This window comes from Macaca mulatta, chromosome 1, assembly GCF_049350105.2.
Source record: "Macaca mulatta isolate MMU2019108-1 chromosome 1, T2T-MMU8v2.0, whole genome shotgun sequence".
Classification (NCBI taxonomy): domain Eukaryota; kingdom Metazoa; phylum Chordata; class Mammalia; order Primates; family Cercopithecidae; genus Macaca; species Macaca mulatta.
In genome coordinates this window covers 40,089,429-40,161,034 of record NC_133406.1, presented here as the reverse complement: position 1 = coordinate 40,161,034, position 71,606 = coordinate 40,089,429, and the positions used below count along the sequence as shown (strand labels likewise).

Sequence of the window (71,606 nt, the reverse complement as noted above, 5' to 3'; positions counted from 1 at the left end):
CTTGATTTTATAAAGTGATGGCAATAGTAGATAACTTTTTTTTTTTTTTTTTTTTTTTGAGTAGGAGTCTTTCTCCAAAACCCAGGCTGGAGTGCAGTGGCTTAATCTTGGTTCAGTGCAACCTCTGTCTCATAGGTTCAAGTGATTCTGATGCCTCCTCCCAAGTAGATGGGATAACAAGTGTGTGCCACCACACTCGGCTAATTTTTTGCATTTTTAGTAGAGATGGGGTTTCACCTGTTGGCCAGGCTGGTCCCGAACTCCTGACCTCAAGTGATCCGCCCACCTTGGCCTCCCAAAGTGCTGGGATTACAGACGTGAGCCACCATGCCCAGCCGCAGATAACCACTTTTTAATGTTCTTACTTTGAAAAATAAACAGTTGATGATCCTGTGGATGCTGCATGGGAATTTTTAAAAAATTGACTAGGCTAAGCTTTACAAGTCTGGAAATCACAGAAAGGCCACAGTGGGCACCGTGAAGGACAAAGAGCACAGCTCCTTCTCTCCAAGACTACTGTCTTCCTTTGGGAAGATTAGACATTTGGGCAAAATAGCTGGCATAGAGTTAGCTCGCAAAGCTGTATTAGGTAAGTGGGAGATGTCATGATAGGTATAATTTAATAAACATATTCAAAAAAATTAACTATCCTGAGGTAAAGAAAGGTTGACCAAGATTTCAGAAGAAACAAATACAAGTAAACTTTCTTTTTTTTTTTTTGTTTCCACCTTTTATTTTAGGTTCAGAGGTACATGTGAAGGTTTATTATATAGGTAAACTGTGTGTCATGGGGGTTTGGTGTACAGATAATTTTGTCACCCATGTAATAAACACAGTACCCAGTAGGGTACTGGATACTATCCTCACTCTCCTCCTACCCTCCACTCTCAAATACGGCCCTGTGTCTTTGTTATTCTCTTTATGTCCATGTATACTCAATATTTAGCACCTACTTATAATTGAGAACATGTGGCACTTGCTTTTTTTGTTCCTGCATTAATAGGTCATTTGCTTAGGATGTTGCTGCACCCATGTTGCTGCAGAGGCCATGATCTCATTTTTTAATAGCTGTGTGATATTCCATGGTGTATATGTACCACATTTTCTTTATCCAGTCCACCAATTGATGGATGCCTAGGTTAATTCCATGTCTTTGCTATTGTGAATAGTGCTGCAATAAACACACATGTGCATGTATCTTTATGGTAGAATGATTTATATTCATTTGAGTATATACCAAACAATGAAAATGCCGGGTCAAATGGTAATTCTGTCTTAAGTTCTTTGAGAAATCTCCAGATGGCTTTCCACAGTGGCTGAACTAATTTACATTCCCACCAATTGTGTGTAAGTGTTCCCTTTTCTCCACAATGTTGCTAACATCTATTTTTTTTTTTTTTTGATTTCTTAGTAATAGCCGACTGGAGATGGTATCTCATTGTGGTTTTGGCTTGTATTTCTCTAATGATTAGTGATGTTGAGCATTTTCTCGTATGCTTGTCAGCCATGTATATGTCTTCTTTTGAAAAGTGTCTGTTTATGTCCTTTGCCCATTTTTTAATAGGATTGTTTTTTCTTGTAAATTTGTTTATGTTCCTTATAGGTTCTGGATATTAAACCTTTGTTGGATGCATAGTTTGCAAATATTTTCTCCCCTTCTTTAGGTTGTCTGTTTATCCTGTTGATAGTTGCTTTTGCTGTGTAGAAGCTCTTTAATTAGGCCCCACTTATCTATTTTTGTTTTTGTTGTAATTGCTTTTGGAGTCTTCCCCATAAAGTATTTGCCTTGGCCAATGCCAAGAATGATATTTCCTAGATTTTCTTCAAGGGTGTTTATAGTTTTAGGTTTTATATGTAAGTCTTTAATCCATGTTGGTTGATTTGTGTATACGGTGTAAGGAAGGGGTCTGGTTTCAATCTTCTGTATATAGCTAGTCAATTATTCCAGCAGAATTTACTGAATAGGGAATCCTTTTCCCATTGCTTGTTTTTGTGGGCTTTGTCAAAGATCAGAAGGTTGTGGGTGTGCAGCTTTATTTCTGGGTTCTCTAATCTGTTCTGTTGGTCTATGTGCCTATTTTTGTACCAGGACCATGCTGTTTTATTTACTGTGGCCTTGTATAGTTTGAAGTTGGGTAGTGTGATACCTCCAGCTTTTTTTTTTTTTTCCAGTCAAATTGCTTTGACTATTTGGTTTTCTTTTGGTTCCAAATAAATTTTAGAATGTTTTTAGTTCTGTGAAAAATATAATTGGTAGTTTGACAGGTATAGCGCTGAATCTGTAAATAGCTTTCAGCAGTATGGCTATTTGAACAATATTGATTCTTCCTATCCGTGAGCATGGAATGTTTTTCCATTTGTTTGTGTCATCTATGATTTCTTTCAGCAGTGTTTTGTAATTCCTATTGTAGAAATCTTTCACCTCCCTGGTTAGTTATATTCCTAGATATTTTATTCTTTTTGGGGCTATTGTAAATGGGATTGCATTGTTGATTTGGTTCTCAGCTTGGACATTATTGGTGTATGGAAATGCTACTAATTGCTGGGTGTGATGACTCATGCCTGTAATCCCAGCACTTTGGGAGGCTGAGGTGGGCATGAGGTCAGGGATTCTAGACCAGCCTGACCAACATGATGAAAGCCCATCTCTTCTAAAAATACAAAAATTAGCTGGCATGGTGGCATGTGCCTGTAATCCCAGCTACTCAGGAGGCTGAGGCAGGAGAATCGCTTGAACCCAGGAGACGGAGGTTGCAGTGAGTTGAGATTGTGCCACTGCACTCCAGCCTGGGTGACAGAGTAAGATTCCATCTCAAAAAAAAAAACCAACAAACAAACAAAAAAGTAAAAGAAAAAAAAAGAAATGCTAACTACTAATTTTCATATATTGGTTTTGTATCCTGAAACTTTGCTGAAGTTGTTTATTGATTTAGGAGCCTTTGGGCAGAGACTGGAATTTTCTAGCTATAGTATTCTATTGTCTGTGAAGAGAGATATCCTCTATTCCTATTTGGATGCCTTTTATTTCTTTCTCTTGCCCTGATTGCTCTGGCTAGGACTTCCAGTACTATGTTGGATAGAAGTGGTGAGAGTGGGCATCATTGTCTTGTTCCAGCTTTCAAGGGGAATGCTTCCAACTTTTGCCCATCCAGTATGATGTTGGCTGTGGGTTTGATATAGATAGCTCTTATTATTTTGAGGTATGTGCTTATGATGCCTGGTTTGTTGAGGTTTTTTTTTTTTTTTTTTTTTTTAATATGAAGGGATGTTGAATTTTATTGAAAGCCTTTTCTGCATCTGTTGAGATGATCATGTGGTTTTTGTTTTTAGTCCTCGTTATGTGATGGATCATATTTATTGACTCGCATATGTTACACCAAACTTGCATCCCAAGAATAAAGCCTATTTAATCATGGTGGATTAGCTTTTTTGACATGCTGGATTCAGATTCTCAGAAGTAAACTTTCTAATAGAGTCCAGATTTCATTTAGTTGCCTTTGCCGGTTTTGCTTTTTGATGCTAGAAATGAAGTTGGGAGGGGTAAATTAAAAATAGTTGGTGTTCAAGGAAGAGAGCTAAAATTTGGGCTACTCCATGATGTATCAGTGAGCTTTTGCAGTGTAACAAAACATCCTAAAACTTAGTGGTTTAAAACAACAACCATTTATTAGGTCATAATTCTGTGAGTCAGTTGGGCAATTCTTCTAGTTTGGAGCTGGTTTAGCTAATCTTGGCTGGGCTCACTCTTATATCAACAGTCAGCTGGTGGATTGACTGGTGGCTAGATTAATCTAATATGACCTCATTCATATGTCTGGCAGCAGACTGGCTGTGGGTTGGTACAAAAGAGGGGACTGGATCAAATGTTTTCATTCATGCAGTAAGTTAGTGCAGGGTTCCTCATGAAGAAACTATAGTATTCCGCGAGTGGCAAGAGAAAGCAAGTCCCCATTCGTAAGTGCTTTTCAAGTCTACTTGCATCCTGTTTGCTATTGTCCTGTAGGCCAAAGCAAGTTACGTAGATAAACCTAGAATCAGGGTGGGAGAGAGTACCATGGAATGGATAGAGAGGTCATGGATAGAGAGAGCTGTGAACAAATGAAGGGCCATCACTTCAACAATCTGCCACAGCTGTTGATAATACCCTAGTAATGGTTTTATCAAATCATGAGGTGTTTTTTTGTTCAAACTGCTTAACAATTTATTTCAGATGAGACAAGAAGTATAAATGAAGTACAGAATTACAGAATTGTAGAGTTGGAAATTAATTTACAGATGACCTAGTGTAGCCCTGTCATTTAAAAGAAAAGAAAATGGGGACCTAAAGAATTTAAATGACTCGCCCAAAGGGACAGAGCTGAGTACTGATAAATATTTTAAACATCCATGTCTATGTGCTAATAATTTAATAACCTAGGGTGAGAGGTACAACTCCATCATTGATATTTGAGTACCTGGGATAAGGTGAGTATAGCAGAGTGAAACAAGACAGATTCTGTCCCTGCCTTCATAGAGCTTATGGTTTAGCCAGGTGACACAGACAAGAAAACGAGTAATTAAAAAGTAGTGTGCTATTGTTGTACCAGAGAAGTACAGGATATTATGAGATGTCAGGGGGGCATGAATTATGAAGGAGCAGAGGGGCTATCCATTAGTTGTTAAGGCTTTTCACACATAAACTTACTAATTCTCTTTACAACCCTATGAGACAGGTACGATGAGTATCCCTCTTTTCTAGGAAAAGACCCTGTGGCATAGAGAGGTTAAGTGACTTACTCAAGGTCACAGAACTGGTAAGTGGCTGAGCTGGGATTTGTCCTCAGAGTACCTCTCTGACCCTAGAGCCCACTTTCTGCCTATGGAAATGGAATAAGAAAAATGAACGGAGTTCAAGGATTATTCAGACAGGATGATCAGGCCAAGCACAGGATCTCCAGATAGATATTTTAAATTCTATTCCCTAGAAGTGACCTTGAGATATCACAAGGTTTAAACTCTGTGAGTGATGAGTGTCAGTGTGTATGTGCATGTGCTCACAGGCTGGCCTGTGCCCATCTGCGCCCAAGTCTAGGGAGAGTTGAACTTTCATGGCTCTCTATATAAATTGTTCCATATGGTGGAGTCCAGCAGCTTTCTTTGTTCCTTTGACTATTAACTGTATCTATATCCATATCCATATCCATCCATCCATCCATCCATCCATCCATCCATCCATCCATCCATCCTATTTTCTGTCTACCTGGAATCTTCTGACTCCTTCTTATCCAAGGACTGGGTGATTTTGATTGTATTTCTGCTGTCTGTTTACTTTCTTTCCTTCTGTTAGTGGGCTCTGCATTCTCATCTCCAGAGGCTCTCTTCTCTTGCCAGGGGAGGTGGCCCGTCTCTACTTTTCTCCTCCTATACCTTAGGCATTTGTTGTGTTCCCTGTGACAGATCATACTGTATGGAAGAGCAAAGAAAGACTTCCTCAACAGTAGCTAATCAATCAGAGGGATAAAGCTATTTTTGCTGGAAGTAAGATATGCCAGGGAAGGAAAGGGATCCTGATGAATTATTTAAGATTGAGCTCAGATATTCACTTGTAGGGGGGGTGTGTGTGTGTGTGTGTGTCTGTGTGTGTGTGTGTGTGTGTGTGCATGCTCGCGCACGCACGCACAGGAGAGAGAGTGACGGATGGGGAGAGAGAGAGAGAGAGATGCTGTTAGGGAGAGATTTAGATCTCACATTTCACTAAAAGGCAAAGGCCATCTAATTTCTGATTTTGGTTTTTCAACAGTCTTCTATATCTCTATATTGTTTTTTGCTTTTGGCTTCTGTTGAAATGCAAGACATGTCTTTACTACAACCAAGAACAGCCCCTCTGTGTTAATTTTCGGTTACTACACAACAAATTACCACGGACACAGTGACTTAAACAGCACAGATTTATTATCTTACAGTTCTGTAGGTTGAAATTCACATAGGGGGCTCATTGCGCTAAAATCAGTGTTACTGGGTCTGCATTCCCTTCTGGAGGCTAGAGGGGAGGTTCTGTTTCCCTGCATTCAATCCTTTGTGATTACAGAACTGATATCCTGTGTCCTTGATGAACTCCAGCTGGGGTGGTCTCTAGCTTCTAGTGGCAACTGTATTCCTGGGCTGCTGGCCTTCTTCCTCCATTTCAAAGCTAGCAAACATGGGTTGAATCCCTCTCCTACTTTGAATCTCTCCTTCTTTGGCTTTATCTCTGACTCAATCTTCTGTCTTCCTCTTCCATGTTTAAGGACTCATATGATTTGATTGAGTCTGCCTAGATAACCCAGGATAATATTTTCATCTCAAAGTCTTTAACCTTAACCATATCTGCAAAGTCCCTTTGCCAAGTAAGACAACATAGTCACAGGTTCCAAGGATTAGGGTGTGGACATTTTCTGGGACCATTACATGTAACACTTTGCCTCTTTTTCTTCTTTTCTCTCTCTTTCTTCCTCCTCATCTTTCTTCTCCCTTTCATTTGTTCCTTCTTTCTTAAAAACGAAGATGAGAGAGAGAAAGAGAGAAAGTGTGTGTGTGTACTATCTACTAAGTAATAGGTACTGCACAGGCACTGGCTAAAAAAGATGAATTAGTTATAGCCTCTGCTCTCAGAGAGCTTACAATTTATTGGGAGAATTCATTTCAATAAAAGATAAAAATCAAGACAAGGTGTTAGGTGGTATAAATTTCTTATACATTTAATCTCTTTAATCTCTTCCTCTGAATATTCAGATCTTCTTATCCTAAGAATAAACACTCTAACTAAATACTGGCAAGTGAATGAATAAAGAGATTTGCACAGTGGCAGAAGGTTTCTAAAGCCTTACCTCTACCAGACAATGGGACATATGCAGTTTAAAGGCTATGCAGTTTATCACAAGTCAGTGTAAATGTACCATAAATCCGTGTAGTCTGAGATGCCTTCCAATCCCTCTTCACTAAGGAAATGGTGGAGTTCCTTGGCCAGGGATGGGTAAAGAAATGTTTCTGCCTTCTTAAACCTGGGTTTCTTTCTTCTTTATTTCTGTATTTTCTGTATTGGTTCAGTTGGTTCTGTATTTTCTGCAGGCAACAACTTCTCCTTTTTTCCTTCTCAGCCAAACTTCTTAATTCAATTTATTCTAACAAATATAGAGTCCTCATATGTGCTCGATAGTTACTTGGTGCTGGAGGTACAAAGATGAAAGAGAGTCCCTGTTCTTGAAAGCAAAATCCATTTCTGTTGCTTTGACAGCCTAGTGATCCACTCATATTTTGGTATTTGACCTTTTCCCCTTTTATCCTTCTCAGCCAAACCTCCCCAACCTGTCTGCTTAGTGTACACTGCCATGTGCTGAGATATTTCTTCCCTCAGCCCTTGGGCAGTCTGGCAGAGCCCTGTGTTCCATTTACTCTGGTGTTCCGTACAAAAATTATTTTCTGTGTGTGCCATAATTTGAAAATCTGAGAAGCAATACTCTAAGCCAATAGTTGTCAAGTGTAGTACCCAGACCAGCAACATTAGCATCTTTGGAAAGTTGTTAGAAATCCAAATTCCTGGAGCCCTCATGCCTGTAGTCCCACCTTCTTCAGAGGTTGAGGCCCAAGGATCCCTTGAGGGGCTAGGAGTTTAAGTCCAGCCTGGGCAACATAGTGAGACCCCATCTTTTTGGGGAAAAAATAGGAAAAAAATAAATGCAAATTCCTAGACCCCACCCTAGACCTGTTGTACTGGAAACTCTGGGAGTGGGAGCTAGAAATCTGTATTTTAATAAGTGTGCTAGAGGATTCTCATGCTCCTTAAAGTCTGAGGCCCACTGCACTAAGACACATTCCCAGTGGTCACCTATGACTAAAATTCATTTTGCCATTTTCATCTCAGTTCTCACCCACATTAACTTCTCTGCAGTATTTGACTCTTCTCAAAAGCTCATCTTTCCCGGCTCCTGTGACACTTCATTCCTCTGGTCCTCCTACTCTCTTTCTCTCCGATGATTTTTCTCAGTATCTTTGGTCGGCTCCTCTTTCTCTGCTCCTCATGTAAATGTAGTCACTTCTCAAAGTCCTGCCCTCGGCCCCTCTTCTCTTGCTGTCCTTGGGTGATTCCATTTACTCCCCTCATCTGTTTTCTTCAGGTGGAGAGCTCCCAACTCCTACCTCTCTGCTAAGATCCGATGCTGTATTTCCATCTCCTCTTCATCTTCTGCCCTGGCCTATCTGCAGAGCTCAGCCAAACACACAGTAAGTTTTCATTTACAGGTCAAAGTCTGCTCTTCCTCTTAGGTCCCTCAGCCTTAAAAACTAGTTCTCAAATGGGATTGTAGAATCATTCTCAACTCCTTCCCATCCGCAAGCCCTCCATTCTGAGCTCACCCTATCCTTCACAGAGGATCACGTCATGCTAATTCAGTCTCCCCAAATCTCTGTATCTTGTCCTTTCCTCTCAAGCCCATTGTCTTATTTTTGGCTCTCATCTTCTTTCACCTAGGAATTTATAATAAGTTTTGATGGGCTTCACTTGCCTACAATCCTTCTCCACTTAGAATCTTCTCAAAACACAGATCTGATTATACAAAAAATACATTTGATCAACACTTCTTTGTTTAAAGTTTTTACCCTCTGGTCCCAATGGACCCTTTACATTGCATTCACCACTATGGCATCCTATCACACTCTACTTTTTTCTCCTGCCTCCCTAGAAAGAACACTCACTGTTTCCCAAACATACCAGGTACCTCTAGACTCCATGCCATTGCCCAGGCTGTTCCTTAGCCTTGCATTCTCTAGCTCAGTCAACCCTGCTTGTCGAAATCCACATGTAACTGTCAGGGTGCAGGTTGTGTCCAGAGGATGCCTCCTCTGAGGGGATTTCCCCGACTTCCCAGTTGGACTTAATCCCTCTTCCTCTGTGCTCCCCCAGCATTTCCGCAGAGCTCTGTGAGTACTTAACTCACTTCTCCATGCATTGGAGTCAGCTATTTAAATCTCTCTGTCCTCCACTAGGTCACCTAAGACATGACAAGGAGGTCTTAGTCGTCACGGCATCCCCCACAGCACATACTAGGTTCCCAAGAGTTGTCTGCTGAATCGGTCTGATTTTGTTGAAATGGTGCAACAGTGAAACGATGACCTGTCCCCTGAGGGGTCATCTCGTGGGTCAGCACTTGTTAGGACCTCTGGAGTTAGGCTTGACTGAGAACACCTAGAGTGCAGCAGGGAAGGATGGTTCCCTGGAGACCTGTGGCAGTCTTGTTCTGTGCTCCCTCTGCCTCCTGTTCCCTCCCTCCAGAGAAGACCCTTGCTTGAGATCACTCTTCCCCTCATTAGCTGTGCTTGTGGAGAGTTCCCCAGCTGCAGCTTCCTTTGGTCTTCTCTGTCTTCCATGGTTTGTTGATTTACTTCCCTGTCATCCTCTTTCTCTGGCTGTGGTTGTAAATAGAGCTGGTGACTGTAAGCCCCGGGCCTGTGCAGTGAACCTGTCTCATATGCATGGCAGGTCCAGGAGACCGTGGGATCCATGGGAAGGGTCACCTCTCCATTCCAAAGCTGCTCTGGGCTCTGGCCCAAGCTGTCCTGGAGGTTTTGTCCTGACTCTCCAAATGGACCTTTATGGATAGAAGCATCACATTCTCTCCATTTCTCCACGATGCTCCCTCTTGCTCCTGTTCTTGACACCATGACCCCCTGGCCACAGGATGGGCAGGTGGTCGAGGGGACAGTCAGGCTTGTTTGCAGCAAAAGGTGACAAATGACACAGAACATTTCATGCATTACACTTTCTCATGTCTCTTTTTTTTTTTTTTTTTTTTTTTTTGCCTCTTTGAGAAAGTTGGAGCTGTGCGTGATATAAATTGCCTTAGCCATTGATGAAATCCTAATCAAAAGTGGCCTTGTTGGTTATGAAAGGAGAGCAACAACCTTGAAGCCAGACCAGGAATATGGGGCTTTATCTTTCCCCCTTCACCATCTCTCATAAAGCAACCACTTTCACCCTGGAATGTTTTTGAGCAAAAGCAGGTTATCTTTTCTCCCACAAGCCAGTTACCCTGCTTCACTTCCTTGTGTCCCAGGTGATCTTCTCCCTCCTTCACCTCCCCCTCTGCCATCCCCTCTGAGCTCTGCCTCTCCCTGAATTCTGGAGAGCCACCAGCCCCTCGGAGGCAGCTGCCCGTGAGTGAGCTGGGAGCGGGAGAGCCACACAGGCAGTGCCATCCTGCTGGAGTCTGTGGTCCTCCCCCGACTCTGCGTGGCAGTGCGCATCATCTGTCAGAGTGCCCCTCTCCCCTCCCTCTACTTCCCCACCCCCTCCCCTGCCGCTCACTCGCTCTTTCCCTTTTCATGAGATGCAGAGCCTGGAGAGGAGCGGAGCCGGCGGGAGCAGCATGTTGCAGCCGCTATTCTAGGGGTGCTGGGTGAAGTGGGCCGCCCTCTGCCACCCTCTCCCAGGTGCCAGGAGGAGGTGGCTGACTGTCACTCAGGGCCTCACCGAACCATGCCCAGCTGGGGACCGCACCAGCCACACCTTCCCAGCTGCGCTGCCCACCGCCAGGCAGGTAAGAGAGAGCAGCTGCTTCCAGCAGGGCCTGAGTGGGTCCCTGGGCAGGTCAGCCCGGGCTATAAGTCTTGCTGAGAGGTGCAGGACATTGCAGGGCAGAAAAGGTTCTGGCCTCCTGTCGTTGTCCCCATTTACTCTCTGACTCCTCAGAGCTATTAAGCCCGCCACCCCTGCCAGGAGCAAGGGTGTAGAAATATGTGTTCTTCCCAGTTAGCAGGTGCTAAGCCTCAAATGTCCTTTTTGTTCTCCATCCTCCTTCCTCAACCCCAACTCCTCAGGTCCCCTAAAACCTACTTTCTGTTCAAAGGTGATCCTGTTTCTTCTCTCAGCTCCCTTAGGGGGCTCTGAAAATATTGTAGGTTGATATCTGGACGATAACACTGTCTCTTTATTTTTAGTTTCATTCATGTCTTTTTCTGCTGTTGTCTTAAATGGGTTGCTTGCACAGCAGTCTGGCTGCACGCAGAATCTGTTTTGTTTCCAGTACATGTGCAGGTCTTTCGTGTTGCTGGTGACTAGTGTTGGTGACACATTCCGATGCAGAAGAACTCACAATCACAATGAGTTGGAGGGAGATTAAAGTTGGAGGTCACCAATTTCTAAGCAGTGAGTTGAGGGCACAGTTACCTGCTACAGGGACTGAAGAGTCCATGGCATCAGATAAATGGGTCCTTCTCAGCACTGTCTAGTTAGTGACTTTTTTTTTTTTTTTGATCACTGGGAGGAGGGTTCCTCTTCTCTTTCTGTGATAGAGTGGTGACTCAATATCAACCTATTGTTGAACTACATACTGAGAACCTGGCTTGCAAGTGTTTGTAGGTCCTGACCTTGGGGTGCTTACAATCTAATGAAATAATGAAGGCAAGCTTACCCCATCCTGAAGTCTGGGTTAATTCTTTAGAAAAAACTTTAGAGTTTTCCTGGAAAATGGAGGAGGTGCTGGCAAGTGGGAGTGAGATAACTGTATTCATGAGATCATAGTAGTGCTTGTTTACAGTTAAAAGCTCTGAACATGCAACATGGTATTACGCTGATGATGGCTATTATTATTTTGAGAATGAGAGTCCGGTGAGCGTTCACTCCTGTAAACTAGTCTTTATTAACTGTTTGCTCTCCCCCCATTCTTAGAGCAGGTTTCCTGAAAGAAGTGTGTGTTAGATTGGAAAGTTGATGAGTGAGTGGGGAGTAGAGCATGTAGTGTGGCTCACATCTCACCATGGCCAGGCTAAGGTAAGCCTCCCTTGGGTATCACCTCCTTTTAGCTTCTTCTTTGTTTAAAAATTTTTTCCACATAGTTTCTAACACACAAGGGGATCTGAAAACTTGCTTTTATTCTTTGTCCAGGTGAATGAAACATGCCAGTTAGGTGAAGGTCTTTCTCCCATGGGTCAGTGAACTCTGACCTGGAGAACACGGTTCCTTAGTCACAACAGCCATGCCACTACTGCTAGGGGCTCTTAGAGGACAGGGCAAGAGTGTGGATAGACAGCTGAGCCAAATCCTCATCTTTCTGTTAAGAAAACCCCTCCAAGTGTGGATCTCAGCCATGGGTCAGCAGCAGCATGAGCTGAATAGGCAGAGTTGGGGTGGAAAAAATACTGGAGGTCCTGGGTTTAAGTCTTCCTAGGACCATTAAGTGAATTACCCTAGGCCCTCCACTTAGGGCCACTGAGCAGCTTCATCTGTAAAATGAGAGCGATAACAAGTGCCTGGCTCACTTTCAAAGGAGCTTGTGAGGATCAGCTGAAAGGAATGATAGCTCGCAGTGGTCAAGATGTGCTGAACAACTTTACTAGGTGCTTGCCCTACATGATGCTGTTTAATTCTCCCAACTTCCTAGAACAAATTGAGGCTCAAGGGGGGTAAAAAAAAAACTCGATGAAGTTTAGCCAAAGAAGTGAAAGCACCTGTCCTTGTATCATCATCCCCATTTACTCTCTAACAGATTCTTCAGAACCTTTAAACCCGCCACTCTTGCCAGGAGCAAGGGTGCAGAAATTTGCCTGTTCTTCCTAGTTAGCAGGTGCTAAGCCTCAAATGTCCTTTTTGTTCTCCATCTTCCTTTCTCAATCCCAACTCCAACTTGTGACTTGTGATTATAAGTAACAAAACTCACATTTGTATAGCACAACACCAACTTGTGACTGTGCTATACAAATGTAAGTTTTGTTACATATAATGACTTTATGGCTTAGAAAAATTTTCCTGTCCATTCTATTCCAGGCTGTCTGTGCTTTCTGGTTTCTTCTTTGTCCAAACACTACATTTCTAGAGATGTCAGAAATGCTTCCTTGCTTCCCCTCTGTGCCTGGAGGTATTTTTTACTGTCCAAGAAACATCAGCATCATCATCAGAACCTTTGCCAGTGTTCTCTGCATGGAATTTGTCAATGTTCCCTGTATGGAATTTCCCAAAGGCTTTTGAATTCATCTGTAAAAGGTTCTAGAAGGAAGAGGGTCTTGGAAAAGCTAAGTGACTTAAGGTAGATTCCTCCCAGGGCCTTGTCTCTCAAGGAAAAGTGTCAGGGGGAATTTGCTCAGCATCTCTGTGCATCACAGTGCACCCACCCACACAGCCCTCGTCCCTCCTCCCGCCCCCAGCACAGACATTAACGTGCACCAGCACATGCCCGCAAGCAAGGCATCTCACTGAGTGCTCTCAGTTCTCAGTTCTCTGAATTTCGGAGCAGATACCAGTGGGAGAACTGTTCCCAGAGTCCCAGGCTCCACTCCACTATTCCCTGCTGCTGTTGCTGTGGCTGAACCCCACTCCTGGGTCTGATGGCTGTGGATTTTCCTTGCTGTGTGATTCTAGGTGTCTGGCTAGAATGGAGCTGGGAGGGAGGACATGAAAGCCATTGCCTGAAGTCATTAAAAATGGAGGATTAGAAAGAGCTTATTTTATATTCAGAGGAGGGGGAGAGTGCTGAAGCTGCTCTCTGCCCACAGCTGTAGACTCTGATGGCAAACGGTAAAGCTTTTGTTACTATCTGAGAAGGGGAAGAGATTGATAACCAGCACCCTGGCACTGAGAGATAGGAGGGAAAGCCACATTTCAGCTGTGGCAGGGCTTCATGCTTGCCTCTCAGCTCCATGGCTTTGAAAACTACATCCCTCTGCTTCTCCACCTTTGGCCCTGCTGTCCCGTCCATGCAGCTTCCACACCTCTCCCCACTGGGTGTGGGGCTTCTGCCTTCTCTAACTCTGATGTTCTCCCTGTGACTTAATGTTTTTGTAAGCCTAAGTGATTTACATCCAATGTTTACTTATATATTTCACTGAATTCTTGCAGTAACACAGGAAGTGGGCATTGCCTTAGTAATTCTGATTTCAGAGATGAGAAGGCAAGGTCCTAAGCCAAAGAGAACCTGCCATACAGGGCAGAGTTGGAGCTTGAACCCTTGTTGCTGACCCTGGAGCCTGTGCCACACTGTGACTCCACACTGTCTCTGTTGGCCAGCATCCTACACCAAACATAGTTTCCTCACCTACCTGCTGGGGGGCTTATGTCAGCTCAACATACATTAACTGAGCCTTTTCCTGTTGCCAGGGACTGTGCTACATTTTGGAGGTGTAGAGATGAAAAATACATTTTTTACCTAGGCAATGTACATAGGGAATATAATGTACCCATGCCTGGGACCTTGCTTGGCACATAGGAGACACTTAAATGTTAGTCAGATGACTAAATGAGTGAATGAATGAATGAACCCATGCTCCCTGCCCTTGATGAACTTAGGGTCTGGTTAGGGGAAGACAGTTGCAGGTACCTAGCTATGCCAGGTGCTGACATAGAGAAGTGTGCCTGGAAGCCATAGGAGCACAGAGGGCACTTCCTGAACTTAGGTGTTCAGGTGAGGCTTTTGGAGGAGTCATCCTGAAGTGCAGCTTAAGGATGAGCAGGACTCACTCAGATCAAGGACATTCTGGGCAGAGGAAATGAAACAAAGGAGGACCAAAGCCATGGAACCCTGTGATGTGTGCTCATGATTGCGGAAAGTGTAGAGTTGTTGGGGCCTGAAGGACAAGCCAGGCGAGTGGTAGGTGACTCTCAAGGTAGCCAGACCTTGGGGAGTTTGTGTGTCAGGATCCTTCTTAAGCTGGAACTTTACCCCTAGAGTAGAAGGGCTTAAAGATTTTGAGGAGAAGGAAATGCAGTCATGTTTGTGACTAACCAGGTGATTATGGCTGCAGATTGGAGCTGAATTTAAGAAAATAGGCTGTCTCATGGAGACCAGAGACTGTGAGGACACGAACCAGGACCATGAGGACATGAGCCAGAGCAGTGGTAGCGGGGATGGAGGGAAGGAGACAGATTTGAAAACTATGAAAGATTTAATCAGTATGATTTGGTAATTGGTTGTCGACAGGAGATGAGAGAAAGGGAGTTGCCTGTAATTACTTTCCTATTTCTGGCTTGAGTTACTCAGTAGATGGTGGTGCCAGAAACTGAGATCAGCAATTCCAGAGGAAGCCAAGGTTTGTATGTGTGTGTAGGGGGTGCGGGTGGGGTGGGAGGTGGGCGTGGTGAGGGTGGCAGATAAAATGGGCCAAGAAAAGATGGAAATATGATGTGTCCATTATTTAGATATACTTGCAGTTGTTGGGCCTGTAGGATATCTGAGGGGTACGTTCAGCAACCCAAGGGCTATCTGAGTCTACATGACTGGGAGCTATTGGTGTCTACATGTTGGGAGAGGGGCTAGAGTTGGAGAAAAATATTTAGAAATGGTCAATATACCCAATGTAGTTAGGACTATGGGCAAGGATGAGATTGCCCAAGTAGCAGGCAAAGTGAGAGGAGCAGGAAGCTAAGATTAGAGAGGAAGGAAAATAACGGTGTTTATGGAGTGGACAGAGGAGGAGTAGGAGAAGCCAGCAAAGGAGACCAAGGGGACGGGCAGCCAGGGGAGTGTAATGTTGGGAAGTCAAAGGAGAGGGTACAAAAAATGAATGGCCACCATGGCAAAGGCAGCAAAGAGGTTCATAAAGACAAGTACTGGAACATTTCCACTGGACCTCACAGTATGGAAGCTGTGTTTTAGGGCAATGGTGGGAATGGAAGCCAAATGGCAAAAGGAGCTAGGAGGGATAGGAAGTGAGGAAGCAGAGGAGACTCTTTCAAGCAGTTTTGCTGATAAAAGGAGAAACATCCAACGTGTTTCCCAAAGGGAATTTTTTTTTAATAGAAGAGATGAACATTGTTATTGTTAAGTGCAGAATAACATGTGAGAAAGAGAAAATAAAGATAGAGAGTTCATAAAGCAGGGTCCATGGGAAAGGATAAGCAGAAGGCCACAGGAGGAAGGATTCTCCTTAAATAGACATATTTGAGAGCAGCTGGAAGTGGGTCAGAGTGTGTGTAACATGGATAGATTAGTAAGGGTTAGGAAGCAAAACGAGGTCCAGGTATTTCATACCCGAGGCCTTGATTATCTTGATGGGACAAGGAGATCAGGTCGTGAGGGTGTGAAAAGTTGTGTGTGTTGCATGAGCTCTCTCTCTCCACTCTACCTTCTTGCCCTTCAGCTGCCCTCACAGAAACTAGTTGTTCACTATAAAGGTCATTTGTAAAACCTGAGTTCAGTGTTTAAGGTTGCTATCATAGTAGGAACAGAGAAAGGCTGGGGAGGTGAGCAAACAGGCCATCATTTGTCTCCTTGTCCAGTGTTAACATATGGCCCTGGATTCTGCATGTGTAGATAGGCAGCTCAGCAGTGGGAATAAAGGATGTGGCTGGATTCCACCCAGGAACTCTGAGTCGGAGTCCTGGCCATGCCTCTAAGAAATGCGACATTGGACAAAGTCTTCAAAGTTTAGTTTCTGTAGGTGATGTCTAGGAGCTATACCCACTCTAAACCTCTGTGAATTTTAGCGCCTGCTCCTTAGGCATAAAATAATAGATTTTTCTTAAAATGGATTTATTCAAGGTGAGAAAAACTTACAGTGGAAAATGTACAGAAAATCAAGTTCCATTCAAATAGTCTCCTCCTTCTGTATTTCAGTATTGTTGCACTTTACTGGCTTATTTTACCGAAGCTACACATTCTAGGCACAATTTCAAATATACACAAGTCAGGAGAACAGAACAGTGAGTCCCTGGGTTGGGTAGCCTCCCACCCAAGATGATGTTGAAGTAGTTCACTGATAGCATATCATTTCAACTATAATATTTCAGAGTATACCTCTAAAAGATAAGGTCTCTTAAAAAAACCTCAATATCAAAATTGCACTAAAAATTAACAATAATATCTTAATACCATTAAATATCCAATCAGTGTTTAGATTTTCTCAACTGCACTGAATTATTTTTAAAATTTTACATTTGAATCAGGGTTCAACACAAAGTGCATGTATTATATTTGGCTCAGGTGTTTCTTAAGCTTTATTTTTAACCCCGATGGCCATTGTCTGCGAGGGAGCACTGTGTAATCCTCTAACGTCTCCTGATTTTGTGTCATTTTCCTTGCTGTTGCTATACCATTTCATTTTAGGAGATATAAGGAAGAATTGCAGGGTTAAATACCAAAGCCTCCAAAATTTAACTTTGAAATTTCTTTCTAGACACACTTAGAAGGGGGAGTATAAAGATAGTGAATAAAGAAAAGAGGCTGGCAAGAGGAAAACCCTGCAGTGAGCAGTGAGGAGACAATGAATGCTCAAGAGGAACAAAAGGAAATGAGAAAGGTAACAGAGACTTACGTAACCCCCAGCCACTGAGCAGCTCGAGAACCATTACAGATGTGCTATCTTATACATTTTTGTCTCACCTTGGTGAGCAGGTGGCAAAAAATGAATCTTTAAATAATGACATTCTATTTATATAGCACCTTTCCCCAAACAGCTTATTAAATAGCTGAACAGACATCTAAGTAATCCTCTACGTAAAATGAAGAAGTACCAGGAAATTTAATTCCCATTTTACAGATGATAAAATATAGTTGAAAAGACTACGAATAATGATAAAAGTGGCTCACACACAACAGCTATTTGACATTTGTCAAGAACTGTGGTGAAGACTCCATTACATTATTTAATTCAATCCTTATAACAAGACTATGACATTGCTATTGTTGTTATCTTCATTTTACCCACGATAAAAATGATACTCAGAGAGGGCGAGTAGTTTGCCCACAATTCTGGATCTGCCCCTAATCTGGAAAATTATGGAGTTGAGGTTGAAGCTCAGGGCTGTCAAATCCACCACACTTTCTTTTCCAGTCAGTCTACTCTGCAGTAAATCAGGAATCTTTTTTTTTTTTTTTTTTTTTTTCATCTCCTTGCTCACTGGCAAAATCCCATTTAAAGGGAAACCAAAATCATCTTCAAATATAATAATAGGGTGTGATGTACTGGAATTTACGGAGCATTTCCCCCACACACTTTCTCATTTCTTTGCATATAATCACCCTGAAAAATAGACTGGGCAGGTGTGTTAATTTGTGTTTTACAGATGAGGAAATTGAAGTTGAAATGTCTTGGTGATGTTAGTTGGTGATCACAGAGCTAGTAGAAGTAGTTAGTGTCATGGAGCTAGTTAATAGCAGAGTTAGTACCAAAGGCCCTTTCTTCTGATTCCAAATCCTGTACTTCTTGGTTTTCTTTGCAAACCTCATGGGCACACAGCTTTAACTGCTGACTTTTCTCCATGTCCCCTCTGATGTTCCTTATGAGGAGCTGAGCAGCATTATTACAAATTAAATATGTGGATGCTTGAACTGATGAACAGGCAATGAGGCTGCTAATGCTCAGAGGAATGAGATCGAGATGCATTTTTTAAAGTAGAATTTTGGGCCAAGTGGCCTCCTTCTGTCCTGCCCTTCCCTGTGTCCTTCCGGTATCCATGGAAACCCTAAATCAATGCAGCATATGTTGATTCATGTTTCTACTGTTACTAGGAAGCTACGAGGTGGAAATTGCTTTTAAAAGATTTACGGAAGAGCTTTAGCATGCTGACCAGAATTCAAATCTAATATCCAAATGACTGTTTTATTAAAAGCTTTAAATGTGGTATTATCCTAGGTGGTATGTTGGTTAGATAAACACACAGGGGCATTTGGCAATAAACCTCCTCTTCCACTCTCGTGGCTTTTTAAAATATTATATTGCAGATTTAAGCTCCCTTTATCTTCAATTTAATTACATTCTCATGGCCTGTGTGACAATGCCAGGTGCTCCTTCTGCTCTTGATGAATTCCACCCTGCTCTGACCCGGCTATTGTGTTAGTTTGCAAATGCCTTACGTACCTGTGCAGCTGACCCTGAGTGTTATTAGCATTCTGTTGACTTCAGTCTTGACCAGAAGGCTGCAGAAGTCTAACGTGTTTCTGCCATAAAGAATCCTTGTGATTTTTCAGATTTTTTTTCATGAACTCGAAATCAAATTTAGCCGACATTTACTCAACACCTGCTCTCTGCAAGGCAATGAGAATTAATAGTAAGGGCAGTAAGTAAAAGAGTCTTTTTGGAGCACACAGTCAATTGAGAAGATCATAAAACATAAATCTCAAGAATAAACTATGCCTGTGATGTGGGCTGTCAGAGAGCCTTACAGCAAGGTGGTGCTATTGGGATGGAGGGAGTTCCTTCTGATTGGGAGAATTCTGAAAAAGGTTTGGAAAGGAGAATTTTTGCTTGAGGTAATAGGTTTAGGGAAGAAGCTGAGAGTTAACAGGCAGATCAAGGGTGGGGACATTCTGGGCAGAAGGGACAGCAGAGGAATCATGCGTATGTGTGGGATAGAAAACTGGGATAGGCAAACGGGACAAACTCATTGTCAGGCAGGACAAGGAGTCATTTGGATATTAGATTTGGGGCCCATCAAAGATGATTGCACAGATGATCCACTTTATGGTATCTGTTCAGTGGTACTCCAGCAATAGTGTAGTGGGCAAGGTTTGTGGGCAGACAGAGAAAGAAACAACAGCAGGGAGATCAGTTATTTAAGAGAGGGCAGGGGTTGTGCAGGTGCTGGGGGTTGAATAACCTCTCATATGTCAACATCAATGGATGGGAGGGAATGAAGTTGAGAAATATTTCAAAAATATGACAAGATTTAAAAACCAATTTAGGAAGGGGAATGGAGAAAAAGAAGCCAGAAATGTCTGTACTTGTTGGGGTTAGGGTTACGGTTAGGGTCCCTTGTGGGACTTGGGCAGAGTAATGCCACAAGCAAACACAGGGAGCCCAGCAGGAAAGGAGGATGTGGGAAGGTAGTTGTTTAGAGACAGTACGGCATGCAGGGTCTATTTAGAGCCAGTATAGCGTGCAGGGTCTGAGATGTGAGGAGCTGTCCAGCAAACCTCTGGAAAAGCAGCCTAGAGCTGAAGAGGCAAGATTGAAGCACTGATTCTGGAGAGGAGTGGTGGGTGCCTGGAGAGGGCAGGGCTTCCCAAGGCAAGTGAGTATAGACTGGGAAGTGCAGAGGGGGGCAGGACAGCCCAGAGGCAGGAGCGGGGCTTGCAATCACTGTGTTCCTGTAAGAGACGTGAGTTGTGGCCAGTTGAGATGTCCTGTGCCAACTCCACCTAGCAAGTCAGGAGCAGTAGCCGGAAAAGAACCCAGAGCTCTACATTCCTGGGGCAGAGCTCTAAGCCTGGGGACTACAGAGTCCAAGGTGATGAATTCCTTTCTCACGAGCACTTAACCCTGCTTGCCTTTTCTGTTTATTTATTTCAGGAAAGAAGACAATGCTAGAATGCTTAACTTTAGGTTCAGCTTAATTCTCCTTGAAATTATGCACTGGCCTCTTTGGAAGATTATGCTGGTGTCCTCTTGGGAGAGGGGCCTGCGCTAGGTCTGTGCTTCTCAAACTGTGGTCCTCTGTGATTACTCCTTGGCATTTAGGAGTGTTTTGGTTAGAAAAAAAAAGAAAGTTTGGACTAGTTTTAATGTTCTGTTTCCTTGTATTATTCATGTCCACACACTTTTTTTCCTTCTGCTCTTTATATTCCTGTTACTTCTTTTACATTTTTCTTGTTTACTATAGCTCTTTTTAAACATTGGACTTATTGACTTCCTATGACTATATTATTTCTCCAAAGGCTAATTGAAGATTCTGATGCCTGGTTAATATTGATTAGTTTCCACTTGTGACTCAGGCCCATTTGCAGCCCTGCTCTCTTTCCTCGGGGCCTTTACCCCCTGGATAGTGGCCTGGGCAGTAAGAGATTTGGAGGAGACCTTTGTTCTACTGTTTTAGTGCTGGTAGGAAGTGTCCTATGATGGCACTACGTTTGTGTTAAAGTGAGGAGCAGAGCAGAGGCTGGAAGCATCAGGTTTGGTGCTAGATACTAGCTCTGCCACTTTTAAATGACATGTCTCTGTTTCTCCATCTGTAAAAGAGGGGTGATAAAGGTGTTGGCTTTGTAAATTTGTTCTGAAAATTAAATCGATAACTCAAAGCAATGTTTGGCATAGTGTCTGGCACATACTAACTGCTCATTAAACATTAGCTATGTGGATTCACCTTATTCTAGAAACATATCTTGAATTAGGGGAGTGCTTATCAATGGGCTTTTATTCATCAGTTTATCTGTGTACCAGTTTCTTATGGTGCAGTGTACCAAGAAAATGTCCAGAAATGAAGGGTTCTCTTTCTGCTGAAGTTCTAAACCCCAATTAGCAACAGGGTTCAAGAAAGGGGTAATAAGAAATGAGAAACTTTTCTTTTGCCTCTCATTTTATAACACAAAGTTCCCTTTCTTTAATAGAGGGGCACTGTGGACGATATCAGAAAGAGACAATGAGTCACTGTGGAGGCAGCATCAGAATGTTTATTTCATCTTATCATCAGGCAGTGAGTAGTTGCGGCAGAATCATTTCACTGAGAGAATTCAGGTTATGCACCAATAGATCTGCCCAGAAAGACTGGGTCCTGGTATGATATAGTAGAAAGAGCTCTGCTGTTAGAGTCATAAAGCTTAATTTCTGGTTCTTGTGCCTCCTCTGGCACGTTGCGTCACTTTGATAAAGGTACATCACCTTTTCTGGCCTCGGTTTTTTCATCTGTAACATGGGAATAATAATACTACCCTCTGTGACGATGGCATAGGATTGTTGAGTGACAATACATGAAAATGCTTTATACATTTAAAAAGGATGAAAAAATGGAATTCATTTCCATTATTATAAAGCCATCACTTTCTGTTGAGATTTCTGCTGCCTTCTGGGTTTCAGAAATGGTTTGCAGCTAAGGCTATGTGTCTTTAGAGCTAGTTCCTGAAAGGGAGTATAGACTCAGCCTTAGGGACCTAGAGCATAATGAGAAGACAAGCTTTCTCCCAGGGCAGCGGTTTGCAAACTTTAGCATGCATCAGAGTCACCTGGAAGGCTGATTACTGTCCCCAGAGTTTCTGATTCTGTAGGTCTAGGGGTGGGGCCTGAACATTTGCATTTCTGATACTTCTCAGGTGATGCTGACGCTGCTGGTCCAGGGACCATGCTTGGAGACCCACTACACTAGGGCAAGCAGGAAGAGAGTCCTCCTTCTGGAACTGAAGAAGGCAGTGTGAAGACCCATGTGGGTAAGGAGGTTTGGAAGAAAAAAAAAATGGAAAAGACAGAAAAATAGGGATCATGTGCAGATCGGGCAGAACAAAGGAAAAAGTCTCACTCCATAACAAATGCAAGTAGGGGGAAGTTGCTAGGTGATGGATGAGGGAGAGAGGTGAGTTTCTACTGTAGGAAAAACCAGGTGAGAGGCAGGAGCATAGAGTTGGAAATATGCATGTTTGGGAAGGCAGAGGAGGTGGAAATTTCTCATTAAGAAGTGGGGAGTGGTGTGGTTGGTGCTGGTTAGGGTGGGAGTGGAGATGAGCTGGGGGAGAAATGCCTCTGTAGAGTAAGGGGCACAGCTGAGATGTGGCAGAGAGGGCGATTTCAGGGCTGTGTGGTTTGGCTTGGTAGTGCAGCACAATAGAAATTTGGAGAAAGGGGGTGGAATTTAGATGTGTGACCTGCCCTGTAGCTTTCTTGCTCTCTGCATTTATCACATCACATCACACCCAGCAAGACAGCCCCCCTCCTCCTGACTCATTAGGAGATTTGATTTGGAGTGGCTCCTGCTGTCAGCAGCTGTCTGGGGCAAGATCTTTACGCTCTCCACTGCCAGTGCAGCAGCCAACCTTCAGCCAGCAGCAGGGCTCATTAGAAGAGGGCCCCCTGGACACTTGATTTTCAGCTCACTGGTGACTGGAAAGAGTTAATACCTATTCTTTGCTGCCCCCCGCACAGCCTCTGGGTGCAGAGGGAGGCAGCTGTGGGCTGTGGGGACTTCTCCCTGAGCTGCAACCAGAGGAGCTTCAGGTTAGTGAGGCTGAGCTCGGCTCAGGGGCACCTTCTGCATCCTGCCAATGAGGATGGGCGTGCAGACCGTGCCCGGGAGCTGAGCCACCGCCCGCTGGGTGTAGGCTGCTTCAGTATTTACTGGATGTGACAAGCAGAGAGAAGAGCTTTCAGCGGGGCCGCTTGCTGCCTGGCTCAAGTGGTGGGAGGTGTGTTGTGCATGCCTGTGTGTGTATATGTGTGTGTGCGCGCCTATGTGTTCATGCACACATGCCCTTCACTCGCCGAGGATTTGACTGCTAAAAGAAAGATCTACTTTTTCCCCAGAGCGCCTTAACCCGCAGCCTCTCTGACCACCCAGTTGGCAAAGACCCTCAGGCCATGAGGACTGGCCAAAGACAGTGAGTATTGCCTTTGCTTTTCTCTTTCTTCTCCGGGATGTCTGTGTGCACCGATTGCATTATCCATATTTAATTAACTTGCCTCTTCATGCATATTGATTGCTTTCTTCCCGCAGAGGCTCTAGTTTCTCTCCCCCTCTTTATAAATCTTTGCTCTTTGCTTTTAACCTTTGTTTTTTCTTGAGTATCCCCTCTTCCCATTATGTCTCGTCCTGTCTGCCCCAGACGCACCTGTGACTTGATGCCCATCTATGAGGGCACATGCACTGTGCGGGCAATCACACCATTGAACTTCCTGGGCTTTGGGTAACTTCTAACTCTCAGAAGTCCAGGGCCAAATGGGATAAAAGCCCTGAGGTGCTGGGATGGGCAAGGCAGCTGGGTCAGAGTGTCCTGCTGATTCTTATTTACTGGCATCTGTGGCTGAGCGCATCAAATGGGTAGTGGAGGGTCTGAGCAGCAATTCGGGCTGTGCTGGATTTGAAGGATTTGAAGGAGAGAGACAGGCATCTGAACAGCATGGGCAAGCTAGTGTGGGCTGGCAGTGGGATGGGAAGAGAGACAAGGTGGGGACAGAAGGCTGGGTGAACCCCTGCCCCAAATGACCTTGCCTGCAATGTAGGTGGGTAGTCGTCTCTGGTTCCACTTGGCTCTAGGATAATAAAGGTCCCTGCATGGATTTCCCCTTCCCCTGAGGCCATATCCCACAGCAAGAGGCCTAGGTGCCCCAAACATGACTTCTAGGGACCGTCACAGCTGCAAAAGCTTTGACTTCATGACTCCTGGGGTCTAGGTGTAAGCCTGGTTAGGAGAAAGATTAAGGAAATGTCCCTGCAGCCGGGGAACACAGTCCATGACGATGGGCCCTCATACACAGTCTAACTAATTATTTTTTCTAGTTTTCAAAAAGCAATCTTTTAATTTTATTAATTGTAGTATTATTAAAGAAGCTATTTTTAAAAAGTGCTTGTGAAATAGTCACGGTAATATAAAAATAATTTAAATGGTGTAGCTGACATAGGAGTCTTATCTATCTAAATTAGGTTTCTTTTAAAATGGGTTCTATGTTTGGTGTCAGAGTTCCCCAGGGGAGCCCTTTATGGATAGGCTGCTCTCCTCACGTGTTTCTTCCTATCAGAGGTCTTCTGCAGGAACAAAGGGTTTGAAGCACTGAGAATGGGACCCTCAGGAGAGGAAGACTGTGAGTCAATCAGCTTTCAACGTCAATGACCCCTGTCTCCCCACACTCATGTCCTTCCTACTTTGTGTCAAGAATAGGCCAGTCCCCAGACTGAGGAAGGTCATGTAGGCTCCATATGGGCGAGAAAGGGTGACTTGCATATTCATTTCTTCAGCCTGCACCTGTGATCCCTGCAGAGGAGCAAGCCTGTGTGGCGACGGTGCCTGACAAGCCTCTTTTGGAGTTCCTCCAACCTCCCTCCCACTCCCACTTTCCCGAGTCTCCACGCACTCCCACCTGGGACAGGTGCCCTTGGAGGGAGGCGAGAATCAGAGCAGCATCCAATCAGATTATTTTGGAGCAAGTACTGACCCCCTCCTCCAACCCCGCTGGCTGGTCACTTGGGCCCCACTTTAGTAAGAGAAAGAGAACAGTAATTTTTGGTTTGCGAGGCCCACGCCTCCCCTGAGGCACACGTCCCACTTTATTTTTGATGGCCAGTGGTTGGGGAATCAGGAACTCCTAACCAATAATCAACAACATGAAGCCACCAACAATTTGTTCTTGTCCATCCTTGGTTTGTCGCCCCCACTAAGGACAAGTGGACATTTGTGGGGCCTGGGGGGATGTGTGTGGGGAGGTGTTCTGCTGGCGGAAACCTGTCTGAGAGGAAATGTAGCGCAGTCAGATGAGAGAGGGTGGCCCCTCTTACAGCAGATTCTTTGATTTTAGGTGAGAGGACGTGCAAGGGTAAATTCCTGAGCCCCGCAGTCTTATTTGCTGCCCTGACGTCCCTGCAAACCAGCCCAAGGGTTAACCGTAAGCGGATGCCTGTATGGCGGCCTTACTGATGCCACGCAGGTAATGAATCAATGGCCTGTTTTCTTGCCCCTGACCCTTTCCTCTTTTCTCCACCTTGTCACCCCCTCTGCTATTTGAGCCTGGCCCAAGCCTCCTTAGCCCATGCGTGGTCTAATTGCATCTGTCCCCATAGGCCTCCTGTGTGAACTGCACGGTTCTTGTCTATATGCCTCTTGCAATGTTGTGGCCTTGCAAGCAGGAACTGCCTTAGCTGAAGCCCTCCCATTGACTGGTGAGACAGCTTGGCAGTGACTTATGGGGTGGGATGAGGGACTGTGCATGAGCTTGTATGGAACCATTTAGGGATCTCTGTGAGTTCCTTGGATAGGGGCTGTAGAAAAGAGACAGACAAGGGAAAGCCTCGTTATTTTTTAAAAAGTATCCTTAACCTTTGACTTCTACTTCTCACCTTATTATTTCAGACCTAGCTAAGAAGATTATAATTGAGGTCTGAGCTGGAAAGATGAAAAATAAAACCATTTTGTCCCAAAGAATATTTTGTTGAAGATTTTTGCAAACTATTTGGGAGAATCACAGTTGTCTTGGTAACAAGTAGCATCCTTTACACTGGCCCCTGCTAAACCTTGTTAAATGGCTTGCGTGGATTTGCCATTTTTCAAAAGTCCTCTTGATTGCTCTTTGAGGGCAGTGACCTGAGTGTTTTATGATTGATGATCCTGAGGCACGAGGAATGAACCAACTCACTGAAAGTTGGGCTTTGGCCTATGGGGCAGCCTGAGCAGGACCTTTACTTGAATTCATGGAATGTGATGACTCGAGGGCCCTTCATCAGCTGCTCGCATGGCGTGCTGTCAGACACCCTGCAATTTGCAAGCACGAGCGGACACATAAGATGCCCGCTGTTGCAGGAGAGAGAATAGCAGTAGCCAATGTTTGGAAATGCCATGAAATGGATGGCTTTACAACGCAGCCTGGCTGAGATTCAAGGTGGGAGCAGGGGACGTGCAGGCCCAATTTTTTGCAGGAGAGAGGATATTTCTGGGAACTTGGATGTTCCAGCCCTAGGAGGCTCTTCAGAGACGTGCTGTGGAATACAAATGCTGTCCATCCCTGCCAAATATAATACCATCCCAGCAGACATTTCTTGGATAAAATTTCTGTGAACGAAGACAATTACCAGGGATGAAAATCCATTTGAAGTACAAGAGATTGAATTGGATGACCTCTAAGGTCTCTTCCCACCCCTAGGAAAAAGAGGAAAGAAAGCTAGGCCAGAATGACTCCTTTTCAACATGCAGAATGGCATCTTCTAGGACTATTTCTGTGGCAAATTGTTGCGAACGTGCAAGCGGCAGTTCCTTTTTCTAAGTCACTCTTAAGTCCTGATTTGATTATACTAAACCCATCCCACTTACCTTTGCCCTCAACACAAGGAGTTGTCATAGTTAAAGGTCAGGGGTCAGCAAACTTATTCTGTCAAGGGCTAGAGAGTAAATATTTTCGGGTTTGTGGGCCGTATGGTCTGTGTTGCAATAACTCAGCTCTGCCCTTGTAGTTGAAAGCAGCTTTAGACAATTTGTAAACAAATGGTGTTGTCATGTTCCAATAAAGTTTTATTTACATAGACAGGCATCTTTTCAGGGCTACAGTTTGTCAACCTCTGATTAAAGGTTAACAGAGGCTAGTTGGGCATGGTGGCTTGGGCTACTCAGGAGGCTGAGGCAGGAAGATCACTTGACGTCAGGAGCTTGAGACCAGCCTGGGTAATATAGCACCACCTTGTCTCTAAAAAAAAAATTAAACATATAAAAAAAGTAAACTGGTAAACGGAGGCTAATGTTGGGAGTCAGAAAGAGACATTAGAGTAACTTCTCACTGGATCTGTTATAAGAGATAACTATTTGAGTGCCCGATGTCATTATATGGGTCCTTTGGGAAATAAAACATATGAGAAATGTAAACATACATGTTAAAAATTTAATTATGCTTATTGAGATAAGCCTAAATGTAAATAGGAATGCATGAGCTTAGTTAGGCAAGCATAAGAACTGACAAAGGGGACATTGGTTCTTAATTGCTGATTGTACCAATTACTCTTCTCCCCCTGCAAGCATCAATCCTATGGGTTGACTATAGCTAGATTTGTGGGATGAGTGGGGAGAACTTGAGTTGGAACTGACCTGCCTTGAGGCCCCCTACTTTGTGCTTAAGACTCTGATATGCACCCTGCACCTTGCAAACATTCCTCTGCTCCCGGTGTGGGTACTCCTTCTGGGTCTTTGCAATCAGGAGCTGCTGCTGCTGCTGCTGTTACTTTGCCCTCCTTGTGGAAAAGCAAAATGTGGATTGTTATTTTGTTATCACTGTATTTTCTTTCCCTACAGAGAATCCTAATTTAGAAATTCTTCCAAGCTAATGACCTTCATTGACTTACCATCAACTTGCCGTGTCAGCTTTAAAAAGCATTAAGCCTCTAGGGGGCCACGTAGGGTACCTATGACTGTTCAGGTAGTTATTGATTCTCTAGGTGTTCTCTTCCTGTTCATGAAGTCTTCAGAGACCACCTGGGGAAGGGTGGGGGCAGTGCTAGCTCCCGTAGCAGCAGCTCCAGGGGCCCTGTATAGAGCTGACAGCTGTGATCATGAGAGTTTCCCCGTCCTTCTGCCCCTGTGCTTGTTGCAGGAACAAAGGGATGAGGACTCGACTGGGATGCCTGTCTCACAAGTCAGACTCGTGTAGTGATTTCACAGCTATTCTTCCAGACAAACCCAACCGCGCTCTCAAGTGAGTAGTACGGCCACGTGCCATTCCCTGGGTAATACAGCGAGTAATATAGCTCACTTCTTTAGTGAGTTGCTGACCAGAGGAGCCACAGGAAAAATCCTGTCTCTTGGCAGCTCCTTTTATATCACTGGATATGAGTGAAAGGATTGTTTATTTTCCTTTTCAAAATGTATAGCTTAGTGATCTCAGAATGGGAATCCTCTTTTTTTTTCCTAAGAAAGCCGTATCATCCATCACTCTTAAAATTGTGGGTGGCAAAGGATACTTCTGGGTTCTACTTAGTTGTCAATCTGAGCTCTCAATTTGGAAATAAATGTTCAAACTTACTCTAAAAATATGCTTAGATTCAAGTAACCTGAATTCAGCACCTCTTCTGTGCTGGTGCTGTATTAAATGTCATGGATGTTACCTTGTGTAACCCTCACACAACTAGGTAATGGGCATCATTATCCCCATTTCAGGAATGCAGACATTTAGGTGACAGTAAGAATGGAGTCGGGAGCTGAGTCTAACTTTTCTGACTCTAAGACCAGTTTCTTTCCATTGTTACCTCGACACCTTTAAATCATGGACTTACTTAGCTTTGTTCTTTAGACTAAAAGTCAACAGGCAAAATTCACTGGATTCCAGTCTTGAGGTTTTTTTTTTTCATCAGTTACTTAAGAATGTACAAATTTACAGCGACAGAATTGCAGGAATCCAGGTATAGTCTTCATTTCATTTGCTACCCGCCACCCCCCATCCACTCCCCACATTTTTCCAATTTGTTTTTTTGAGAAAATCTTAGTGGTTGTTGAGGGCAAGGAGGTTATTTCAGAAACATTCAAGACAGATGTTTCTTTTTTTCTAGGAGATTATCCACAGAAGAAGCTACGAGGTGGGCAGATTCCTTTGATGTGCTTCTTTCTCATAAGTGTAAGTAGAATTCAGGTCATATCATGACATGGCAAATAATCCATTTAGTGAGAGATGTACCAAAGGCCTGTGATGATCCAGGTATGTGCTAGGTGTTCCAGACCTCTGTGGGCCATGCTGTCACAGAGCCTCCTGCCTAGAGGAGCATATAGAAAAGAAAATGAATGATGTAAATGCAGTGAGATGAGGGCCTTCTTTTCTGTTTTCTGGGTTCAAAGTATGATCCCAAGAAGCCTTTGTATTCTCAGCAGTTTTAGCAAGAGAGAGTTTAGCTTAGAGGTTTGGAATGATGGGCTCATTTGGGAATGAGAGAAGCTAGGTTCCAGCCAGATCTCATTTGTAGAATTGAATGGCCTCCCCCCAAATTATGGGAGAGTCTTGGGCTATGCATCAGTCAAATGAATATTTTGTGCATTTTATTATTCACTTGAGTTGACAGTTTTTGAGTTTTATTGCTGCTTTTTGTTTTGAGGGTTTGCTATCCCAGCTGCATTTTACCCCTCAATTTCTTACTGAGTATACATTTTACTGGAATACAATTTCTGCTATACTTCCTCCTCCATTTTTCCCTTCCTCGTCTGTAATGCCTTTTGTTTCCCATGAAGGCAGAAATAGTTGTTCATATTGTAGTGTGGAGAGGGCAATTTGATGTCAGCCAAACTTTTCATCTCTTGCTTTTTCTCATTATGTGCAAGTTCACATTCAATGGCCTTTGAAACTAGTGGCATTTAATACCTGGAGATGGCAGAGGAGGGGTGAGGAAGAGGGAGGGGTTTTGTGAAGAGAAAGAAGGCTTCAAACAGACATTTCCTGTTCCTCTTAAATATGTCGCAGTGACACTAGAAGCCCTAAGTGATCTGGGAACAGAGGGCTGCTTTTAGTTTGGAGTAGTGTTTCCACTTACTTGGAGAAAATGGTTTGGTACAATTAAGTGAAAGGCACTGGGTGGGGGTCAGACCTGCATTCTTGATTTTGACTCAGCGTTGTTACTAAGTAGTTGGGTGGTCTTGACAGAAACTCTCAGTCTTCAGATGTCTTTAGAAGTGATTTTGCTTTCAATTTGATGAGCAGTTCCCTCCAACCATGCTGCTGATCTGGATACACTGATTAATAAATACGTTTGAATAGATTTTAAAATGAAATGCAAAATCTAAGAATAAGTACATATTGTAGCAAGCAGTTTTGTGAGACAAATAGTCACTTTAGTATTCTGTGGATTGCACTTAGGAAGGAAAATAAGACAGCATAGATATAGCATATGTAACATATGGCTACACCCCAAACAGCAAGCTTATGTGATGAATTTGCCAAGGTAATGGCAAATGTATAATAATATTTAGGATTTGCAGTAATGCTATTTTTTTTATGAGGCTATTCTGACTTTTTTTCTGGAGTCACATTAGGCTAAACAAGTGTCACTACCAATTTTCGCCTTCTTTTCTGGCTGGATTTCATTCAAGGTCATTCTGAAGTTTGGTTTCTATTTTAGCCTCACAACTGACTCACTTAGTTCAAGTCCCTGAGGCTGTTTCCTCATTCTAAAATGGGGATGGAGATGCTTGCTACCTGTCACTGAATATGAGAAATTTAATAAGAGGACACCTTTAGTTGATTTTGGGTTCTCTACTTAAAGATTCTCTACTTAAGAATCTTTTGTAAGGATATGGTGGGGTTTTTTTAAATGATACTTTTATTTATCAAATGCAAAATAAATGTGCCTTGAGAATAAGATTACAAATTTTGCTGCCAGTTATTAATATTAAGCCATTATGGTCAGAGTTTATGGTGTTGAAATTAGTGATAGGAGGCTTAGGGTATATTTAGATTGCTGCAGTAGCAAGACCTAGAAATGTAAGAAGTTTAATTTTATTTGTCTGATTTGATGACTTTTAAATCTGAAGACACTTGGTTCTGCTTCTGTCAGGGATGCTTTTGGTTTTCAGGAATGCAATGACACTTTTCTGAGATGGGGACTCTGATAAGGAGTTACAAGCTGACAGGTACAGTTGCTCAGACCTACAATTCCAGCATTTTAGAGGCTGAAGTAGGAGGATCACTTGAAGCCAAGGGTTCAAGGCCAGCCTGGGCAACATGGCAACACCCCATCTCTAAAAAAGTAATAATCATAACAAATGATCTGGAGGTGGTGGCAGGTGCCTATAGTCCCAGCTACCTAGGAGGCTGAGGTGGCAGGATCACTTGAGCTTAGGAGTTCAGGGCCAGCTTGGGAAACATAGTGACCCTATCTCTACTAAAATAAAAAATTAGTGGAGTGTGATGGTGAATGCCTGCAGTCCTAGCTACTCGGGAGGCTGAGGCAGGAGGATTGCTAAAGCCCAGGAGGTCGAGGCTGCAGTGATCTATGATCACACCACTGTACTCCAGCCTGGGTGACAGAGTGAGACCCTGTTTCTTAAAAAACAAAGCAACAAGCTGACACCAGATTGCTTCTTTGTAAAACTACTGCAGAAATATGCTTTTTGAGCTTTGAAGTTTTGTGATCCTTCTCGGAGTCTGATGTTCTGTTTATATTTCTGTTTAGTATAGAAGTAAAAAGCCAGGGGAGTGAATGTCTTTGAAAAGAAAGGGGTCTTTATTCAGGAGTCACTGGTAGAATTTCAAGCTTTTAGAATTTGAGCATGTACTCCCCTGTGAAGGCTATGGAGTAGTCAGCCCAGGTTATCTTGAAGGATGTTGACAACTTTCTGAAAGTCTAATTAATTTGGGTTGGTATTGTGACTCAATTAGGGCTGATTGAGCTTTTCCAAAGGGATTGCACGTGTGCAGGTCTCTTAGGAGAGACTGTTGATCAGAGGTTTGTGGAGCTTGCAATTAAGACAGTAACATGTCCTAAGAAGTGAAGAGTGAAGAATCCCTGAATGACTGGGCTCCAAAAAAAAAGTACATGAGTCTAGAACCCACTCCCTGGCAATTCTATACTTGTAGGCAGCTGTCCCCTTTAAGGTTTCTATTTCAGAAAATACAGATGATTATTTTACCCCCTCATTCTCAATCTATAGGACATCTTTGCCATCTCTGTTCTGTTGGGTGTTTTAGGCACTCATTTATGTTTAAAAAGATGTACTGAGTGCTCATTATGTGCAAAATCTATGGTAAGCAGCTGGAGGAGGGGAAGCACAATAATGAACAAGGCACGGTCCATCTCTGGTGAAGAACACAGCCTCTGAGCGAACAGGCGTGCATACCAATAACATAGGAAACAATGCAGTGTGCTGACTGCACGCTGGGTGGCCTCAAGATGCCAAATAGAATCCTGACATCAGTGCTCCTCTTCAATTCCGTCTTGTCAATATTAGAAGACCTAACTGATCTCGGGGTAGAGGCTGCTTTTGGTTTACAGCATGGTTTCCGCTTAATTGGGGAACATGCTTTTGGACAATTAAGTGAAGAGCATTGTCTGGTAGTCAGATCTGTGTTCTCGATTTTGACCCAGCTGTTACTGGATATCTGGATGATCGGGATGGAGTCTCTCAGTCTCTTAGAAATTCTGTTTCCTCATCTACATAATGAAGGATCTGGAGTAGGAGGAGGTGTCAGAAGCTGGATCCAGGATGCTCTCTGTAGCAAACAGAGAGGCTGGGCAATAACCAATCACCTTTGGCAGGTAGTTTGACTCAGCGCTGCCTGCAGGGTTATGTAAAATACTGCTTCAGAGCTGAAATGGCTCCAGCACCAGAAGAGGGGCTATGGTGCCTGTGTTAAAATGCTGCTCCTCTCCTTGACTGAGCACCTCATAGGCTGAAATCTCAAGCAAAAGAAAGCAACTTTGCTATTTTTTAAACCTTAGAATTTAAAAAAATCTGGAGGGCAAATGTTTGGAGCCATTTTATTTCCAATTATATTTGCTTACAAACACCATACAAAGTGGAAGAAGTACCCATGGAGGTCCGGGAAGTAACCACTAGCTAAGTGCTCTTAAAAACAGACAAACACTAACAAACGAACAATGAAATTGAAATTGCTGATGGCTTCATTAAGTAGGGAAGGATTTCTAATGTGCATTAATTTGGCATCTTTTTCCTGTCCACCAGTAACAATTAGTCTCCATGTCTATGAGTTGTGCATGTAGTCTGGCCCCAAGAGTGTGTGTGTGTGTGTGTGTGTGTGTGTGAGGGAGAGAGAGAGAGAGAGAGAGAGAGACAGAGAGAGAGAGAGAATGTGTATACACTCAGGAGACTTTCTGCTCTGCAGCTCATACCCAAGAGAGAAAAGATGCCTCGTTTGTGGAAGATCTTTTCTGACAGATCGCTGGGAAACAGGCACAAAATGCTGTGTATTCTTCTTTATTCCTCATGAGGTTCATGCAAATGTTTTTTATTTGTTTAGCTTTTAGTGGGACATTAAGTCCTGAACTCTGAGTTGGTGCTCCCTTCCTTGCCTTCACTCTCTCTCTTTCTTTCCTTCCTCCCTTCCTCCCTGCCTTCCTTCCCTTCTTTCTCCCTTCCTTCTTGCATCTCTCTGTCCTTTGATACTTTTTGGACATAAAAAGTTAGGCTTATTCCAGTTTTAAGGTGAAGGTGAAGGCAGGGTTCCCTCCCCTTCCCTCTCACTTCTTATGTGTGACCACACACCTGAGTGAATGAGCACCTCACCCCAGTCATTTACTTGGTATTTAGCCTTTTTTCACTGTTTCAACAGAGCATAGAGGCTCTCCCTGACCCATCCCACCAGGCTCAGCGAATGCTGGGTTAATGGATAGTACAGTTAAAAGCTCTTCTGCATTTGCAGAGCTGTTATCCACCTCTGAGAACAGGAGACCCACAGAGAAAGTTTTAGTTTTTAAAAACTAGCCCCTTTTGAGATAATGGTTGAGTTGTAAAAATATAATGACTGGAGCTGGTCACACAGCAACCAAGCAGAAGACCCCAAACAATCAAATAAACAAACATTAAAATGATCAATTCATGAAATTTCTTAAATTATTCGTCTAAATGGCCTGTAGCTCTAGAATGTACAGTTGAACAGTCAGGCTTCCGTTCACTGCACAGCCCTCCCCACATCCCTCTCCAAGCCAAAACGTTCTAGAACAGTGTTACTCCAAGTGGTATCCAAGGGAGGCGGCACCAACATCTGCTGGGAGCTTGTGAGAAATAAAAATTTGGGGATCCTCTCAGACCTACTGAATCGGGATCCCTGGGGCTGGGGCCTGGGGATCTTTTTCCCCTAAGCCCTCCAGGAAGGTTTATGCACATCTCAGCTTGAGAAGCCCTGTTCTCAAAGGCACATAAGTAAAACCAGGAATCTGGAGCATCCTGGCAGGGCAGGTGGCCTGTGCTTTCCAAGAAACACACTAAAGACTGTATCTCGTATGGAAGCTTTCCAAAGTGCTCAGGCAGCGCATCCCTAGCGGTGCATTGTGTATCCCAGTTTCCACATATGTAGGGAGGAGGGTTCCACAGTAAACAAACAAATATGGCAGGTGTGCTTTCTGGATAGATTGAGGATAAGAGCTAGAAAAAGATGTGCGAAGTAGAGATGGGTGGAAAATAAACGTCTTTGCTTCCTTGCCATCATCTTCACATTGTTGTAGTTAGCACTTGGACCCAGAAATGTGGGTGCATTTGGTCTTTATTGAAGGAATGCCTGGAATATATTAGGCGACTATTAAAAGTCTGTTGAGAAAAGTCTGAATGAAAGCAACTGGACAGGCTTCTAACCCATTCTGTCACTTACCAGCGATGTGACCATATTCAGATTACTTAACCTCTGTGAACCTCACTTACCTCATCTGTAGAAGGGGAATGATGAGACTTTCCTTGTACAGTTGTGAGAGTTCAGTGTGATCATGGTTCTGAAATGTTAAGCATGATGACTTCTCCATAGAGGCAGTCAATAAAAAATAGCTATTCTAATTATTATTATTTTTATTTTTTTTTTTGAGACGGAGTCTCACTCAGTCGCCGAGGCTGGAGTGCAGTGGCCGGATCTCAGCTCACTGCAAGCTCCGCCTCCCGGGTTTACGCCATTCTCCTGCCTCAGCCTCCCAAGTAGCTGGGACTACAGGCGCCGCCACCTCGCCCGGCTAGTTTTTTGTATTTTTTTTTTTTAGTAGAGACGGGGTTTCACCGTGTTAGCCAGGATGGTCTCGATCTCCTGACCTCGTGATCCGCCCGTCTCAGCCTCCCAAAGTGCTGGGATTACAGGCTTGAGCCACCGCGCCCGGCCTATTCTAATTATTTTTGCTCTAACATAATATTAAATTCATTGAGAAAACATGCATTTCATGCCTCTTATGTGCCAGAGATGGTGTCAGCTTCTTGATCCCACGGGCAGCTTGAGTTTGTGGATTGGAGGTAGAATTAGAATTGCCAGTAGGGCTTCTTTGAATCCCATAATACTCGTCCCCTTTGCCTCATGAGCTTTTGGCAGCCCCTCTTCAAACCTCCCCATGCATGTGCGGGAATTCCATTGAGGATGTAGTTTTTAAAAGCCCAGAAGGTAAATTTGATATATTCCCTTTTGTGTGTGTGTAAGTCCCTGCAATATTTCTATACCAAACTAACTAGACCAATATTTCTGGATACTTGATTTTCAAAATCTTTTAGACTGTGGACTGGTGTTCATGGGGGTTTTTTGGGGGATGGGATACGGAGTCTCACTCTGTCGCCCAAGCTGGAGTGCAGTGGCATGATCTTGGCTCACTGTAACCTCCACCTCACAGGTTCAAGCGATTCTCCGGCTTCAGCCTCCTGAGTAGCTGGGATTACAGGCGCCCACCACCACACCTGGCTAATTTTTGCATTTTTAGTAGAGACGGGGTTTCACCATGTTGGTCAGGCTCAACTCCTGACCTCGCGATTTGCCCGCCTCTGCCTCCCAAAGTGCCGAGATTATAAGCATGAGCCACTGTGCCCGGCTACATGAGGTTTTATAATACTTCTCCTGTATTAAAGGATTCCTTTGTGAATGCTAAACCTTCATCCTGTCAGGGGCACACTTCTTTTGTCTACCCCTTAATGGAAATTTCTTGCTGATTTCTTATAATAGTTGCAGATACAGGCTCCACCTTGATTTTCTGTTTACTTAATTCAGCTTCTCCTTGATAAAATAGGAAAGAACGTTGGAATAGGAGTTGTAAACCCAGGCTCTCCTTACTCTTCTGCTATCACATCCTAGGAATAAGAAGTCATGCAATCTCAGAGCTCACCATTTTTATGTCTGGTGTAGGGTTTGATCATAGGCTCTCTCATGTCCTTTCTGGTGCAAAGACTTTAAGAATCTTCAAGTCCTAATACAACTATAATATATCACCTTGCTATGTATATACTAATGAAGTAGAGATCATTGAAGAATATTACGTTAATCACACTACTGAAGTATAATTAGCATATCAAATGGTTGCCAATAAAATGTCACAACTGGAAATAGTTTGTTCTCTACGTAATTTCTCTACATAAATCTTACTTAGCCCCAGTTATTTTTAGAATTTTTTAGAGACAGGGTCTTGCTCTGTTGCCCAGGTTAGAGTGCAGTGCAGTAGCATGATCATAGCTCACTGCAGCCCTGAACTCCTGGGCTCAAGAGATCCTCCTGCCTTGGCCTCCTGAATATTTGGAATTACAGGTACAAACCACTGTGGCCACCTCCAGTTATTTGTTTAAAAGCATTTATTTCACAGATTTTGCAAAAGAAAAGCTCTGATCCTGATGCTATTCTCATCACGAATTTCAAAGCAGTGATTTGTTTCTGGATCAAAGAAGTTTTGGCATCACTATTAGTATATGTATCCTGGAGTTTAGGAATGTAATTTCCATTCTTCTCCTCTATCTGGTCTTGGAACACATTCACCAGCTTATTTTCTCCAGTTGTTCGGGGATACAAGAGGACTCTGGTTTTTGGGACAGCATTTTTCATAAATAGAGAACTTAAAATAAATTGTTGTTGTGCTCTTGTATTTTTCCAAGCCTGGGAACTGAGCTAGGTTCAAGCCCACCCTGATGCCAGCTACATCAGGGCTCCTGGGCCTTGAACTGTCACCTACGCTCCACTCCCTGCTGTACCAGCTGCACTGCTCATTCATAGTGACCCAGATTCCTTTCTTATGTAAGCATCCTCCATCAAATAACTAGAGGGAGAAAGTCAGCCGCAGGCAGCATGTACAGCTGCGGCGTGTTCTTGGAGGTTCTGTGGATGCTCAGGTGGATGCCAATATTCTGCTCACTGTTCCAAGAATTCTAGACACAGGTCTTTCCCTTTCTGTCATTAGATGTGTATCAATCTCAAAAAATTACAATTTTCTTAGCACCCTTGACTTCTTGAAGGGTCATACAAAGAAAACCAAAGTGAAATAAAAATGAAATGACAAAACAGCAGGTCCTTCTGTCATTTCTCTTCCCATTTTCCCAAACTGTTCGCCACCTCCTTGCCTTTCAGTTACTCAGGATTGTTTTGTATTGGATATATTATGTTCTGTATGATGACTCCTTAAGCCACTGAAGTACAGGAATAATAGTCACTAACCTGGATTGAGCAATCACTGTCTATGTGTCAGGCCTGCATGTTGTTTACACGTATGAACTTACCGCATCCCATAACCCTATGGAGCAGATGCTGTTAGGACCTGCATCTTACAAGTGAGAGAACTGAGGCACAGAGAGGTTAAGTCTCTTGCCCAAGCTCACACTTAGCTGGTATGGATTAGAGCCAGGACAGAATCCCAGAATTCAGGGGTCAAAGAGTAGTCACTCTTTCCAACTACCTGAGGTCTGTTGGGGGAAACTGGGGGGGCACTCCAGTTGCCTGGGCTTGGGGAGGGAGCAGGGTCTGGGGTACATGGGGCCCTGGCAGAGGAAACACAGCTAATGCAAAGCATGTCACCCTGAGAGATGCTGGGAGACACAAATGAGCCTTTCAGAAATAAACCAGCATCCTGTGTTTGGAACCAACTGCAGTTCATGGACAAGTAGGAGGGTCCTGGTGGAGGGAAAGGGGAAAGATGGAGGAAGAGGACAAAAAGGAAAGAGAACAGGAGAACAGGGAGAGGGGGCAGGGAAAGATGCTGAGGAGTCAGGGAAAGGAGCAGATGAAAAGCTTGCTGGGAGGAGGTGGGAGGTAGATGGAAGGGGAGAAACAGTGTGGAGCTGGCTCTATTCTATGCAATAGGCTAGGATTTTACAGTTGTGCTTGGATTTGTTTGCTTGGTCACATAAGCAGGAAAGGTGGGCCAGGTGGGTGGGTGGGGAAACAAGTGGTCTGTCTACAGAAGCCCGCTGCTACCATCTGCTCCAGGCAAGAGGAGGGGCTCCTGCAGCAGTGCCCTCTACCACCTTCTCCCTTCCATTGTTCAGACTAAAGTATCTCTTTGTTCAGTGCAGGCTCTGGGAATATAAAAAGGGTTGGGGGAGATTGGGGCCGAGAGGGGTGGGCATACAAAGTGGGTGAGCAGAGGAGGAGGGGTGAGGGCAGGTGCAGTCTGCACAAGCCTTTGTGATCTGTGTCTATTGGGGCGTCTTTCCACAATCTGTTCTCTGTTGCATCTCAGGTCCAGACCCTCCCAGGAAGGGCCCATGAGGGCAGGGCCATTCTCCCTTCCTTTCCCATCTCTCAAGCACTTCCCTTGAAATTCCAGGCAACTTTCAAGTTTCTTTCGGTTTTCCTCTCACTTTTTCTGAGCCTGCCCTGAAAATGCAGGCCACCACATTTTGGGCTGAGGCTGCCTGAGAGAACATAGCATCTTTGCAAGGCCACTCAGCTGTTCTTCATTACAGCATCCCCTGGACATGGTTGGAAAGGATGCCTTTCTGCTCACACTTCAGCTCTTTTTACATGAAAAAGCTACTCCACTGGGCCATCAGTGCTGTGGGAGAGAAGAGACTTTAGGCAGGTTCCAAGTTATTGGTGGCACATAATGGCCTCAGTTCTCGCCACAGAAAACGTGACAGCAGGTGTCCTTTTGCTGGAGAATCTCTAGGTCTGTGAGCCAAATGGTACACTTGCTGGGCCATGGTATGTGTGTGATGTGTTTGCCTGATTTGGGCTTACTGTCTATCTCTCCTTTGGAGGCCTGCCAGCCATCACCAGAGGAGAGAGGAGGGTGGCTATGAAGTCACGCACATGTGTGTGCAAATCCACTTCTCACCTTTTACTGGTCAAGTGACTACAGACTAACTCTCCATGTCTCACTTTCCTTATTTATAAAACACACTTTGCTAAGAGCTAACACTTATTGACTGCTTATAATGAACTACTAGGCACTTTTACATGGCTTGCCTCATTTAATCCTTATAACAGCCCAATTCAGTAGATTCTGACATTGTTCATTATTCCCAGTTTAGAGATGAGAACACAAGGGCTTGGAGATGTTAAGGCACTTTTCCAAGGTCATGCAGAATTCAAACCCAGGCTGTATGACTCCAGAGCCTCTGTCTGCTTAGGAGCCATGATGTAAGGATTGAGTTAATGTATATAAACTGGGCAGCACAGAACTCAGTGATGACATTGACATTGGCATTGACGAGGAGAAGGATGGAATCGTGGAACTGTGAAAATCAATCCGCTAAGAGCTATGTCTGATACAGGCTAATCTAAGTTGCCATGAGGACATGGAACGGAGTGCTAACTCTACCTGGGAAAGCTCATCATATTCAACCCCTTCAGTTTACAGATGAGGATACTGGGGCCTAGTGAAGTTGAGTGTGTTGTCCAAAGTCACACAGTTAATGATGGGGTTGATTTTGGTCAGAACTGGTGCTGCCAGCTGAGACCCGTGGTGCTTCTGCCTCAGCAGGCTGCCAGGTAATGAGAGCTGGCTATGAGTTCACCACACATCTCCAACTCCAAATCTCCATCCCCCGCTGAGTCAGCCTTAACTGCTTACGGTGTAACTTGGTTGAACTCTCCTGCCCATGTACACCCTGTTTCTAATGTTGACATATGCTCAGATACCCCTCCGCCTTCCACCGTGACTTTCCTCAGTTTCTCTCCACCCCACCTGGAAATGTCACCATCTATGGTGTCACTTGTGACCTCTTTGTCTTGCCCTACAGTGGGGATCCTCTCCCTCCACTTCAGTGGTCACTGGCACAGGCATCCCTCAGGCTACTGTCACACAGAGCTAGAGGCTAGACCTTCTACATGCATGAGAATGCTGGCTTTGCAGTTTAGCATCCTTGCCACTTACTGACTGTGTGACCTTGGGGAAGTTATTTAGCTTCTCTAAGCTTTGTTCTTTTCTCCTAAAAAGTGGTGAAAATATCAGGACCTAAGCTATAGATGTGCTATGAGAAGCCAGTACTGTAAGATTCATAAACCACTAGGTGTGGTGCCGGGCCCAAAGTAAGTGTGCTATCAATGCTTGCTGATGTTACTTTAAAATTCTTTCTCTGGGTTCAACTTTTTTTTTTTAACTTTCTTCTTATCATTCTCCCCTTCCTCTATGTCCCAATTGCCACTTGCTAAATCCTTGCTATTCTCCAGCTTCAAGGACCATCTGCCGGCCTGGAACTGATGGGTCCTCTCTTTGAATGATTGATGCACCATCAAATTAAAAGTTCTTGCTCCCTTTTTGATGCACTGTAACTCCTCCAGGAATCTAAGTCTAAGCCTTTACAATTGTTTGACTTTTTTTTTTTTTTTTTTTTTGAGACGGAGTCTTGCTCTGTCACCCAAGCTGGAGTGCAGTGGCGCGATCCTGGCTCACTGCAAGCTCCGCCTCCTGGGTTCACGCCATTCTCCTGCCCCAGCCTCCCGAGTAGCTGGGACTACAGGCGCCCGCCACTGCGCCCGGCTCATTTTTTGTATTTTTAGTAGAGACGGGGTTTCACCGTGGTCTCGATCTCCTGACCTTGTGATCCGCCCGCCTCGGCCTCCCAAAGTGCTGGGATTACAGGCGTGAGCCACCGCGCCCGGCTTGTTTTTTTTTTTTTAAATCACATTCTTATTTACTTTTCCAAGGTCGCTGTTCCAAACCCTTCCCACTCTCTTAGACTTCCCCACTATAGTCCACTCTGCATTTATAATTACTCAATTGATTATTTTAAATTATCACTTAATGTTGGTTACACTAGACTCGCCTCTAAATTCAATGAGGTGGTGACTTTATCTCATTTGTTTGTGCCATAGCCCCAAAACCTAGCACATGGGTGCAGCCCACATTCACAGTGACCTTATCCCAAATTAATAACAAAGATTAAGGCTATCCCACTTGACATATCTCAAATATGTCCCTTTTCTGGCTGTTTTTCTCTATCTTCCTCTACCTCTCTCTTTTTTTCTTTGCCTTTGTCCTTAAGGAAAAGAAGTTCTTTCACTTTTTCTTGGTCCCTCTCCTCTAAAATTTCTCTTCAGCAAATACTATTCTTTTGCTTCTTTTAATCTCCCATTTTCAATGCCCTTTCCTTTCTGTCTGCACACACATCAGGAGAGCTCTTGCTTTGGAGTCACACGGACCTGGCTGGGAATCTTGGCCTTGCTCTTGCTGGTTGTGTAATTGGGCCATGTATTCCACTTCTCTAAGCTTCAATTTCTTCCTGCGGAAAGTGGAGTGATATTATCTGTGGATCAGCGTTGTGAAAATAAATTGGGCTAATGTTTTGTAAAGTCCTGAGCAAAGAGCATGGTGTATAGTAAATAAGTAAAATTCCTTGCCCCAAATCCTAACTAAATAAGTAAAAACAACACCTACCTCTCCTAGGCCCTACCATCTTCTCCAGCTAACGTCAGACAGACTTTCAGGTTCCTGCCTGAAATGAGAAACTTCCCTGCTTTCACACATAGTCCTTCTTTTTGCTCCTCATCATATTTCTTCTACCTTCCTGGGTGCAACATTTTGTCAATTAGATTCTTTTCTCGAACTTCAATTCCTGCTGCTCAACTGGTCTTTTCTGATCAGATCAACATTTACACATACCCAAGTCTATCTTTTTTGTTTGTTTGCTTGAGACAGATTCTCACTCTGTTGCCCAGGCTGGAGTGCAGTGGTGCGATCTTGGCTCACTGCGACCCCCACCTCCCAGGTTCAAGTGGTTTTCCTGTCTCAGCCTCCTGAGTAGCTGGGATTATAGGCACATGCCACTGCACCCAGCTAATTTTTGTATTTTTAGTAGAGATGGGGTTTCACCATGTTGGTCAGGCTGGTCTCAAACTCCTGACCTCGTGATCCACTCTCCTCAGCCTCCCAAAGTGCTGGGATTACAGGTGTGAGCCACTGCGCCCGGTCCTACCCAAGTCTATCTTAAAAAAAAACAAAAATCTCTTTCCTGACCTCATGTTTCCTTCCAGCTATGCTGTCTTATTTCTCTACCTTTTTATCTACGAAATTTGTTGCAAGCGTCATCTGAATGACTGTTTCCACTTCCTTCAGTCTCATTCACCACCGTACATACCATGGGACAGCTAGTGCCCCATTACACCATGAAAACTCTTCCTGCCAACGCTTGCTGAATCTAGTGACTGTTTCTCAGACTGTATCTAGCTTGACCTCTGGACAGCACTAGACACAGTGACCACTTCCTTCTTGAAATGTTCTCTTCCTGGCCTTTTGTAGTCCTGCAAAATTCTTCTGTTTCTCTGGCTCTTTCACAGGCCTCTTGGTGTATGCTATCCTATAAGCAGGCCTGGTCATTTTCAGCTGTATTATTATTAAATGCTAGTCTTAGTGAACTACTTCCAGTTACCCAAGTAAACTTTCTTAATTCTAGGCCTTCATTCCTGTGGTTCCCTCTCGCTGAAATTCTCTTCTCCTTCCTCTCCTTCCTTCCCTTGCTTAGCTTCCCTCTCCTCTACTTCCCATGTCAGCTTAGAAGCCTCTTCCTCCCACAGGTCTTCCCTTCGCTCCTCAGGGCTGGCAAAGGCACCCCTTCTGGGTCCTTCGTGACCCCTCTGCTTTCTCTATCCTGTAACTTATCACACTACAGCATAATCATCATAATTATGTTTTCTTGGCTCAAGCTTGCCCTTGATGGCAAATTCTGTGAAGCCACGATTATATCTGCTTTTAGCGCATAGCGTAGCCTGAGTCACATAACAAGTGAATGAATGAATGAAGATTCATTCATTATTGCTATGTTGGATTGAAAGTGAGTGTACCTTATATGAAGTTTTCAATGCTACATATTGTTGTTACCTGTTAAAACTGGGCAAGTCCCTTTTCTTAGCATCGGTTTCCTCATCTGTAAGATGAGATGTAAAGCAAGCCTCCTGAGAGCACTTCGCAGAAGTTATCTCTACTCATCCACACAAAGACCCAACAGAGTTGAAACCTGGATTTAAGGAGGTGATGCCTGTACCTCATCTAGCACAGGGCCAGACAGTTTCCTTAGCAAGGCTATCTTTACCAGTACCATGAAAGAAGGCAGAAAGGTAATATTCTTTCCTTGTCTATAACTACATTCACCTTGCTCATAAGCACCTGTTTCTGTTCGGTTAGAAATTAAAATCTGACACAAACAACCTTAAACTCTCCCATTCGAAGAATGTAGTCTCTTCTGGTTTAAAACCAACCACAGGCTCTTCTGAGTTGCTTTTCCAAGTCACTTTCCAGTTACTCTTTTAGATAAACACACAGTCTTTTAGGGCTCCCTCATTCCCCTCCTCATTCACTGAATACAGTGGAAAGTGTGTTAAGATGGAGGCGGAGAGGGAACCTCTGGCCTACGGTCCCTCGGGTCCTCACTGTGTCCATTGATAGTGAAATCGTGGACTGGTCACTGCTCAGAGTCCCCTCTTGTTAAACCAGCCCTTCACTGAGTTCTCAAGGGCACTGGGTCTTCTGCAAGGAGAAAACCTCCTCCAAGAGCACTGAGGCTTCTACAGCTCCAGCTATTTTTCCCTTCGACCTCTGCCAATAGCCTCTGCCTCAGGGGCCCCTCCTGCAAGCAGTGGGGATCTCCTGGCAGGGAGGCTGGTTCTCTAATCCAAGTTCCCTCTAGAGCCAGTGGAGACTTCTGGATCTTCTCCATGGAGGGGACAGAGTGAGGGAGGGGTGACAAAGAGAGTTTCCTTGAGAGATTTCATGGGCAAGGGTTTTAAGATTTTGTTCTCTTACAGTACCAATGGTCCCCGACTTACTATGGTTCGACTTACGATTTTTCAGCTTTATGATGGTGTGAAAGTGATACATATTCAGTGGAAACCATACTTCAAATTTTGCATTTGGATCTTTTCCCAGGCTAGCAATATGTGATGTGATACTCTCTTGCAATGCTGGGCCAAATAATCTAACACAATGTCTGTTTTATAATAAAGTGCTGAATAGCTCATGTAATTTACTAAATACTGTACCAAAAGTGTTCTGAGCACATTTAGGGTAGGCTCAGCTGAGCTGTGATGTTCAGTAGGTTAGGTTTATTAAGTGCATTTTTGACTCTTGGTATTTTCAATCTGTGATGGATTTTTCAGGACATACCCCCATCATAAGTTGAGAAGCATCTGTGCTTTGTTACATTAGTAGATGCTTTAAAAGACATTACTGAATTGAATGAATGATTCTCAGTCCATCTCTGCCTAACCATTGCTGTGTCATTGTTTCATTTTGATTTTCAGTTTATCTCAGGTTTCTAATCCCTTTTTCCAGAGTTTTGAATCCAGTGTAGTAATGGGAGCAGGAGGTGCCCTGAGCAGACCTCTCATATGAGTCTAAACTATGTTACTCTCCTCTTCTCTTTCAGTACGGAACAATTTTATTTTCCACCTGCCTGACAGGAAGTAACTTTACATTATATTCTACTTTCTCTATACTTTATGGTTTAGAGTTAAGGTGATCATGTGTTCGGGTTTTGCCTGTGGTGGTCATGGTTTATAACTATTGTCTGCATGTAATTAACAGTAATGCAGGCTTCACTCTCAAAATGACCTGGTTTGGATAGTAAATTACATGGTCATCTTTCTTTTCTTTTTCTTTTTTTAAAGATAGGGTATCACTCTGTCACCTGGGCTGGAGTGCAGTGGTGTGATCACAGCTCGCTAAAATCTCAATCTCTGGGGTTCAGGTGATCCTCCCACCTCAACTTCCCGAATAGCTGGGCACATGCCACCACACCTGGCTAATTTTTGTATTTTTGGAGAGATAGGGTTTTGCCATGTTGCCCAGGCTGGTCTCAAACTCCTGGGCTCAAGCAGGCTGTTCACCTCAGCCTCCCAAATGTTGAGACTACAGGTGTGAGCAACTGTGCCCGACCATTCCTACTTTTCAAAATGAGTTTAAGCTCAGGCTTCCAAACTTAAATCTCCTTGTGACTTAAAGCTCAGTGTTGGGAGCCACCCAAAAACCTTTCTCTTAAGTTCCTGGCTCTTGCAAGTAAAGGTCTTGGCTTTTATGATACTGTTCTAGTATAGACATTAAAATATCTATTTTGAAAGACAAAGATATACAATGACTTTTTTATTCAGAGAAATGAAAACATTTCAAGAAAGTAAAAGTAAGCATTTGAATGTATCAACAGCCTAGCACCAGCAATCCATCGAATGACCCTGGCCAGTGCACAGTCCTGGTGGATAGTGGTGGACGTCAGAGGCCCAGGTCATCCTGTCATCTAGGATTAAGAGTTGTTAACATTTTGTTCTTCTAGGAAATTTTAGAAAAGAAATAAAAGATTATTGCCAGCATCTTTTATAACCAGCAGAACACTTCTTTATTCTAGGTTGTATGTGCCCTTCGCCTGAGGACAGTTTATAGAAAACTATAGCTGTTATTTGATTAGAGGGGAGTGTGTTGAGGTTGAAATAACTTATAAAAAATATTTTTAAATAAAAACATTAACTGGATGCATAAGCTATCAATAAATGTGATTTCCCTTTCTAACTCGACATGGTAACCCTGCTCATCTTGTGTTGGTTGGAAGCACTGCTTGACAATATGTATGATATTGATTAACAAAAATGAAAAGGCATATTAATTTGTTAAATCACTTGGCAGAAAAATTATGATCAATCTTAACTAAAACATAATTTGATAGGCAATGTCTTTTAAAATAAAGTATATATGGAAGAAAAACGTCAAAATACAGCACCTCAAATGTTTTTTTAAAAAGAGGCTTGCAACCCCATCCAGGTAACAGAATGACACTGCTGACTACATTTCAGTAGGTAGTTTACTTTCAGATTTTTTTGGTAGTAGCAAAGAATGAGACATTCACATTCCCTCTAGCTCATCTTGTAACAAGTTTTGTGTTTCCTCAGGATGGTTGACTTGGATTAGGTTAGAGAACAAATAATTTGACCTAATTATTAAATAGCAACATAGCTCACCAATAGACCTAGGGAACAGACACCTGTGCCCCAAACATATTACTACACCTTCCTAAATGTGGCTTTGTAATATCATTATGACTCTTTATTTTATTTTTATTATTATTATTTTTAATGAGACATATTTTTGCTCTTGTCGCCCAGGCTGGAGTGTAATAGTGTGATCTCGGCTCACTGCAACCTCTGACTCCTGGGTTCAAGCGATTCTCCCACCTCAGCCTCCCAAGTAGCTGGAATTATAAGCATGCACCACCACACCCAACTAATATTTTGTATTTAGTAGAGATGAGGTTGTATCATGTTGGCCAGGCTGGTCTCGAACTCCTGACCTCAGATGGTCCACCTGCTTTTGGCTTCCCAGGTGCTGGGATTACAGGTGTGAGGCACCGTGCCTGGCCCCATGACTTGAATAAGAAGCATGACTTGCCTCTGAGGACACTTGTGTGTCTAGGATAATGAAGTCTTTTTTTTTTTTTTTGAGATGGAGTCTCACTCTGTCGCCCAGGCTGGAGTGCAGTGGCATGATCTCAGCTCACTGCAACCTCTGCCTCCCAAGTTTAAGTGATTCTCCTGCCTCTCTGCCAAGTAGCTGGAATTACAGAAATGTGCCACCATGCCCAGCTAATTTTTTTTGTATTTTTAGTAGAGATGGGGTTTCGCCATGTTGGCCAGGCTGGTCTCGAACTCCTGACCTCAGGTGATCCACCTGCCTCGGCCTCCCAAAGCGCTGGGATTACAGACGTGAACCACTGCACCCAGATGAGAATGGGGTCTTCAAGAGGGTGTGGAGGAGCAGTGAGCTTGGACAATTAGGGGAACCTTCACACTATTACTTCCTTTCTTTCTTCTACAGTTCTTAAACTTAAGCTGCTTCCTATCTCTCTTCTTTTCTTCCTCCCACATCCACAGATGGGGTGGCTGCATTCCGTGCCTTCTTGAAGACGGAGTTCAGTGAGGAGAACCTGGAGTTCTGGTTGGCCTGTGAGGAGTTCAAGAAGACCAGGTCAACAGCAAAACTGGTCTCTAAGGCCCATAGGATCTTTGAGGAGTTTGTGGATGTGCAGGCTCCACGGGAGGTGTGTTGGCAGCAGCGACCATCCTGTCTGTCCATGGCTTCTGGCCTGCATTTCTCTCTCAGAGAGGATCTGAGCCAGGCTTGATGAGGACTTTCTTATACAAAACTGAACCTCATCGCTCTGGTGGCCCTTGATGGAAAAAAAAAAAAAAAAAAAAAAGGATCATTTTTAAGAAACAGAAACCCAGGGATTCCATCAGAGGAGCTCCATTAGGAGTGTTTTAGTTGTCTGTCAGTTAAGCATGCGCTAGCAGGAACTGTGCTGCTACAGAGATTTTGCAAGAATAAATGCTACCGAGTCTATGTTCGTTTTCCTGGTGGAAGGCAGCATAGCTTAATGAAATGTGGATCTGCTTTGAAATCTTGTGTCAATTTTAACTCCACCACTTACTAGCTAGGAGCTCTTGGTCAAGTTACTAAACCTCTCTGGGTCTCAATTTCCCCAATGTAAAAGGGTACCTACCTTTCAGAGGATGAGAGATGAAGCACCTGTTCAGTATTTGCCACTGCTCATTAATGAGTAATTATAATTATTTATATTATTTAATTATAATGATTTATAGTAATAGGATGAATTTCTATTTTATTGCTGTTCTGAGTTATAATACAGAATTTTACTTGGGAGGGGAGGGTTTACATGAAGAAAAATGTTTGCTACCAGTTTAGGTGCAGTGCATTTTTAGATTCCTTCAACTATGCTTTGACTTGGGATACAAGAAGTCTTTACCAGTTGTCTAGGATGCTACAGGCCCTTTATAATGCTGGTTGGAACAGAGATGTACATTCTAACCAGGGCCTCCCTCCACAAGGCATTTGTTTCCTTAGTAGACAAGAAAAGACAGGAGAAAAAGCTTACTTCAGGGGACTTGCATTAACAACTGGCTTGGATCTATCCCTTTGCCTGCCAGGGTGAAGGTCCCTGGATTAGGGATTCAAGTAATTTGGGATTTTGCCTTGGCTCTGTTGCTAACTTTCCATACTACTTTAAACAAGCTTTGTAGTCTCTTATTTTCAGTACTGTTGTCTATAAATTGGGACTGAGAATATCTGGTTTGCAGACCCCACAGGATTCTTGCTGTGATCAAAAGGGATGACCTCCATGGAAGCAATTTGAAAAGCCAAAATCGCCTTAAACATGTAGATGCTGTCATTAATAATTATTGCATAGTTAGGGCCAGCTGCCAGAAACCTTGGCCGTTGAGGGCCTGTGACCTTGCTCTCTGTTTGTATCTCTAGGTAAACATTGACTTCCAGACCCGAGAAGCCACGAGGAAGAACATGCAGGAGCCGTCCCTGACTTGCTTTGACCAAGCCCAAGGAAAAGTACACAGCCTCATGGAGAAAGACTCTTACCCCAGGTTCCTGAGGTCCAAAATGTACTTAGATCTGCTGTCCCAAAGCCAGAGGAGGCTCAGTTAGACCTCAGAAGTGGACTCCCGGAAATCACCGGCTTTCCCCTCCTCTTGCTGCCAAGATCATATTCTAATGTGAAATGTCATAGGTGTTCAAAAGTGGTGGCATTGGGGGTGAGAGGCTGGGGGTGAGGAGGGAATGAAGGGCCATTCCAAAGTATGACCCAGCTGCTGGAGCTTGGACTCTATTCCATTTACCCATGTTTGTGTTTTGGTTAGTGGTAGCGCCTTGCCGCTGTCACCCTTTTCTGGGTCAGCAACTTGCCCTTCATAATGCCTTGGGTCACCTCTGCTGAGAGGGCAGATTTGCTGTGCTAGGCTAATCTGTAAATAATGCAAATGCAATTCCCACCACCTCCACACCCTCCTCAGTTAGGATTCCTGACTCCACTTGTTGTAAATCCCTGGGAGGAGTAGCTGAAAGACTTGGGCTCCACTCTGTGATTTGTAGTGGCCAGCTCTGCTCACTGGGACCTCACAGCTTAGGAGAGAGGTTTCTGTGGAATTCCAAGTTTCTAGTGCTGTCATTGACAGGTGACCTCTTGGAGAAGGAGTGAAATCCATGGAGTTGTTTGTTTCTTCCATTTCCATTGGACCAGTGTGAAAAACTGTGATTACTTTCCATCTTGGCCTAGGAAATTCACAAGACTACCCTACCCTTACATTTCCAGAAAGAGTCTTGGGACATGTCCTTCATGACTTCTGAAGTGGAATTGCCATGAAGAAAGATACAGCTTACAAATCTTCCTCAATTCTACGAAGAACTTTTCCAGAAGTCAGGAGACGAGGGAATGTAGCACCAGTAGACTTCTATTCAAAGGGGTACCATATAACCTGTCTGTTGCTCTGTGTCTTCTCTGCCCTCACCTCTCTGCAGCATCATACATCACTGATCTCTTAGGATGACAACTTGGCAAAGGGAGGTGAATTCCTGTAGCATGGAGTGCTCCCACGGTGCCTAGTACTTTCCCTGTATCTCCACCTCCCCCCTTCCATGCCGGTCATGTAATTATGATGGGGGAGAACGGGAATTTAGGCTGAAACTCTTTCCAGCATACTTCCTGGGAACATGCTTACTTAGAAAGATCTCTCTCTTGGATACCATGAAGCAGCTTCTTTCTTGATCTTTGATCTTTTGGAATTGAGCATGAAATAGGAGGTGTGGCTAAGAAGATCACTGTGAGCATCTGGATGTGGAGAACCTTCTTAAAATGCTTTCATGGTATCCTACAGCTGCTCTTGGAAGTGTGTCAGGCAACTCTTCCTTGGAGGATGAGTGAGCAGCCTGGAACCTACTCTAGCTACCCAGGAAAAAGCTGACTTTGGCACAAGAGTAGTGCCAAGGAGATGAACCTTTAGCAGAGAGACCAGAAAGTGAAAGTGGGGCATGCAAGAGGCTGGTTTCCAGGTGGAGAGGCTAACAGAGTGGAGTTACTGTTGGAATAATTCACGACCAATGGATTTGGATTCACTGCAGATCTACAAAACTTTCAGCTTGACTAAGTGGAACAGCACATGATTAAGCATAAGCTCTGTGCAGGCGATTGCAAACTGAGCTGAACCATTCTCGTTTTAAGGGGTGAGGGGCCTTTTAAGGTTATGCTGGTGGTGTTCCAGTGCTTGTGTTCCTCTCCGTTAACTTTGAGAATCTCTTCCTTTTTTAGCTATAGCTAGACCAGGCCAAGAAGGCCCTTGAGTCCCACTAGTGCTAGGGCCCACTGCACTGCCACGGCACATTGTTATCTGTGAGTGAGGGTGGGTGTGACTGTGTGAACCTCAGGGGGAGAGAAGAACACACGTCTCCTAGCCCTCTTCGGTCTCACACCGAAGAGACCTGTGGAATTTCGTGTTCGAGAACTCCAAAGCCTCAAATGGGTGATCCTAGTTAGATCAGGTAGTATCCTCCCAACCGTGGTTAAAAAAACAAATCATTCTTTTTTAGATAAAGCTGCCAGAATTAATTTAATGATTAAATTCTCTAACAGGGTATTTTAAACATTGTTTACATATGAAATGTGCATCTGCTGCCAACTCTACTGTCGAATATGAGGTGCATATAAATTGGAATTGCACAGAGTTATAGAAATGTGAAACATTCTAAAAGGGGCCTTTTTCACCACTTCCACTATCCCAAGGAGAAAAGCCTGAACGAGAGTGTCGTGCTATGGCCTCATAGAGGGACCTAGAGTTCTTGCCAACTATTGAGGAAACAAAGGCTGCAGGTGATGGTATCACGGCGCCCTGGTGACTTCCTCCCACAATGGGGAGGTGTGAAAGACCCCAGCTTGGGGATCCTGAATTTTGCAGCTAAGCAAGGGTATGTGGGTGTGTGTCCGTGTATAGAGGAACGTGATAGCTAAATTTATGGTACTCCTGTGGAGCGTCTCTGTGTGTTTGTGTGTGTGTGACAATTGTGAGCATTAGACTAGTACATGGCAGACATGATCTTCCCATGGGGTGGAGCTTTCCTCATACCCTGTATGCCCTGCTTCCCACAAGAGGCGCAGAGCTCTTGACTCTGATGCCTAGTTTTAGGCACTCTGGTTGTGCCAACCCAGATTTTGGTCTGTGATAAAACAAAGAGAAATGTTTACAACATCTAGAGCAATATCCAAGCATACCTCATCCCTGAGCTTCCATGTTTCCCAGTCCTGCCCTCCCTCCCATTGCCTCTTCCACAAGCTCATGTCCTTGGGTATCACTTCCATTTATTTCCTGTCTTCCTTTGCTCCTCAAGCCGGGCCTGTGCTGTGGACTTGCTCTCTGGACTCAAGGCTTGCTGGGTCCTGGGCCTGTGCAGGCTCCAGGCAAGCCAGGGCAGGAGTCCAGGCAGAGCTGTGACTTCCAGAATTGCTCTCCATCCCTGAGTGACCTTGCCCCACTGGAGGGCTAACTTGTTTGGGGGCTGGTGTGAGATTCATCATTGCCCTTGGCAAACTAAATAGAATACTGTCAGTATCAACCATTCATGGCCTTGGGCACCTCTGGGGTGAGGAAGAATCCTCTGAGGCAGTCCTTCTCATTAAACTTGAGCACGCACAGGAATCACCTGGAAAGCCTGTGACAAGTGCTAATTCCCAGGTGCACACCCAGAGATGCTGATCTGATAGACCTGAGATGGGGCCCAGAAATCAATATATTTAATAAGTTCCTAGGTGGCTAGTGGCCTGTGGATTTGGAAAAAGGATGGTCTTAGACAGTGGCTCATGACCTTGGCTGCTCCTTAGAATCACCTAGGGAGTTTTTAAAACCCAGATGTCCAGGTCCCACCCCAGAACAGCCAAATCAGAAGCTTTTGGTAGAGACCTAGGCATCAGTCACTTTAAAGCTCCACAGGTGACTCCAATGTGCAGCTGAACTTAGGAAGCATTGGTCTAAGGAGTGAGGAGGAACGCGGTGTGGGGGAGGGGAAAGGGGGGAACACAGCTGTGTGGACCAAGGGGGCTGGCGCATTTCCAGATGCAAGCACGTAGATACTGAGGAACCTGGCCGGTCCTGGAACCTGACTCGGGATGCTGCCTTGATGCCCTCAGGGTCTGACTTGCTCTTTTGAGATAAAGGTGATTTGGCCCAAGCTGTGTGCATTGCTGGGCAGCGGCCATGCCGAAGGTGGTAGCTGAAGGGATCCTTGATTGAAAGACGCTCTGCCGTGCTTTCCGAGTCCTGTCTCCTCCAAGCTTGTCTCCTAGGCTGTTTCCCCTGTCTGTTTTCCTGCGCCCTTGTGTTTGGCCATTTTTGCATTAGGGTGTGTCTCTGTACCCAAGGCCACACGACAAGGTAGTTGGAACCCCCACTCACGTGGTGAGTGAAGAGCGTCGTGGTAATAATAATAGTAGTAACACAACTTCCAAATTTATCAATGGAGAGTGTCACATCCTGAGGATATCAAGATCTGTGAGGCCTTTTCAAGCCCTCACCATTCCCTCTTTGGTCCCAGGTTGGGTGGGCAGCTGGGAAGGTCCTAGTTGATTTTAATCTCCGGTGCTCTCCCCAGAACTGCTGCTCTGAATAAACCAAAGCTGTGAAAGAGCGTTCTGCGCAGGCTGTGGGCCCAGCCTCTGGGTGCAGGCCCTGGGCGCTTGAGCTGGGCAGCTCAGCTGGCTCTGCTGTGAGGACAAGCTGTGAACTTAACTGTGCTGAAAGCTGGGGAGGGTAGAATGGGGAAGACTGAAGAGGAAGGAGCGGGTGGGAGAGACCAGCCGCTAACATGGTGTCTGCTTCTCCATGGACCAGAGGAGAAGGGATGAGTAGAAAATGCAGAGGCAGGATGGTCTCCCAGCAACAAGAGTGTCCAGAGTTCTCCTGACCCTGTCTGTGCCCAGTTCCACGGAAGGCAGAGGCATCACGGTTTTCCACCCCAGGCCACCCTGCCAAGTGTCAGGCCTCTTTAAATCTGCATCCCTCTGGGTTAGAAGCAAGAGAGGTGGCAAAGCCTCCCTGGCACTGAGAGCCTGTTCCAACGTGCCACTCGGCATGAGATGGTGGAGGAAGAAGCCAAGAGCAGAGATGCCTTCCTGTTCCCGCGGCCTCTCAGGACTCCACAAGATGCTGTGGACCAAGACGGGAGATCTCAGGATGGGGCCACTGGCCTTCCTAGGTTGGGCTCTGGGTCCTTTTAATAAACTGTTCCTTTCCTGGTTCTTACTCCCTTTTGGTCCTTCCGCTCCCTTCCCTCTGCCAGGTATGGAAAAGGTGGCTGGGCTGGGTGTGCGCTCCAACCCCGGTAGCATTAGCTGAGTCACGCGGCGAGCACACAACAGATTTGTAGCAGCTCATCTGCCATATAAACCGCTTGGCTGATGGTGTCCTCATTGAGTTGTTTCATTACCATGTAAAGTGGAATCATGTCTTTCACCTTTACTATAAACAAGGCTGTGAGAACATAATAAACAGAACCTGAACAAGCTGCCCTCTGGTCTCTGCCCACATTTCTGCCCAGCTGACTCTTTATGAGGAAACTCTCCACATCACACATGGACTTGCTGGAGGGAGGGCACGTGGCCCCATCTGGCAGCAGCTGGCACGGGGCTGGCCATCAGGAGAAGCAGGGGTGTGGGTGGAAATGGATGGGCCTGGCTTGGGGATGAGCGTGGGGTGGAGAGTGACTTTGGGTTATGAAAGTTGCTTTGAAACTGTAAAGTGCTGTCCCAATTCAAGGTGGTGTTTTTATTACTACCACCTACTGCTTGAAAATGCAGAGAGCAAAAAAAGGGTGAGGATGGTTTGTGTATTTGTTCAGCTGGAGCAATCTGGAAATGCAGTGGGTTGATCTTGCTTAGGGCTGTACCTCACTTTATACAATCAACGTGTCCCCGAAAAGTGTGTATTAGTCATCAGATCTTTAAGTGCCTCTGGTGATCAGGTCCTGTGGAGGGGAGGAAGGAGAATAAGGCACTGTATCTGCTCACAAAAGCTCATTCTTCAAGTGGGGTGATAAGACAGAGATATGCAAAACCTTAACCATCCAAATAATTGAAAATGTTCTGGAAAAGGTCTGTCTTTAAAGGAAAGCTGATGCTTCTTCAAAGGTGAATCCTTTGGGTTAAAAGAAAAGTCCTTTTGTAAAGCAAATGATCACCCTCAATTCCAATTGGGCAAGGAGTAGTGGCAGGTTGGGCTGCTGCAGACAGGAGTCCACCACTGGGGACGGGGTGTGGCTGGTTTCTGTCTTTCTGGCTTTGCTCTTCTACTCCTTCTACCCCTCTTCCCACCTGGGGCTCCTGACCCCTGCAGGAGAGAGTGGAAGGGGAAAGATAAGAGGCCAGGGATGAGGGGTGTGGGCGGGGGGTCAGGCCTGATGTAGATGCCATCTGAGATAGGCTGTGGGCTCTCCAGCCTTGGAGGACTCTATGGAGGGGAAAGGGGAGTCCTTTCTGGTTCATTGGAGACCCTGTGTCTTGGGAATCTTTTCCTCTGCAAGTCTCCTGGTGAGGGTGAATGATTTCCTCTGGCGGGTGGACTGGTCCTTCCTGACAGTGCCCCAGCTTCTCTCTGCTGCTGTCCACTTGCCCACTTGGACAGGTCCTAGGTTGAACTCATGGTAGTCTCCTCTCCAGAGGCCCATAGCGGGCCCATTGGCACCACTTGGATCTTATTTTTCCCTAGAATTAGAAGAAAGCAGCTGCTCTTCTTGCTCTGCAGCCTGAGCCACCAGCCAGCCCACTGCTCACATTTTTTATTTTCCAGGCTGGAATAGACACCAGTCTCCTGGGTCCTCAAGCATCAGGGGGGCACATGTCAGGCTCCAAGGACCCACAGAGCCCACACTCCCTTGGAATGAGGTGAGAAGTAGGCACCCTGCCCGTCCTTCCAGGGGGCTGGGACTCACAGCACACAAACAGCTTTCTCCGAAAACCTTCACAAGTTCTCTCCAGCCCCTGATCTTTTGCTGAGGGACAGGTTCTCAGTGCCACTCACTGGCTCTCCACTCCCTCCCTGCAGTGTAGGCTTGGTCTGGAACCTACTTTGGTATCTGAGATCACTCTCCTAGACCTTGACAGAGGGTCTTACACATGTAAAACACTTAGCACTATGCCTGGCATCTCGCTAACATGCAGCACATGTAGAGAAACACAAGCCAAGTCCCTTCTGATCCTAGGATCTACAAACAAAGCCATGGAGAGAGAGAGACAGAAGAGGTCACTGAGATAACTCCCTCTGGAGGATGTGCTTCTTAGTCTGGGCCTGTCTTAGTCTGTTTGGACTGCTATAACAAAGTGCCATAGACTGGTGGTTTATAAACAGCAGACATTGTTCCTCACAGTTCTGGAGCCCAGAAGTCTGAGATCAGAGTGCCAGCATGGTTGTGCTCTGGGGAGGGCTCTCTTCCGGGTTGTGGACTGTCGATTTCTTGTTGTATCCCCACATGGTGGAAAGAATGCTACCTAGCTCTCTGGTTTCTTATAAAAGTCACTAATCCCATTCACAAGGGTTCCACCCTCATGGCCTAATCACCTCCCAGAGGCTCCACTTTTAAATACCATCCCATTGGGTTCATGGTTTCAGTATATAAGTTTTGGGGTCTGGGCACAAATATTCAGTCCATTTTAGAGTCTATCCTGGTCCCCTATCCAGAAAGGAGAATAAAGCTGGAGGGAAAGGGTGGGGACATGCCTCCCCTGTTCTTGCCTCATTCCACAGAACAGAGGGACATCCCAGTCCACACCCCAGGTCACTGGCTGGATGCCCAGCCATGGAAACAGAAAAACCATAAGCCTGAGAGCCTTTGACTAGGGTTATGTGAGCACACTGTTCCTGATAATTTGGGCTGTGATGCCAAATTGGGTTGAATCTCAGCTTTAACTCTTACACATTGTGTGATCCGAGGGAATTTACTTCCCTGTGCCTCAGTTTTCCTATCTGTAAAACTAAAATAATAACAGAGTCAACTGGTTGGGGTCATTATGAACATTAAGCAAGGAAGAACAAGGCACCTAGTAGGCACACAGTGTGTGCTAAGTGGCATCGTTCTCTCATATTGGAATCACTAGGGAGTCAAGCCAGCACCTCATTCATAGCTCATTTGCTTCTCAGATAAACGCAAAAGAAAAACACTCAAAGCAAATGATATTACAGAATCAACATCACATCCCTTCCCTACTAAATTCTAAAATCCCTGAAGGTAGAGAGACTGTAATTCCAGACCCAGACTCCCTGGGTCTCTTTTGTTTACTGCCTTAGTTCCTAAATATTTATTGGAAGAACATTACATCTACAAATATTTTTTGAGCACCTTTTTTTTTTTTTTGAGATGGAGTCTCGCTCTGTCCCCCAGACTGGAGTGCAGTGGCGCCATCTCAGCTCACTGCAAGCTCTGCCTTCCAGGTTCACGCCATTCTCCTGCCTCAGCCTCTCGAGTGGCTGGGACTACAGGTGCCCACCACCACGCCTGGCTAATTTTTTGTATTTTTAGTAGAGATGGGGTTTCACCGTGTTAGCCAGAATAGTCTCAATCTCCTGACCTTGTGATCCGCCCACCTCGGCCTCCCAAAGAGCTGGGATTGCAGTCGTGAACCACCGCGCCCAGCCCCACCTCTTATAGTCACTTGGGTAGATTGGGGGTGGAGGCAAGAAATCTAAAACCTGGACCCTCATAGAAGTTACTTGATTCTTTTTTTTTTTTTTTTTTTTTTTTTGAGACAGGGTCTCGCTCTGTCACCCAGGCTGGAGTGCAGTGGCCGGATCTCAGCTCACTGCAAGCTCTGCCTCCCGGGTTTACGCCATTCTCCTGCCTCAGCCTCCCGAGTAGCTGGGACTACAGGCGCCCGCCACCTCGCCCGGCTAGTTTTTTGTATTTTTTAGTAGAGACGGGGTTTCACCGTGTTAGCCAGGATGGTCTCGATCTCCTGACCTCGTGATCCACCCGTCTCGGCCTCCCAAAGTGCTGGGATTACAGGCTTGAGCCACCGCGCCCGGCCAGAAGTTACTTGATTCTTAGAAAGACTTAATGCTTTATAAGCTTTGGCACTTACCAAATGAGTGGTATAGAAAGTAAATGGCTGTGTAATGAGAAACTGCTATACTAATAGGAGACACTTAGGGGCCAGGTACTTTACCAGCAATTTAGATGGTTCATCTAGTTGGATCCCTGCAACAGTTTATTATTACTATTATTATTATTTCAGAGACGGGTCTCATCTATCACCTAGGCTGGAGTACAGTGGTGCTATCATAGCTCACTGCAGCCTCAAACCCCTGAGCTCAACAATCCTTCCACCTCTGCCTCCTAAGTAGCTGGGATTGCAGGTGTGCATCACTACACCCAGCTAATTTAAAAAATTGTTTTGTAGAGACAGTTTCTCCCTATGTTGCCCAGGCTGGTCTTGAACTGGGCTCAAGCACTCCTTCCACCTCAGCCACCTGAGTAGCTGGAATTACAGGGATGAGCCACCAACCCCAGCTCCTGCAACAATTATATGAGGCAATGTAAGGGTTTGCTCGGGCTACCAAAACAAAGTATCACACACAGAGTGGCTTAAACAAGAGTTTTATTGTCTCACAGTTCTGGAAGCCAGAAGTGCAAGATTAAGGTGCTGACAGGGTTGGTTTCTTCCAAGGTCTCTCCTTTTGGCTTGTAGATGGCTGCCTTCTTGCTGTGTCCTCGCAGTCTTTCCTCTGTACCCTAACCCTTGGTGTCCCTTCCGCTTCTTGTAAGAACACCAGTCATATTAAAGTCCCATCCTAATGGCCTCATTTAACTTAATCACCTTGTACAAGCCCTCTCCCCAAATAGAGTCATATTTTGAGGTGCTAGGGTTAGGCTTCATCATAGGAATTTGGGGGACTCAGTTAAGCCCATCACAGATAGACACTATTATTAATCCCCACATACAGGTGAGGAAACCGAAGCACAGAGAAGTACTTCAGTGATCTACCCAAGTCTGTACAGTGTGTACGTGGCAGAATTGGGATTTAAAACCCTCGATATAGAAGTCCAGAGCTGGTGCTCTGAACCTCTACTGTGCTGCAGACTAGATATAAATATGGGGAAGGGGTGGGAGTGGGGCAGGTGCCTAGGTGCCAGGGGGCAAGGAAATGGGGGTGGCAGGGTGTTGTCAGGGATGCTGGAGATAAACTGCTCATAGGATGTCATGGATGAGTCCACACCAATGCTGGTCGGCTAGAGATGAAGGTAGAAGGAGAAATGGGAGGGTCAGTTCTCTCTGTCTTTTGCTCGCTCAGAAATGTGAGCTCCCAGAGAAGCTGGAGGCCTGGTGGGAAATGCTGGTGGCTAACTTCCTTCCATTTCTTCCAAACATGCTGCAAAGCCCGCTGGAAATTGGACTAGCCAATTATCCGCCCAAGATGCCCGTTTCCAGGCAGCGGGTACAGGCGCAGCCATGCGAGTTTGTCCCACATCCTCGGAGCATGTCATTCTTCCTGGGGAGGCAGAGTCCTGGCCATGCCCACAACTCCGAAGACAAGTGTTGCTCCATCCCCTGAATCTGCAAAAAGGAGAGCACACCAGTGGGGTGCAGGCTGCAGGCATGCCCTTCTCAAGGAGAGAGAAGTAGCCCCCATCTCCTCTCACACTAATACCAGCTCACAGGCACCATGAGTGGCAGGGGGCTCTCCCCAGATTCATGTGATGTAGGAATAGAGGTGAGATTTGGATGCAGACAGGCCTGAGTTCGAATCCTGATGCTGTTGCTTACTCGGTGTGTGTGAGATGCTGGGGTGGTACTTGGCCGCTCATCGTCTCTGTTTTCTTACTAGAAAAAGGGGGATCACAAAACCCACATTTCCAGGCAGGTTGCTGCAAGGATAAGAGATGATGTGCAAAGCATCTGGAGCAGGACCTGGTATTGAGTAGGTGCTCAAAAATTAGAAGCTGTGAGTATTGGAGATATCCTGGCTTGTAGACATCTTGGCACTGGGTCTGTAAATCTTTATTTTATTTATTTATTTTTTAGGAGACGGAGTCTTGCTCTGTCGCCAGGCTGGAGTACAGCAGCACGATCTCGGCTCACTGCAACCTCTGCCTCCCAGGTTCAAGCTATTCTCCTGCCTCTGCCCCCCTGAGGAGCTGGGACTACAGATTCGCACCACCACGCCCAGCTAATTTTTGTATTTTTAGTAGAGACAGGGTTTCACCATGTTGGCCAGGATGGTCTCAATCTCTTGACCTCGTGATCCGCCTGCCTCTCCCTTCCAAAGTGCTGGGATTACAGGTGTGAGCCACCACACCCAGCTGGTCTCTAAATCTTGTCTAGGGGACAGAGCATGTTGTAGAGCAGTTAGCAGCAGACAGTCAATGGAGTTGGGTTGAATGTAAGTGTACTTGCAGAAAAGGAGGCCCTCTGTCAGATAGAAACAAAACAAAATGCCTTTCATTCAGAATTGTGCTCTGCCCCAACTAGGGTATTAGCAGCCCTCCTTAGGTGCCCTATGAGCTAAATATAACAGGGATGATGGACTGCTCACACAGGCTTTTCCCTGCAACCCCCAAAATGCAAGCAGATTAACTGGATATTTGAGTTGGCAGAATTAAAAAAAAAAAAACCATAAAATCCCTGAGCCAAATCAACTGATCACGTACTTTCGACATGCTGTTATGTCTCATTTATCCTGGGAGGACCGGAATTGTACTTTTGCCTTGACTTTTGGGAAACACGGGAAACATAACTGATGTGGATGTTCTCATTCAAGGTGCAGAGTTTGTAAGCGGCTCTGGAATAGGTTAAAATGGAACCCACCTTGATAACAGAATAGCTGTGTGTAGGTTTGTTGGGGGGGTTTTGTATTTATTTATTTATTTATTTATTTATTTTTTTGAGACAAAGTCTTGCTTTGTCACCCAGGCTAGAGTGCAGTGGCACGATCTCGGCTCACTGCAACCTCCGCCTCTTGGGTTCAAGCAATTCTCCTGCCTCAGCCTCCTGAGTAGCTGGGATTACAGGCATGCGCCACCACATCTCAAACTCCTGACCTTGTGATCCACCTGCCTTGGCCTTCCAAAGTGCTGGGATTACAGGAGTGAGCCAACGTGCCCAGCCGATTTGCTGGATATTAAGGGAAATGGTTTTAATCATATGTTCTAAAAATGAAATGGTCAGGATTTTCCAGTAGGTGCTTTATTAGGTCAGTTTTTACCAATAAACAAGGTTGATTGAAACGTGCAACTCCTCAGAGCCTAGATCGGCAGCATCTCCCAGGAAATGGTGAGGAGAGGGTGAGGAGCTGGGAAGGGGTTGTGGGACCATGTGTATCATAATCACATCCAAATCACAGCAGCCTAGGAGACAGTGGCATGCTGGGTCAGGGCAAGCTTCCTCTCCCGTCTCCCTGCAACATGGGATGAATATAGAGCAAGTGCTCATAAGTAGTCTTGGCCCTCATTTTGGCCATGGCCTGGTTGAAATGAGTCAGGCCCAGTGAGGATTGATCCAAGACCAGAGGGAAAATAGGCTTGCATTCTGGACTCCGGGGCTGCAGCTGCTGTGATAAAGTGACTTGCAGAAGAGGAGGGGAGCTATGGCACCCTCGCTCATCCTGCTGGCCAATGACCCTTTGCAGGTGACTCTGTGGAGAGACTTGTTTCAGCCTGGAGGACACATCCTCATGCAGAGGGGCAGCCTCTGGGCCTGCTCTGCAGTCATGGAGACAAAGTTGCTCTGTCGAGGGAGCAGCTGCTGGCCACCTGCTCACCAGCCCAGGCTAAGCCCTTTTCTGAGCAGGAGTATAGGAGCCTGATCCCTAGAATACAGGGCTGGAGGTACAGTGTTGAGAGAGCATGGTGTGTTTTTGCTAGCCTGGGCCATTAGTTTCCCAAGGTGGCCCGGGTGCCCGCCCCACCTAAGGTCCCATACACAGGGAACCCTCAGCATGCTGAGGTTCCATGCATAGGGACCCCTTAGCTGTCCTTGCTTGTTGACCTTTTTGTCTCAGTAACACCTAGACCTGCTCCCACTTCCTTGCACCAGAGGCAGCAACTGTTGCAGAGCTAGGCCAGCTAGCGGGAGGCTGGGCAGAGGTTAGTGAGGCCAGGCCACTTTGGAGGAATTCCGGGGTTTCAACCTACTCTTCTTTCTCCTCCACAAGGACACATGTAGCCTACCCTGCAGGCCCGATCAGAGCCAACAGTTGCCACACTGCCTCTCTAATGTTTATTCTCTCCCTTTTTACCCAGACTATAAACTCTCAGAGGACAAGACTCAAATCTGATACCTCCTGGCCAGGACACTTACAGGATGCATGATTAACACCTACATGCTCTGCGATGCATCAAGGTAACACGGGGCTGTCCTTCTGTGCGAAGATGATATCCTGACCCTCTACATGTAGGGCTTCAATATTAGGTCATTTTTCCAGCTATGATCCACACTCTCTCCTTATCTCCCTTAAAATCTTCAGTAAATTCCACCAGAAGAAGAAGGCCAGGCTGAGGGAAGATCTGTGGCCTTGGGAAAGAGTGATACTCCTGTCCCTGAGCCTGAAGGGACTCCAAAGAGGGGTTTTATAGGCCCTGCCATGACGTAAATAGACACAGATCGGTGAACCCTGTAAGCCTGAGGGCAGCGGACAGCTGGTGAGCCAAGGGCATATTTGCCTGGTAATTTTAATTTTTATTTGAATGCCCATCTGCCCCATCAGCCCCATCACTGACATCATAGTGCAGCTGCAGGTCTTGTTTTTCCTTCCTGTTTCATGCGCCTGCGGCATGGCCTTGCACTCAGGGATAATTAAATGGCTCTGTGGGTGGCCTCACCCTGGTTAGTGGATGTATGGGTTGGGGTTGGGGACAGCCCAGGCTAGAGGGCCAGAGGTCTCCAACAAGGGAGCCTCAGGCTTTGTGTTAGTGTACTGTGGGGGAGGGTGGGCCCGGCTGGGGCAGAGCCTGGGAATACCTTATTTGATGAGAGGGAGTAAGTGTCTTGGGAACAGGCTCATCCTGAAGCCCGGAAAGATTTGCCACTTCTGTAACAAAGCCCTCAGTCCTGGAGATTAAAGGGTTCTTGTTCAGAACCAAGGCCAGAGGTTTCCTAACCTCTGGGGCTTCCCAGCATAGGCAGAGGCACATGAAAACAGGTATACAAGTGCCCAGAACCTTCAGTAAATAGAAAATCTTGTCTCAAGCTTGTATAGTTTGTAAATCATCACTCTGATTTCCCCCTATATCCCCCATCTCCAATGTTTTCCTCAACTTCTGTTCTTCAGAGCAACCCTGGATTCAAATCCTGATTCTGGTTATTTACTAGCCGTATTATTTTGAACAGTCTCATTAACTTCTCTTAGCCTCAGTTTCCTCATCTGTAAAATGGACCCAGCAACTCCACTCCTAAATACTCAGAAACCTTTTTTATGTGAACACTAGAAAACATGTACAAGAATGCTCTTAGCAGCACTGTTAGCAATAGCAAAAGACTGGAGACCACACAAAGAGCTCTCATGAGAAGAATGAGAAGGATACAGTGTGGTACATGTGCACAGTGGAATATCATTAAGCTGTGAAAATGAATGCACTCTAGGGACACTATAGTAACCATATAGATGAACCTTAGCAAAATAATATTGGAAAAAGGCAAGTTATTTTATTACAATTTAAATATAATCAAAATAAGCAATATATTTTAAGGTTTCCATATACATGGAATAAATCTAAAAGAGAGCAAGGAAGTGATTGGGGATGGGGTTGGCTTGGGTAAGGGAAGGGAGGGAAAGAAGCAGATGAATACATGTAAGTTACCATCAGTGTAATTCCTGGGTTGGGTATAGGTTCAAGGCTATTCACCAAATCACTAAAATAAATTATTGAAAGAGAGAACAAATAAATATTTAAGACCCAAGCATGCACCAATAAGTATAGCATGAAATGAACCAAGGATTATAAAGATTAATTCAATTTTGTGCACTAAAGTCTATTAACAAATATGATTGCAGGGATTGTGAGATCGCATTAAATGAGATAATGTACATCATGACCTACTAATGCACTGGCTGTCATCCAGTAGGTGTTCAAAAATAAAGTTAATCTCTCTACTCTTCTAGCCAAGCAGGGACCTTATCATGCTTCTTATAACTCAGGATTCTTAGTGCTTTGATCCTTTAGGGCTGAATCCTAAATCGCCCACTAATTTCCTTCCATTTCTTCCCTCCCTTCCTCTACCCTCCTGCTCCACCCCAGAGCAAATAAATCTTCTCTGTCCTATGTTAAGAGTTGTGGGAACAGGATATATGAGAAGGCTTTGAGACTATTCAGTGCCCCCAATACACTCTTGTTTTCCTGTGTGCCCTGTATTCCATCAGTGGATGAAAGAAGAAGATACAACTCTTGAGCCTAGGTGGCTCCAGTCCTTTGTGAGGCTCACTCACAGATGGAAAGGACACATGGCCATGCTCTTGGTGTTCAGAGGGGAGAGAGACTCTGTGATCTGTAATATTCTAGGAGGATACTGGAAAAGGTGGCCTGAGGTGGCACCTGAAATGACATCTGTGGGCTTAATGGAAAGTACCTTGGACTTGAACTTGGAGCTGCAAAATCTTGTAAAATCTTGAGATTCTCATTCACTGGCTGTATGTAAGTGGGCAAGTTGATTAGCCTCACTGAGCCCTGCTTTTCTCATCTGTGTAATGCAACTTGGAATGCTTGGAATGTAAACTAAGCCCACACACTCACAACCAACACAATGCTGGGCACAGAGTGGACATTCCAAAAACATTTGCTGAATCTGAACCCCATATCCTCCCCAGAGCCCTAGTTTCCCTCTGGGAGATTGGCTGGTACACTCACTCCAACTGGAATGGAAATGGCTTTATCTAGATTTGGCAGGAAAGTGTTGCTTTGAGTTTCAATGCTGACAAGTTGGTAGGACAGATAGGTGACATTTTTCATGGGGTTGGAAGCAGTTTTCTGATTCCCATCCATGCCTCCTGAGCCCCATAGCTATTGGAGCAGAATGCCGGGAAAAGATGTGACAAGTCACACACACAGGTGCCTCTTTTCTCAACTGTGTGCCACATGGAACCAAGGGAATGGGACAATCAGAGAAGTCCCAGGAGGGAAAAGAGATCACTGAACAGCAATTCTGGAGAGCCCTGATGGTGAGAGAAGCTGGGAGAGAGGACTGATTAGGGGCACTGGTGATTTTATAAACCATAGGCCTTTTAAAGATTGTTAGGCTTGGCTGGAGAAAGTTACCTCTTTTTACCAAAAATGTGACTTAGCCCAGCCCAGTAGCATGATTCGGTCTGTGATACAGACAGAAAGCCTGGAGTGAACGCTGCCATTTATTTTCAAAACAGAGATATACTGAACACCCACTATGTGCTGGCCATGGTGCTAAGCTTTTTATACACATAAAAAAAAAAATCTTCACAATATCTAACCATTGAATGTCTCCAAATATTCATTTTTCTAGGTAAGAAACAGACTTGCCACAGTTTCTTAGGTCAGATGGGGTTACCCAGAGATAAACAGTGAAAATGTGGGTGCAGAAACCAGGAGTGGGGGTGGAGGTGACTGATGGCGGTGGGCGTTGCCCGCTGCCACAGACAGGAAGTGAGGGCATCCTGTATCTTAGGTCACCCCTGCCTGTCTAACTCAGAGGCGGGGGTGGTGTCTGCGGATTTTGACCAGGGCACAGCTATGAGACTTCGGAGGGGAAGGTGGCTCTGGAGGTCCCCAGCTCAGTTAGAAATAGCCCTGCCATTCATTACTGACCTTTCCACAGAGCCAATCCTGCCACACTACATGGTAAATGGAGGATGACTAACATGTGCCCATCACAACAGCCACATTTGCATTTAGCTGAGACAAAAACCTCAGTTACAGCAAGCTGGGAAGAATACTTGGCGAGATTTTGAGCATCAGTCAGAATTTGGGAGAGAAGGGAGAGTTTAATCAAAAGGCCCTTTGGGTGCCCTGCTCACCATGCAAGAGGAGCTGAATTTTGTCCTAGTTGAAAATGTGGCCTGCCTTCTCCTCTCCCCTACCCTCCCATATATTTGAAACTCTGGGATGTTTGCTTGTCTTTGTGTCTTTGTGAGTAGGGATGATATTTGGGAGCTCTTTTTTGAGATAAGGTATATGAAAGTGTTTTATAAATAGTAAAAGGTTACGTAAGAGCAAGGCGATGCTTTCATTACTGCTTCCTATGGAGCCGGCTGCAGGAGAAGGCCTCTGATCTCACTCCCAATAGGAGCCTTTCTCCATTCACTGGAGCCCGACCCAGATTGGACACTCAGGAATATATCTTATGTAAGGTTTGGCTAAACTGAACAGAGCCCGTCTTTCCAGTCCACATTTGGGTTGATTTATTTCAATTAAAAGCTTCTATTAAGTGTTCACAATGTGCTCAGGCACTGTATATAGCTAAAGATACAAAGGAGAATAATATATGCATGATTCCTACCTTCAAGGAATTTACAGTTCAGTGGAGAGACTTTTAAAAAGGTGGAAATCTTTTTGTTAAAGAAAACTTTAGTTAAAACTCCAATACCTAAAATGAAAAGGGAGCTGCTTTGATTAAAGTGGAGGTAGAAGAAGGGAGAGGCAGAGAAGGTAGGGGAGGAGGAGGGAGGCCAGAGTGCTGTTGGCTGGACCTCACCATTGCCCCCATAGGCCCTTCATGGGTTTCTCAGAGGCCATGCCAGTTCAAGCAGCAACAATGTCCATAAGGCTTCTAGAGGAAAACAGGAGAATATTGTAATGGCTGGAGGAGAGGCAAAAATTTCTTGGGATGTAAAGAGCTCTAAGCATAAAAGGAAAAAAAAAAAACTGATAAATTGGCCGGGTGCAGTGGCTTACGCCTGTAATCACAGCACTTTGGGAGGCTGAGGCAGGTGGATCACCTGAGGTCAGGAGTTCAAGACTAGCCTGGCCAACATGGTGAAACCCCATCTCTACTAAAAATACAAAAATTAGCCAGGTGTGGTGGTGGGCTCCTGTAATCCCAGCTACTTGGGAAGCTGAGGCAGGAGAATTGCTTGAACCCGGGAGGTGGAGGTTGCAGTGAGCCAAGATCGTGCCACTGCACTCCAGCCTGGGTGACAGAGTGAGACTCCATCAAAAACAAAAACAAACAAACAAAAACTGATAAATTATACTAAATCAAAAATGCAAATTTCCACTTATCATGTAATACTGTTGAAATAAATAGGGAAGCCAGACTGGGAGAAGATATTTGTAATACATATATCTGACAATAGACCTGTGTCAAGAATATGTAAAGAATTCCTACAACTCAATATAAAACAAACAAAATATAATTTTCAAATTAATCAAAAGACTTGAACAGACACTTTATAAAATAGTATACATGGATGCCAATAAACCAAATCAAAACCTGGTGAACACCATCACTTGTTAGAAGAATGCAAATCAGATAATTTGCCAACAGTTTGCTTTGTAAACAGTGGTGCCAGAATTGGAAACAGCCTGTGCCCTTCTCTGTTCCATGGATCTCCAAGTACATTTTCCTATTTTAGTTATACAATGTTTTTCATATCCCTTCTCTGCCTCCAAATTATTTTTATCTACAGCACTAAAGCCATGAGGAGACAGCTAGATTTCCATAGATGTCAATGGTTATGTAATTCTTCACTTGCGGCCCTGGAGGCCTCTTTTCTAAGTTCACAAATGACATATTAATATTTCTCTTTGCTAGGGAGCAATCTCCCAGTGAGCTGCAGTTACTGCCCTCTGTAAACATGAAACGCACATTACTATTAGTGTATTACCATAATGGTTTTCTCCTGCCCATAAACAGATGCACATGTGAAATATAAATGACAACCAAAAAGAGTGCTAAAAGCCCCTGCTCAGAGCTGTAAGAGGGTCTTCCAGGGACGAGGGACCATTAGGAAAAATAATGCCAAAACCCACAGTGAAGTTCCACTATGTATCCACTACAATGTGTAAAATGAAAATCCAGATAACAGAAAGGGATTGGTAAGGCTGTAGCATGACTGCCATTCTTATACAGTGCTGGTATAAATGTAAAATAGTACAAAGCACTTTAGAAGGCAGCTTGATAGTTTCTTATAAAGCTAAATATATGCCTTCCGTATGGCCCAGCTACTCCACTCACAGGTCTAAAAACGTATGTCCACAATAAGACATATCTGCAAATGTTCATCACAGCTTTATTCACAATAGGCAAAAACTTGAAACAACCCAAACAAGCAAGACAATGAATAAGAAATTTTGGTGTAGTCATACTGTGGAATTCTACTCAGCAATGGAAAAAGACGCACTACTGATAAATGCACCAACTCAGGTGAATCTCAAAAACATGTAGTGTGCAAGAAGCCAGATGCAGAAAGGTTCACAGCAAAATTGAGCAGAAGGGACAGAGATTCCCATGGATTTCTGGCCCCTATACATGCATAGCCTTCCTCATTATCAGTATCTGTATCAAATTTGATACATTCTGTACAAAGTCTAGAGCAGGCAAACTAATCTATGTTTTAAAAAAATCAGGAAAGTAGATGCCTGGTTGGGGACAGGGTGGCAGTGGGAAATTGGAAGAGGGTACAAGGGAACTATCTGGGGTGATGGGAACATTCTATGTATCAATATTGAGGTGGGTTATATGAATGAATGCATTTGTCAGAACTTCTTGAACTAAAACTGCTAAGATCCCAGCATTTTGCTTTCTGTAAATTATATATCATATGAAAGTTAGGCAATGACATTCTGCAAAATAAAACTATAGATAGTAAAAAGATCAGTGATTGCCAGAGGCTTTGGAGGGCGGAATAGGCAGAGTACAGAGGATTTTTAGGGCAGAGAGATTACTCTGTGTGATACTGTGATGTAGATGCATGTCATTATACATTGTCCAAACTTGTAGAACGCAGGGCACCAAGAGTGAACTCCAACATAAACTATGGACTCTAGGTGATAGGGATGTGCCAATGCAGCTTCCTCCGTTAAAACAAATGTACCCCTCTGGTGGGGGATACTGATAATGAGGAAGGCTGTGCATGTTTAGGGGCCAGAAATCTATGGGAATCTCTGTCCCTTCTGCTCAATTTTGCTGTGAACCTAAAACTGCTCTAAAAATAAAGTTAAATTTTAAAACATATTAGGCAAATAAATCACTAGTTTCTTATGGAAAGAAGGCAGAGTTGAGTCCTTTCTGTACCCTTCTTTCTTAAAAACAACAGGCAAACAATTAGAATAAGAAACGGCAAAATCAACTTTAGCTCAGAGAAACTAGATAACATCTGTAACCCACATGAAGACAGACAGCAGAGGGAGGAATGACAAATGACTCACCAGAGAGGATGGAAGCCAAACCTGAGCCCAAAGGGTGAGCAGGGAAGGGAGGGGTGGGGGTTAACTGAAAAGGGGCAAGTTCTTTGCCTCAAGAGTCCCTGAAAGGCTCAGGTACTGGAGGAATCAGCAGGAAGGTGGGCAAGAGGGATGCTGATGGAAGCAGGACTGTTTCAGAGCCTACTGAGAAGTGTTCACTTTACCCTTCCCTCCACTTCCCTAAGATACCATCTCTATGAACCCGCAGATTCCTTCTCCTTTTCCTTTTCTGTAAACCTGAAACCTTCTAAATGCTTTAGGTGTGGGAAAGCCAAAGCCAGGAAAATTTGCAGGCTACTTTTGTTTTTCTACTGTGTACAATCCTCGCCTGACAAAATAAGGTGCAGAATCAGCTATTTGCTTGAAGGAAAGGAAATAGGAAATTTTAGGTAGAAAACACACACACACACACACATTAATATTGCCAAATATCATCCAGCTACTTACACATAAATATTTTATGGCTTGTGCGTTATCCATTTTTTAGTATTATACCTTATGCAGTATTTCCACCTTAAATAAATCTGGGGGGTAGAGCAGACACAATTATTCCCTACCATAGTGCAGATAAACAACATGTTGCTGTCTAACCAGAACAACAGTCCTGGACTCTGGGCTCCAAGATCAGTATTTCAGCATTCAATGGTGAGTGCTTATTGCTCTTCAAAAATATGAGCAGACAGACAGAAAAAAAGAGAGAATATACTGTATGATGTCATTTATATACAACTCTAAAAAATGCAAACTAATCCATAGTGACAGAAAGCAGATCAGTTGTTGCCTGGGGCTAGGAGGGTGAGGAGGAGGGGAGCAGGGATTACCCAGAGGCATGAGAGACTTTCGGGGTAGTGGATGTGCCCACTCTTTTGATTGTGATGATTTCACTAGGTGTTTGCCTATGTCAAAACTTGTCAAGTTGTCCATTTCAACCATGTTTACTGTATGTTGATTATCCCTCACTAAAGCTATTTTTAAAAATATGGTCATAAATGACTCACTTGCTGGGCCTTCCTGCCATAATCATTTCCACCTTTTTAACACTTACAGAACATCCAAATACATGCTAGACGTATAGAGGGAATATATGCAGAGGGGTACAATATCCCCCTGCCTTCATGGGGAAATGCTTAAAAGAGAGGGTTTCAAAGGGAAGTAAAGAGAACAGACATTTACCGAACATCAAACATATTATCTTTTTCGATCTTCACTAAGCTCCACATGACGGATATTATCATCATATCCATTTTCCTGGTAAGGACATTCTCAAGCCAGTAATAGCTGGGGTTTGAGGGAGCCAATAACTAACACCTCTGCTTTTCACTCACTTCCTGAGTTCAGAACCCTTTGACACAGGAGTCAGACATCTGATGATGAAAACATCAGCTTTATTACAGAAAAAGCTGGTTTTGAGGGCTTGGTTAAGAGCCACATGCTGCCAAATGGGTCTGCTAATAGATTCTCCTGATTGAACTTAATTCTCAAATTGCAGACTTCCTCACAGGCTCCACTAAACTTACCGTAGAGTAGGAACTTGCGTCTCCTGGGGACAGGCCACTCCTGAAGAGAAGTGGGTATGTCTGGTTCCTCTTTCTCAACTCACCAAGCAATGAGTTGCTACTTGTATGGGTAGGGCTTACTAAATTTAGGGGGAAAGTTGGAGAGAGAGGCCACAATTATAACTTTAGGGCAACCCCTTCTCATGAAAACACAGGAATCAAAAAGAAGTGTTCCCTTGAATGGTTAAGTGAGATTCAGACCCAGATTCATGTGCCAAAGCATTTATTACATCCATGGTTTTCATTCTAAAAATTTTGTGCAAACTAATTCATGTGCACTGAGTCCTAAATTAAATGGACTAAGGGATATTGGATTTGAAGGAACACAGTGGTGAACTTTTTGCTAATGGGTAACTTTTTATATTCTTTCATTCATTTAAATGGTTTTTGTGCACCTACCCTGCAATAGCCCTGAGCCCATCACTAGGCAGGCCAGGATAAATGTTCTGGCCTCTCCCTGTCCTCCGGGAGTTGGAGGACTCATCAGCCATCTCCAGGTTTCAGCTCTGGCCTCAGCTTTCTTTTTCAGCACATATTCCGTTGACTGATTCCTTTTGTGCCTGCTGTAATCAACAAATAGGATTTCTCCTTGAGGCCTCGATACATGCACCCCACTCCCTTTCTCATCCCTTGACTTTACTTATACTGTTTCCTATACCTGGAATCCAATTCAATTAAGCAAACATTTTTGAGCATCTTCTGTGTTAGAACTGTGAGAGGTAGAGCTACAAACAGGAATAATATCTAGCTACAGGATTCTGTAAAGTTTGGCCTTTAAATGTCTAAATCCTATCCATCCTTCAAGGTCCATTTCCTCCATGAAGTCTTCTTAGGTTTCTCAATCAGCTGTAATCACTGGTATTTGCCTCAATTGTAGCTTTGAATGATGCTTTCACCTGCTGACCAAGGACTCCTCAGCCACATGTGCCCAAGGGAGCACAATGGGAACATCCCATAATTCCATGACTCACCTCTATAGCCAGGTCCCTGAAAATAAAGTATTTCATTCCCTTCCCTAAAATGTTGCTGCCTAGCATACAATGTGCAGGAAAGGACACAATCCATGGATGACAAAGACCGTCACTTACTTGGCCTCTCCCTATACCTTGCTTGGCTACCTCCCCCCGAGTTCACCTTTGCCTCAGTGGCAAAGGAAGACCCTCCTCTTGCTATGGCTATTGGTCCTCTCTCTGTACCACTCTCCTGCCCTCCCACCACAGCCTCTGCACTTCAAGCTTGAATGAGCCTCAGCTGTAAATGCTCTCACCTCCCACTCCAACCCAGGACCTCAACCTTTCCAGTCCTTCCTTTCATCCCTTCCCATAGTCCTAACCCTTCCCTAGGAAGCCAGAGCTGCTCTGTCCTGGGCCCAGAGCCAGGTTATATTTTGATGCAACCCTAGGGACTCTTTGGGGTTTTTTCCAGGCTTAGACTTATCAAATGTCTTGCCAGACCAGGGAATATAGTCAGATCTATTTTTCTGCTGCCTATACAGGAGGGAGAAGTAGGGGAGGCCCCTTCTATTATTAGAGAAATTTTGGTTTGCAACAGAAATTCAACTCAAACCAGCATGAATAAAAGGGAGTTTTGGTGAGAATATTGGAACACCCCATGGAATCTATGAGCAGAAACAGTGAGCAGAACCCTAAGGAACACAGAAGCCC

The 71,606-nt window shown here is 44.6% G+C and overlaps 1 protein-coding gene across 2 annotated transcripts; it reads left to right on the top strand.

The window, feature by feature from the left end:
* Nucleotides 1-21,923: 21,923 nt before the first annotated feature.
* Nucleotides 21,924-53,536, top strand: RGS8 (regulator of G protein signaling 8). Of its 2 annotated transcripts, XM_015122299.3 has the most exons (6): nucleotides 21,924-22,076; nucleotides 23,164-23,237; nucleotides 27,922-28,023; nucleotides 28,874-28,938; nucleotides 47,053-47,219; nucleotides 48,455-53,536. In XM_015122299.3, exons 1-6 carry the CDS (start codon nucleotides 22,071-22,073, stop codon nucleotides 48,635-48,637), a joined length of 597 nt encoding a protein of 198 aa, XP_014977785.1. In that variant the 5' UTR covers nucleotides 21,924-22,070; the 3' UTR covers nucleotides 48,638-53,536. The 2 variants fall into 2 exon arrangements, with proteins under 2 accessions (XP_014977785.1, XP_028707009.1); XM_028851176.2 differs by lacking the exons at nucleotides 21,924-22,076; nucleotides 23,164-23,237 and adding an exon at nucleotides 25,150-25,278.
* The last annotated feature ends 18,070 nt before the right edge of the window (nucleotides 53,537-71,606 follow it).

What these genes read in the sequence shown, in the direction of transcription:
- RGS8 (XM_015122299.3), top strand. An exon ending in ATGAGGACTGGCCAAAGACA is followed by an intron (nt 23,238 to 27,921) that starts GTGAGTATTGCC and finishes TGCTTGTTGCAG; the next exon opens with GAACAAAGGGATGAGGACTC. An exon ending in ATGTGCAGGCTCCACGGGAG is followed by an intron (nt 47,220 to 48,454) that starts GTGTGTTGGCAG and finishes TTGTATCTCTAG; the next exon opens with GTAAACATTGACTTCCAGAC.